General features: G+C 41.5%; 2 pseudogenes; both read left to right on the top strand.

The window, feature by feature from the left end:
• The first annotated feature begins 36632 nt into the window (after window positions 1-36632).
• On the top strand, window positions 36633-37644 carry LOC147895408 (25S ribosomal RNA; annotated as a pseudogene).
• A 361-nt stretch (window positions 37645-38005) lies between these two features.
• On the top strand, window positions 38006-38124 carry LOC147895407 (5S ribosomal RNA; annotated as a pseudogene).
• Window positions 38125-72089: the final 33965 nt, after the last annotated feature.

Below are 72089 nucleotides of genomic sequence, written 5' to 3'. Positions count from 1 at the left end.
ATGCAATATTTTGGAATGTATATCGCAGTTAGTGTTCAAAATGTATGGTTTTGATGTTTCGAAGGTTTTGAGAAAGTTGTGTTGGTCAGAAAATTTTGGTTTTTTGTCCATTATTGTGGCGGATTGATCGAAGTTCTGTAAAGTTTTCCAAAATAGGTACACACCACAGGCAGCATATATTGTAATATCCAAATCCCTATTAACCACAGTCATAATCGACAATATTTGTTTCCAAGCTGGAATTTGTGTAAAAACATATCCAAATACACAACAATTATAGTAAAACCAAATCCTTGGAATAAAAAATTTATGCTTTAAGAGGGTTTTTTGGCAGAGAATGTGAGCAACTTCTGACCTCGAAATCTTTAGAAATCTAGAGAAAATGGGCACTATTTCAATCCTAAAGATCGAAATCTCACAATATGAGGTGTCTTTCCCATAAACTCATTGGAATCAGATCCATGGGATTGGCATGGAGTCGTCTGCTTAGAGACCCGATCCCTAAGATCGAAAATGCATGGAGCCCTATGAATCGTTTGATGTGAATTCCATTCTCGAGATCGGAATGAAGTGAAAATTTTTCATTTTGAAAAATCTTTGAAGGAAACAGGAAGAATAAAAAAAGGAATACAAAGATTATGCTTACTTGGGTGGGTTTTTCAACATCTTGGTGGTGGGGTGTGGGAGAGGGTGTCAAGGTTGTCAGGATCTAGGCACAGTGAGCAATGAGGGATTAGGGTTGGGATAAGCTTTATATACTCTAATTAATCAGGTTTAATTTTATTTTTTTTAAAATCTAAGAATTTCCAAAATTATGAAATTTCAAACTTTTGATTATTTAAATTTAAAAAACATGTTCTCACTTTTTATATCAAAATAGGTCGACTTTTTTCATGGCACCATGGGAGCCTTTCTATCAATTGTTATAATTTTTTAAAGGTCCATTTTTAGGGTTTGTTTGGGGTTCTCATTATTCTTTGCCGGGCTTCTATTTAGGCATTTTGTTACTGTCACTGTGCACAGTTTTCGAGATGTCAATTTCAATATCAAGCTCTCTCCGAAGTTGCTCAGAGCCAGATGATGAACCATCAGTGTCCTCATACTGTCCACAATTCACTCATCCAAAATGATGGTGAGCAATTGGATATTTTAATGTCCTCCTATGAGCCAAAATATTCAAGGAGGACTGAAGTGAAAGAACAACTGAATGTTTCAATGTCCTCTTATGAGCCTTAGCCTTTAACAAGAAATGAATCTCAAGAGCAAAGGAGTCTTTCTGTGTCATCTTATGAGCCATAGTATTCAACAAGGTCTCACCCTAATGAAGGACTACATTTCCAAAGTTACTGGTGCCTGATTGATATGGATAAGCAATTGCTCACTTCACCTTCTATAGCTGAGCAAAGTGCATGTACTGCTCCAAAAAAGGTAAAGAAAAAGGGAAGGATGCACATTGACAACAGAACCACAAGTTATGGTAGGAGAAGAATGTAGTTCATGACATATAACGCTCAAATAAAAGAGACATGTAGTACTATGTGTTGTATTAAAAATTGCTTGGCAGGATGAGGTGTCAAAAATTTGATCAGGATACGATAATGTATAAGGGGATGGGTCAGGGGAGGCCTTCCCCAGAAGGAAAGTGCTTGGCCAATGGCGAGCGATCGGTGACGGTGAGCCATTAGCTGGGCACCTTCCAGCCCAAAAATGGTCGACCACGAACTATTCCTCCACGTGGAGAGTCCGAGGGAGGCAGTTGGAATTTAAACAAAAATTGTGCTCTGAGAGTTTGGAAAGTGGTCATTGAATTTACTCCCTTTTCTGAAAATGGCTTGATCCAACCTTGGGACCATTACGGTTAGTGCTTTGTTACCCTCACATTCTCATATTTTCTGAGCTGGCAAGCCTACATTCCTGAATTTGTATTATGGGAAACAGTAGCCCACATACCAAGCTTTTACAAAGCAAAGTGAGGGAAGACGTCTTTTCCTCACTTTATGAGAGTTCCAAGTGGGATGTTTAGTGTATTGTAAAAGGCTCCAAGCTAAGGTGTTCTTCAACTATCCAAATATGCATAATGATGCAAATCTGTCAATCACAATAACTCATCGCATTATCACATCATGGGAAGGCCCCCTCCCAAGAAACCTATATATTTAGCTTGACAACACCGCAAGAGAAAACAAAAATCAGACATTTCTTGCATACCTATGCATGCTTGTGGATAAGGGATTTTTTTATAAGATCAATGTTGGATTTCTATTGGTTGGTCATACCCACGATCAAATAGATCAAATGTTTAGTATATTTTCTAGGAGGCTTGGAAGAAATGATGCATTCACTTTGGAAGAGATGATGTCTATTGTGAAACAATCTTATACTCCAAGGCCTGAAGTTTGTCACTTGAAAGAGACTTATGATTTCAGGAGATTCACTCAAGGTGGACCAAGTGAAGAATGTTGTATCAAGAAATTGAATGACTTGAGCTTTCAACATCAATTCCTCATAAAGAAAAAATCAGATCAAAGAACGTATTTATATGGTAAACAATATGCCACTTTGACAAAACATGTGTGCCTCAGGATCTATGGAGCGCTCTAAGGTGGATGGAACCTATGTGGAAACATGATGAAGAGAGTGCTCATGACATGTACCTCAAGTCAATTAGGTTCCAAGATAGATTAGCTTGGACTCATAAAGAGAATCTTGAGATAGTGCAAAGTGCTTGATTGATATTACTTCAAATGAACCTCCCTTTTATAGATGAGGGTACTTACATCCATTTGCTTGCTCACATGTGGGATATCTCCTCCATGCCATGTGGCAGCTTGCCCTTTGCTCATACCTTTGCTGTACAAGTGCTCATGGCACCACAACTCTCAACACCTCCCCTTGGTGCCATAATCCTTTGGCTACTACAAGGTGGTCAGATGTGAGCTACATTCCATCACCTCCCCTTAGTGCATGCATTGCTACTTAAGGTGGTCAAGTGTGGTTTTTACATGTCAATACCTCCCCTGGGTGCTTTCATAGCTACTCTCAGGTGGTCAGGCTTGATTTTAAACATATGGGCAAGGTTGGCAAGGATTTTACTTTTCAATGCTTCATGTCAATGTCGTTGTCTTCTTCTCTTATCGTAGCTTGATGCATGATGCTTTGTTCTTCCATGTGCCGTGATGCTTTGTGTGTGGATGCCATGCTTCCTGCTATGGTCATCTCATGCACTTGTGCTTTCGGCATGCTTATGACAATGATGTGTGCATTCATGCTTTGCTTTTTCATTTGTTGCAAAGGTCTTACCAATTGATTTCTTTCAATATTGGCAGTGTCTAATTGCATACAATGATTCTGACTTGACAAGCGCGTAGAGCTCAAAAAGATGATCACTTTTCCTTTTGGGAGTGTGTGCAAATTCTTCCTGGATTGCAAGTTATGGCTTGTTGAAGCTTTTATGAAGAAGAGGGGCCTTTGATGATGTGGCACAGGGATTCACATGCTGAATTCCATACTGTGCTTAACAAGAGGCTGTGTGTTTAGAAGGCACTGCTGACTGTGCATGCTTATGTGGCACAACTTTGACCAAACTGAAACTTAACCAACCTGTAACTGAACCAAACCCTATGTAACCTAACCAAAGTCTTTGAACTCAAGGTTAGCTAAATTCAACCATTGTGTTAACCAAGGTTAGAATCTATCTGCCACGTGGCCTAATGCTAGAACCTTAGGAGAAATTGAAGGTTTGCTGTGCAGAAAGGTCGACGATGGACGAGCGGCTTCAACGGAGGGAGTCGTTCGTTGTTTGCTTCCGTCGCTGGAGTCACCACGTTTGGAGACGGAGGATAGTTGCTGCCTTCTATGTCAAGTCGCCTTGTCTGCTGGTTGAAGGGCTTTTCGGAGGCTGAGCGCTGTGGAGGCTACCGGTCCGTTGTTGGAGTTGGATATGCGCTTGAGCTTTAGAGCTCGTGGAGTTTTCATTGCAGGTCATTGCTCGTGTCGTCGAAGGAGGCTTGGAGACTGGTCGCTGTAGGATCGCTACTATCGGTGCTGGTCGTATAGCTCGTGAGACTTTGGAGACAGTGAGTCGTAGCTAGAGCGTGAAGCGTTGGCCATGCATGAGGTTATGAGTCTGGAAGCTTGTCCTTGCCAGAGTTTTCTAGTTATAGTTTGAGGATGGTTGATAGCGGTCAGTAAAGCTTGGCGTAGGCAGATCTAGCGGCTTCAACTAGCAAAGCTCGACTACATGCTAGAGACTCAGCTGGATATCCTTGGAGCTGGCTTGTCGTGACTATGTAGGAGGGTGTGTCGATTGTCGTGCAGGTTGCTTGAATCATTGGCAACTATGGAGCTACGAGCAAGGTGGGTTGTGAGAAGCGTCGGCTGGCTGGAGCCGTATTACGAGATGCTCAAAGGAGCCACTTTGTGCCTTGCTTGCTTGTTGAAGTCGCCTTTGAGTGGCGTTGGTCGTGTTTGAATCTCCCTCTTTGATGGAGAGGTCCAAGCCGCCCTTGAAGCTGAGCGTTGGAGCTTCATTCTGGCTAGCAGCCTCCTTAAGGATACATAATGGTCACAAAACTCTATCTATGTTCCATATATCTTTCCGAGAATAGATAGGATGATTCTCTTTCTCACAAATCTCAAAGAAACCTTTCGTTCTCAAACAGCACGAAAGAATGCTCTCTCAATCAAATCTCTCTCTCATCAAGAATGACGGAAATATCTCAAAGCAATGAATGGAATTTTCCTTCAATGGACGGAATTCTCTCAATCTAAAACTAAAACTAACCTAGGAGAAAAACATGAGCTCCTAAGGCATGCCTACAACTAATCTAAGAATGGAAGCAATCCTAGCGAACTACTAATGAGCTAAACTAGGAGAGCTAAACCTATGCTCTGATACCATGACAAAACATGTGTGCCTCAGGATCTATGGAGTGCTCTAAGGTGGATGGAACCTATGTGGAAACATGATGAAGAGAGTGCTCATGACATGTACCTCAAGTCAATTAGGTTCCAAGATAGATTAGCTTGGACTCATAAAGAGAATCTTGAGATAGTGCAAAGTGCTTGATTGATATTACTTCAAATGAACCTCCCTTTTATAGGTGAGGGTACTTACATCCATTTGCTTGCTCACATGTGGGATATCTCCTCCATGCCATGTGGCAGCTTGCCCTTTGCTCATACCTTTGCTCTACAAGTGCTCATGGCACCACAACTCTCAACACACTTCCCCAAATTGGGTACCCATGGGTGGCTTGCAATTTCTATGTTTTGTTCCAATTCATGGCATTCATGCTTCAATGTAAGAGCTTCTAGTGATTGAGAGTGAGTTAAAGCAGGCACAGGGCCAAGGAAGGAATGTTGACTATGAAAAGTGCATATCTGAGAAGAGAGGATTGATAGAGAAGGAAAAAACTTACTCTCGAAGTGCAAATAGTGGAATGTGGTGGGATAATTTCTTTGAAGACCAAGCCCTCATCCTTGAACGGTACAAGAGTAACACTACTACTTTGTGCAATGATTTTGTATGGCCAACACCCTATCCTTGTTCAGACCAACTTGTTCAAGCTCACATACTACCACTTGAGGTTGAAGCTTTAATCAACATACCTGCACAAGAGATGTATCTTTGTGCATGACGATCTCGTCAAAGACGAGAAGAGCTCTCTGAAATGTGGGCAAGTTCCATACAAGATTTGAAGGTTGGATCCATGATTACAACTCTTGCTCAAGACGACCCTCTTGGGCATCCATTTTGGATTGCAAAAGTCATAGAAATTCAAAAGTCTATGCAAGGCCAAGTAGCTTCCATTGTTGTGCAATGATTTAGAACTATGCATACTAATCATTGCGTTATTGAAAATTATGAAAATTTAGCCACATTTGAAACTTGTCAAGAATTTTTTTTTCCAAATTTATAACATCTTTTGTATACTTTTTTTTTCCATAATGATACTGTGCAATAGTATTTTTAATTATGATTCAAAAGGTACAAAATATTTGCTTTGGTAAAAGGAATATTCCATTTAGTTCTTGTTTGCGCTCAATGTTACCCACTTAATACGCAACAATGTTGGTACACAAAGAGCTGCACGAAGAGTACTATTCAAGATCCGAAGACCATGAAAAAGAAAGACCTCTATCATGGAAAACCACAAGGGACATCACTAGAGGATACGAAAGAAAAACACACCAAGAATGCCTCTACCAATGAGGCACACCACTTTTATACTTAATGATTTGTCGAGGCCTTTTTGGCTATACCATGATACTCATTGTTCATTTGATATACCCTACTTTGTATACCTTAGATATTTGAGCCTTGACGTATCCAATGAAAATCCAAGATGTATCGTTCTCTCGGATTAGAACCTAGTTGTATCCATAGAGTGAGCCTAGTCGTATCAATCCATGGACTATCCATTTGTGGGGGGATTAGAACCTAGTTGTATCCATAGAGTGAGCCTAGTTGTATCAACCCATGCACTATCCATTTGTGGAATGCCAAGGTCATATAGCATAGGATGTGCTAGAGACATGTGCTTGTGTAGGACATGGTGTGAGTGGTTAATTGAGTTGGTGAGATAACCACCTAAGGGTGGTAGCATGCTAAGGGTCTCTACATTTTGTCCGCTTTACACAAGTGTGACACCCCCATCTTGCAAAAACAAAGGAATTGAAATCCAATAAAATGTCAACATGTGGAGGCTCGGGAAAACCACAATACCAAGATCCTGATATTTTTCATCACTGCCACATCAACACACTACCACGATCATGCTACATGGAATCCCAAGTATATGATGACTCACTTAGCATGATCGTGCTATTTGTATGAGATTATGTGGAAAGAAAATACATCTTTCATGCTGATGTGTCATCTAGTTGGCAAAATACAACGATTGTGGTATATCTATGTGGATGCTAAGAAACCACAATCGTGCTAAACTGAAGGGGCACAAATCGTCTTGGCATGGCATTTGATAGTGTCCACGGCATGGAAATGTAAAGAAATACGTGTTGGTTGACGTGTCGATGACATAGCATGATCGAGCTATGATGACATGGTGATGAATGGTGTCGTAGTAGTGATGTGGCATTAGTATGGTAGATGCGGATGATGGTAGCATGAGATAAATGCATTGGGATCAAGGCATCCACATATACCACAATCATGTTATTTGGACACGTGTACCAATCGAGTCCGATCGACACATGGCAAATGTATATATATATATATGCCTTTCATTTTCATTTTATATTACCACAATTGCAATTAACCTATAAAAAACATAATAATTGACATATTCACTTTGTGATCAAATTGAAAATTAGGCATTGTACATTTAATTAAAATTTCAATTTTCATTTTACATTCTATATTTTTTAAATTATTAATTATAGATTTGACCAATTTAGTATGTTGTCCTTGAAAATGGACGATTTTCTTTTCAAACCCTTCATTAGGGGAGAAGTGACTAAAAAAAGGACCTCATATGAGAAAAAGTTAATGCCCATGATTAATGGAGGGCTATGAGGTGTCACCAACAAGAGAGCTCAAAAGGAAGATTGGCAGCCTTAGCTCTAAGCTAATGGCTAACCATCCTTAATAGTTTACAAAAAACAATGTAGTCTGACATGTCCCAGAAATGTACAACCATAAAATGCACACAATACATGAATTACATTGCTACACTTTGTTGTTGTACTCAAGAACGAAACCATTTTATAGGTCATCTGGAAACATGAGGAACGGTTTCCAAACTGGAATTGCCAATACAATTAAAACAAACATGATTGAAGCGACAACATAAATCGTTGGAATTGAGATGCAGTCTTCCACGAAACAGCAGAATGGGCTGCAGGGTTGGGATTATGTCGCCTTCGATGGGATAGTAGCCTGTTGTGGTACCGACTCTCAGTGTTTCAGAATAGGTGCTCCTCATAATTTGATGTCTCTGATGTAGCAATCGTTAAGGAATGTGGAGAACTGACGCACTAAAGAAATTTCGCCCGAAAGGTTCAGGTTATATGAAACATTGAAGACTTCAAGAGCACACAAATTTGTTAATTGGTTGGGTATTGAGCCTGTCAAAGAATTGTAAGACAAATCCAAAGATTGGAGATTTGTGAGCTTTGACAGAGCCGCTAGAATGGGACTTGTGAATGCGTTTGTAGAGAGATTCAGGGATGCCATGCTACACAATCCTCCCAATTGAGGCGGAATAAGACCAGTTAAATGATTTCGGGACATTATAGCGAGGTTGGAAGTAAACATGTACTCGTGTCCTTTTATAGTGAGTTGTATGCTATCCTCGTATAGAGCTCCTCTTTGTAGTAAGCTGTTGCTGGTGGAGTTGAGAAATGCGGGCAATTGGAGATGCTGAGGGATTGTCCCCAAGAAGTTATTGTTCGACAGGTCAATAACTTGAAGGAACGTTGAAAAGTTGCCTATCCAAGCGGGGATAGATCTGCTGAAACCATTTGAAGCTAGCACCAACACTCACACCCTGGGCACATGAGCTATTTCTATCAAGGTTCTAGCCATCATTGCTGAGGTGGCACCTCATTAAAGATATTAAAGCGGTAATGGAGAGGCAATAGCTGCTTGACTGTGCAAATTGTCAGGCAGGTGATTTCAATTGTCGCACAGTCACGCAGGTGATTTCAGTTGTCGGGTAACCAATGGCCATATGCCACATGCCCTACTCTTGCACCCACGAAATTCTCTTTGAACGGAAGCTTTCGTCCGACAATCTCTTGTTATCGTGAAGTGGGGCTATTTTAATTGCCTTTTGTACGTGGGGGACAAAATGCTATTTTTCGCAAATAAACAAGGGTGTAATTGACCTCCCGTTGGAGTTGTGTGGTTAACTTTGAAGATAATTGTAATAAGCTTCATGCTTCTAGTACATAGGAATCTTCACTTCTAAACCTTTTAACCCTAACTTGTCGGATTTTTTATTGGTCATGTGCAGCAACTCCAGGAGGACTTCCGGCAGGAAGTATCTCCTACATGGGCTGCCTATCAGATTGCTATCGTATCATGTGCCCCTAATTCCAATAGAGTCCGCCCAAACTTTTGGCACACATGTGGCCCTAAATCCGATAGGGTCCAACCGACAGAATAGTTGATGGAATGCTATCTTCGGCCTAGGCTATCGGCGGACTGATCCAAATTACCAAAAAGAGCATTGTTGCTTAAATCTAGGACGACCAGAAGGGATCTAGCCTTTAATCCCAGAGTTGTTCCCCAAATACAATCTTTGCAAAGAGGAACATTGTCCGAGAGCAGCTGGTAAGATCCCAGTCAGGTTGTTGCCAGAAAAGTCAAGATTGCTCCATGAGTTGCCTCCGGCACAGAGGGAATCGCGACTCGTGCCTCCAAGTCTTTCCAACAAAAGAGAGAAATCACCTGTCATGAGGTTTTCAGATGCTAAGAAGGTCTCCATGGAGGGTGAATTCCCTACAACAGGTACGCCTCTAAAATAGTTGTTTGAGAGATGCAAGTACCGCAGGGTCGAAGTTGACGACCTGTTTTTTGCGGTTCCTAATGGGATGTCTCCCACAAGATTATTATGAGAAAAATCCTTGTTATTGCAAGTTAAGCTGCGACTCTACAAAGCCACGCAACTTGCATCCACTCAAGGATAAAGATTTCAGCTGAGATGAAAACCTATAGGATCTAGATATTGAAGGGTGGTATTGATGTGGAGGAGACTTGAGCATTGAAGGGACTGGGGCCCTAAATTGCAGGCGCTGACCCCGAAATCGGAGAGAGGGAGTTTGAAGAGCCACTGTGGAACCGGGTCGTCTAGCAATAGGGGGTTGTTGGAAAGGATGAGCGAGCTGAGTGTTGAGAGATTTTGGCATTGCGTTGGAATGGAACCTTGAAATCGATTGTAGGAGAGACCTAAAGAAGTAAGGCTCATGAGGGTGGACAGAAACGATGGCAACGGTGCTGGGGATAGGGAGGCCTGAGAAAGGTCCAAATATTGCAAGGTGGGAAGGTTGCCGACGCACTCCGAAATGCTGCCTTCTGCAGTTGCAAAGTTTGAGAGGATCAAACTTTGGAGTGTGGTGAGAGGGCACAAAGAGTTGAGTGAAACAGCGAGGCCTTCATCCTGAGCTGGGGCGAGCAAACTCAGAACACTGAGGTTGACAAAGCTGGAAAAGCGAAGAAGCTGGATTGGCAGCAGTGGAGATGAACGCACAAATGTAACATACGAATTAAGGTGTAAACGGGAGAGCACGAGGTGTAATGGCGGCGACGAAAAGCAACCCGCATCGATGTAACCATGATCAATGAAGAGTTGTTGGAGGTGTGGAAGTGAGCAGGTGCAACCATGGCACTCATACTGTAGACAGTGATTGCAGTGAGGCTCCGAAGGTTACAAAAGCAAGAAGGCAGACGTGTGAAGTCTCCATCCAAGGAGAGGTTAGTGAGATTAGCAAGGGAGCAAAGAGAAGGAGGGATTTGTGCTTCAATTGCTGACTGTGCTAAATATAAGGACAAGCTGGTAAGCTGCTGTAGAGACCACACGCAAGCAGGGATGTGTTGCTGTATACCCAATTCGAGGAGCGTCAAATTTTGAAGCTTGCAAAAGGAACCTGTTGTGGAGTAGCTCTGAATGTACAACGAAGTTGAGTGGTGCAGCTCCCACAGACACGAAGGCATATTGCTGCTGCTGTACACCTTCAAGCTCGTGAGATTTTTTTAACATGCACACGGAACTTATTGTCTCCAAACAATTCCACTTGTCTCAGACTAGCGAGAAATCCCAGACGGTAAGATTCACCAGATTTGCAAGGGAGCAGAAGAAACACGACGGAACCTTGATTCCACGACCAATGTTGAAACAGAGAGTCAAGGCTTGCAACTCCGATAGCGAGGCAAACTGACATTGTCTTTAGCCGACACACATTTCCGGGCAATAATTCTATGTCAAGGCTGGTGATTCGGCCAGAAGATGAGTCCATACCAACTGCCGGAGGCGCAATCGTCTCCATTTGCTGGCCATTGTGGTAAGAAAGCGGCTCCGACAGAGTGTTGGAAGGCCCCGAGCACTGCTGCATCCTCCGAAGAGCATGCAACTGGAAGCTTTGTTCCAGCACTTGATTCCAGAGTCGAACTCAACACTTCTACAATTACAAGCACTAGAAAGACCGCATGAATCGTCATGATGCGAAACCAAAGTTGTGCTACCTTTATGTATCCACTGGGAAGGATTGACATGCATTAGTTTGCACTTGTCGCTTGACGCATTGAGTGTCTATTGTTTGGCCACAAACACTTGCCTTCTCACCTTTCACCAAGACTACAAGCTGACTTACAACACATGGCACTCCAAACTCTGAGGAAAATGTGAGGACTCACTAGCACATATACTTAGGTAATGTAGTGAACTTCTCAAGATCTTAAATACATTTAACCGTTTTGTTATAATGATCAACGAAATTTTCCTTCTCAAGAAAACACACTCATTTCCTTATAGGTGGCCCCAATTATCGAAAAATGCCATTAGCATGTTGAGGCCGGAGAAGGAATGATTAAACCAAGATAAAATTCTCCTAGATTAAAGCTTCTCGAGGCTTCCAACTGACTTACTTCACCATGATAAATATGGGGCATCCTTCATCTCCTACCAATACTATCTGCCTGCGGTTGTTTTTTCCCTCACCTCTCTATCAATCTCTTCTGCTACTCTCCCAAATGACTACAATAGGAGATGGAGGAGAAAATTAGGAGTCTGATGTGCTTGGTCTTGTCTTGGATGGCCATCTTTCGAAAGAGAACACGATTTTTTAGTTTTCGTAGACCAATTAGTAATGTAATAGATTAGTCAAGCTTTATGTTTATGTTGATCATGCGATACATTATTCAGACAACACTTGAACAGTCTACACATTGATGACGATGCACACGATCAGCTCCTTCCTAACTTGAAGAGCTTAAGGAACAACTTGTAGATCTGGATGCCAAGCAGTGTGAGATGCTTCATTATTATCAATGATATTGGACCCTATGCAAAAACCATATTAGGGATTTGCCATCACCACACACACACACACAGGCATGCATGCACAAAGTTAGTGTATGCCATAAAAAATCATGTTATTTTTAATCAATTCCAATTTAGTTGTCTTTGATAAGTTTGGACAAGTTGTGAACATGTCTAGCTTGTAATACATGTTACTTTTTATTTGCCTTTGCTGATATATTAACAATACTCCCATTTGATATTGTTGAGAGCTTCTATAAGATTTTCCTCCCACACCTACCTTATATCGTGCAAGAACTCAAATGGAATCCCATCCTTAACTGAGTGATTTTCCTCGCTACATGTGTGTTTTCATTTTTAATGGCTAGATAATGGTGAAAAGGTTCGAATAAAATTAATTGTTCTTCATAATTGTGTCCTCAAGAGCTAGGCAGTGATGTAGCCTATTGCATGATTTTATTTTCTATTATGAAGTGTCTATCTCTTTGTGGAAGGAAGGGTCAATTGACCCAACCACCCCACAGGAACTCAGGGTCTTTAGATAGGGAAAATATATACCACTGGTGAAGTCACATCTACCAAGTCGTCATCGTCACAAGTATTCCCATTGAAAATACATACAAAAAATCCCATAACTGATGGCACCAAGGACATTGATAACAGACACAGTAGTAACCATTGCACCATCGTCATCATAGTACATCAATGACTACTACACCATAAATGCAAGGTCTAGTGGATCTAATCCATAGCAGCATAGGAACCATCATCATCATATACAAGTGCCACTGCTATCCACCATGGCAGCCAAATCAATCTAATAGCATGATATCCATGGCATGGACACCATCAACATCACTACAGCCATATGCTAATGCACACAACATCTAGATATCCATCTGACTGCCACATCTGGGAGATAGCAAGTTAAGGGTGTCTACTTCTGGACCACTCACGAGGGAGTGTGACACCCCCTATGTGAAAATACAAAGGTTTTGCTTCAGTGTTCAATACCTCTATTGAGGTATTGTGTCCAATAAAATTGGCACATGTGGACACCCAATGCGAGCCTATACCTCGATCAAGGTATTGCCCGCACTTGCCAACACATCACCACGATCATGGTCTCGTGGCACCAACACGATACCATGATCGAGTCCACATACGTTAATCTTGGTATGCAGGACAAATGACATGGAGGCGTGGCAAATACCACAATCAAGTTATGTGGCATCCAACATGGTGTGCGTGGTAGTGTGCTGGCTGCTAATGTACCTCGATCATGCTATTGTGGCATGTCCATTGTCCACATACCTCGATCGAGGTATGTGGAAGTGCTAACATGATGGCATGGCCAATACCATGATCGTGGTTTTATGCATCCTACATGGCCAGTGGGATGCTATGACATGAAAGAATTTCCTCACGTGGAGAAACAATAAGGATTATACGTGGCATACATACCTCGATCGTGGTAATGCACGTGGATAGCCACGTGTGCATGTTCATATGTAGTATGCATGGCATAGTATGATCGTGAAATACCACGATCGTGGTACTCCAAAACCTCGATCGAGCTCTTCTTGAATTGAAATCAACAGAATTCCGGGAGTGATGGATAGAGATGGACAGAGCGGGAGATTCCAGGGAAACTTTTTTTTTAAGTCAAGCTTTTTTTGGAAAATTCATTTAAATTTTAATATTGAGAGAAATGTAATTTAATTATACAATTTTTAAAAATTTAAGTTGCATTTTAAAGTTTTTTAATATTATTTTTTAAATTACTAAAGTTTATATTTAAATGTTAAAACGTATATATTTTGTTTTTAAAAATCATCTATTAAAAAAGTTTTTTAAAATGTTAAGTAGTTTTTATATTATTTTTTAAATTAGCGAAGTTTATATTTAAATGTAAGAACGTATAAATTTTGTTTTTAAAAATCATCTATTAAAAAAAAACAAACAAAATTTTAAAGTAGTTTTTATATTATTTTTCAAGTTAGTGAAGTTTTTAATTAAATGTCAAAACGTATGTATTTTTTTTTTAAAATCATCTATTTTTTTAAACAAGAGATTAAAGTAGTTTTTATATTATTTTTCAAATTAGTGAAATTTTATTTAAATGTCAAAACATATATATTTTGTTTTTGAAAATCATCTATTTAAAAAAAAGAAAACAAGAGTTAAAGTAGTTTTTATATTATTTTTCAAATTAGTGAAGTTTTAAATTAAATGTCAAATTTTGTTTTTAAATATCATTTATTAAAAAAAGAAAAGAAAACAAGAGATTAAAGTAGTTTTTGGAAATTTTGAATTATGTACTTATAAACTTCTTTTGTTAAATGTTAATATTTTATTAGATTTTAGTCAAAGATTTATTTCGTTTTTAAATTTATTATTGTATGTAAGAAAGTTATTTCGTATTTAATATTTTTGTTATATGTAAAAAATTCATTTTTTCATTAAGATTTTAGTTTGTTACATGTAAATATTTCAAAAAATAAATATTTGAACAAATCAAAGTTAACAAAAATTTAAGTCCTTTAAAAAAAACAAAAGAAACACACACCCACACATAGTTATATACAAGAAACATGACTCGTCTACGACGGGTTAGAGATGCTCTCCATTGTGTCTCAATATGGATGTTAGAAGGTCTTTATTTTGAAGAAATTAACTTTCAAATTAATTATAAAATTGAACATTGAAATGTAAATTTTAAGAGAGATGTTGGTTATGCCTTTGCTTTGTATACACATCTCTCTCTCTCTCTCTCTCTCTCTCTCTCTCTCTCTCTCTCTCTCTCTCTCACCCCCCAAAAGGTCTCCTAGTATTCAACCCACGCAATGCTACGGCATGTAATAGACTCTAATACTTAAAAGATGTAGTCTACAACCTGCATCATGCATCACCTACATACTTAAAAGACATAGTCTACAACCTGCATCACACATCACCTACATCGTATCTATGTCAATGAAATCAGCGACAGTGTCCGTGCCGCATTTTGTTGTGCCACCATAACTCATGATTCATTTTCATCATCAAGCTGCAGTTGTGAAACATGATCTAACTCTAATTGATATGGATGGTGGTGCCTAAGTTGGCATGTTGTAGAGGCCACAAACTCAAGAGGACCCTGAGACCATGTGCGCATGTGTACCTTTGGAATCAAACTAATGCATAGCAAGCATGCGAATATGTCCTCGAAAAGTGTAGATCAAGTTATGAAGTGCTTCGATGCAACAAGAATTGTTGAATTTGGAATGTTGAGCTTTCAATTTGGCTGCTCTGATATCACTTTGGACCTTCACAATCTACTCCCACACGTATTCAATCATCTCCTTCTGCTCATTAGGTGTCAAAGCAGGACAATGCAAAAAGATGAGATGTTTGCTCTGCCACAATAATGAAGACACAGATGAGTTTCCATTGAATGACAAAGAAGACTCCCATTACATAGACTTCATCCCCCTTAAGCGCAAAATAAAAAAAGTGTGGTTGCCAAAGTGTAATGCCCCAATATAACGGAGCACTATGAGTAATGCATATGAATGCAATGCAGAAATGGAAAAGATAATCACATGAATCATAATAGATAGCAAGATAGGAAATATGAATTGTTGCATATATTCATAGTCAAAATTTGCATAATATAGGAATACAGCTGACATTGCTTCATCTGAACATAAAATACAGCATGAATGATGATCGATGAATGCATAGAAAGGTAATAGTTACTAGACATAGCATAAGCATATGTGTGCCAACTGATATAACTATCTGCATGAACTATGTAAATCTTAATATATCTACACAAGAGACTACAAGGAATAATAATCCATGCATTTGTGCCCTTAATAGAAGAATCCTTCATTTGGGGAGGAGTGCAAAAATAAAGTTTTGAAAAACTTACATTTTCTTTAGCCACTATGCTAATCTTACAAGTGGTTGATCCAAACTTACCATTTATGGTAGAAACAAATGCCAACGACATAGTAGTTGTGGTTGTCAAGTGCTTGAAAGTCACTGCTCTAGTCTTACACTTGATTGATCCAAACTTACCATTTGTGGTAAAAATAGATGCTAGTGGGGTAGCTATTGAGGTTGTAAGGCACTCGAAAGAAAAAATCTAGATGCTTCTCAAAACAACTATTATGAAGGAGAGCTTTTTTCCATCATTCATGCTCTAAAAATTTGGCATCATTATTTATATGGTGCCAATAGGTACCCCCATTTAACTAATATCCCTTTAATTAGAGGAGGCATAATGAACAGGGGAAGGGGGTGGGAGGGGGAGGGGTGGGCAATTTTTATAGCTATTCCGCCATGTTGTTTGTAACCAAAAATGGAACTCTTTTAGTTGTTTCAAAATTCTACTGGAGATATTCCTCATCATTACAACATGCCAGTATGCATGCTCGAGACTCGTTCTTTGTTTGTCTCTGCTCGATAATCTTTCTCTATGTGTCTCTCTTTCTCATACGTGTATAGGCCTATCAATGTTTGTTCTCTCTCTCTCTCTCTCTCTCTCTCTCTCTCTCGTGTAGATATGTGAAGTCTTTTTTGGTAGTCCTTTCATTCGCCTTTCTCACATAGGTTTGTCGATAGCATTGTTGAATTTGAATGATTATGGGCTCTTCTATTTGGGAAATAAATTTGATTCATAGTGTGGGAAATTGTAATATTATTGTGCAATCCATTCAAAAGTTATGAAATTCTTCCATTTTCTTGGACCCATTAAGAACTCACCGCAATAGGCATCTAGTGGCAAGTTTGTCATATTGTTTGATAATGATAATATGAAATGATTATCTAGTCAAAAGGAGTTGAAGGATCATAAAACTCATTGGGCAGACACTCCATGGGCTTGACTATTAACTCAAATACAAAAAAGGTAGATGTAATGTGGTATCCCACTCATGGATCTACATACTAGATCTGGCCTTGGCCAGTAATAAGAATGGACGGAGAGAAACTCAGGATTACCCCAAGAGTGAAAAAAGACGGTCAGTGGAAGCAACAAAGCTTCACAAAAAAAGAATGGACCTTCCCTGATTACCAATCAAGGGCTCCCAGTAGATAGAGATTCCTTTTTTGACTCTGACTCTTGGGAGTGTTGTTGGGATCTTTTGCCGGGTTGTAGTTGTGGTAAGTTATCGGCCTTTTGTTTTGAGTGTGTAGGCAAGCATGGCTTGGCATGTGACGATCTTCATCCCAGGGAATGTGGACAAGGTGATGGTGGGGTCTCTTCTACGTGAATGAATTCAACTAGTATTACCAACTCTTCCATCCTCCTTCCCCAGTCCGGTGTAAATTAATGGTCAATGGTTGTTGCGTGTACATGTCTGATGAAGATATCCTTCATGTGAAAATGCTATTGAAGCAGAAGTTTGAGATGAAGGATTTGGGAGAGCTGCGTTACTTCTTGGGCATTGAGGTGATTAGATCCACAAGTGGGATATGGCTCTTGCAGAGGCAGTATGGATTGGACATGCTGTCCAAATATGGAATGACAGGCTGTAAGCCTATTTCAGTTCCTTTGGAGCAGAATGTGAAGCTGAGCGCAGATGCAGGTGAGCTTCTAAAAGACCCTACTATGTACAGACACATAGTTGGATGTTTCAAGGAGATGAAGCATCCTTAGGGGCACTATGGTCCCCTCTAATGGCTCGTGGTCTCCCTCTCTCATAAACTGGGTTCCTCTGGTTGTAGGAAGATCGATGGTTGCAAGTAAGTGCATCCAATTGTGGGAATACTCTAGTTTGGGAAGTGATTCATACAACCTCCTAGGTGATCTAGTTGAACGTTACTCTATTTGCTACCTAGCGACCTACCTTGCTGGGCAGGTTTGTTCATGTGTCCGAGTCAATTTCTTTAACATTTTTGTTTTTAGCCTCAAAGATATTAACCTGAATGGTACGATCAGTCATGTCTGACTCTGCTGCAAGCAAATGACCACTAAGCGGTCTATGTTTCCAAGTATGAAGATCTACCTTGATGATTTAATCATCCTTCCATAGGTAGATGATGTTTGTTAACCAATCATGTATCAAGCCAACCGTACGCATATATGGTCTGCCTAAAATTATGTCATATGAGTCCGACTGGTTACCAAAGTCCATGACCACAAACCATACCTTATAGGTTAGCCCAAAGGTTTTTACCCTTAAGTTCTTGACTACCCCTACTGGTCTTGTGGTTGCACCATCTACTAGCTTGATGATCAATGAGGTCTCTTCCATTTGTGGCTTTCCCCACTTTTTCCAACATTGCAGCATCATTATACTAACTCCTGCTCCTCCATCTAAGATGGTGGTTACTGCTTGCCCTTGGTAGGAGACGGGGATTACTGCATTGGTATCATCGCTCTCAAAGTATTATCCCAATTTGTTAATTGGAACTTCTAGTTCCTCTTGTGATCCTTGCACAGATGGTTCTCTCGGTTCCATTGGTTTGTTAGGTACTCTGGCCATTGAATCAAGATGACCATTCATCCAGTCACACAAGTCGTACCATAGGGTTGTGTTGCTTCGTAAAAGCATGGCGATTGGCATCTCTACCTTCATGGATAGGAATGCAGCTAATCCATTAACGTCCCTAGGCCCATTTGGTCTTATGACTGTGTCTGAATGCCTGTCTTGAAGACTGAATATTCCCCTTGGACCTTCTTCTTTCAATTTCTGCATTCCTGGGTCCTCAGTGAACATTCTTTCCATCAAGAATGAGCTCTTGCTAGACATGCCCTCCTCTTCCCATATAATTGAAGGTCAATGGAGTTTTTGGTGGAGGATATGCCAGGTGTGGTAGGAACATGGTTTCCCTAATGAATTGAGGCCGGGTCTGTGTCTCTTCGCGTTCTCGTATTCGGTGATCAAGGCCTCGGCCTGGTTTAGCCTTTCTATTTCCACTATTGGGTTTGAATATTCATCCAACCCCTTGGGCGTGCTTGGTCATGGGTTTCTAATTGTCTAGTCTCCTGATCCTTTTCCTTGTTTGGAACTAGATTCCTTACTCACCGTGCTACATTCAAGATGCTCCATCTCATCACATCTATGCATTTTATAATGCCCACACCTTAACCTATATGCATAATTCAAAAGATGCTTGCCTACATGGAGGTGGCACATAGAGCTCCTTGCCACCTCAACCATGGGGCCATGGACATGCATTATTCTATGAAACTAATGCCACACATGCATTCACACCTTTACTTATTACATTTACAAGAGTTCTTTTTTTTTGGTTAATAGTACGACCTATGTGACTGGATGAATGGTCATCTTGATTCAATGGTTAGAGTACCTAATGCACCGATGGAACCTAGGGAACCATCCATGCAAGGATCACAAGAGGCACTAGTAGTTCCAATTAACAAATTGGGACAATACTTTGAGAGCGATGATACCAACGCAGTAATCCCGGTCTCCTACCATGGGCAACCAGTAACCGCCATCTTAGATGGAGGAGCAGGAGTTAGCATAATGATGCAGCAATGCTAGGAAAAGTGGGGAAAGCCACAAATGGAAGAGACCTCATTGGTCATCAAGCTATTAGATGGTGCAACCACAAGACTAGTAGGGGTAGTCAAGAACTTAAGGGTAAAAACCTTTGGGCTAACCTACAAGGTATGGTTTGTGGTCATGGACTTTGGTAACTAGTCGGACTCATACGACATAATTTTAGGCAGACCATATATGCATACGGCCGGCCTGATACATGATTGGTTAACAAACATCATCTACCTATGGAAGGATGATCAAATCATCAAGGTAGATCTTGAGACTTGGAAACATAGACCGCTCAGTGGTCACTTGTTTGCAGTAGTAGAGTCAGATACAAGTGACTGTAATATTTCGGTTAACATCTTTGAGGCTGAAAATGAAAACGTTAAGGGAATTGACCAAGATGCCAAGTGGTACAAATCACTTTTTGAACCAGAGTATTCCCACAACTGCATGCACTTGCTTGCAACTATTGATCTACCTACAACTTGAGGAACCCACTTTGTAAGAGAAGGAGACCACGAACCACCGTGAGGGACCATAGTTCCCCTAAGGATGTTTAATCTCCTTAAAAATCCTAATCAAGATGAGGGAGTTGTGCATGTACAATGTGATCTTCACTAGCTCAGGCATGTATGCACAAAAACCATTGACCATGAATTTACACCGGACTAGGGAAGGAGGATGGAGGAGTTGGTAATACTGGTAGGATCAATTCACGCTAAGGAAACCCCACCATTAACATGTCCACAATCCCTAGGAAGGAGCTCGTCGAATGCCAAACCCTGCTCACCTAAGCATTCAAGGCAGAAGATCGGTAACCTCCCACAAAAGCAACCCAGTAAGAAATCCCAACAACCCTCCCTAGAGTCGGAGTCAAAAGAAGAAACTTTATCAAACTCAAGAAACAAAATGGAATCCACGTTTGAAAAAGATGAAGACAAAGACTTGAGGAATGTACCACCTCATTTCAAGTCCTATACCATCCAACATAGACACATCATCTACAAAAAAGCTAAACCCCTTGCTAACATCTATGATGATGGAGTCTATGAGAGACCTGCCAAGGTCAAGGAGGTAAACAAAGCAGCAAAGGGAGAAACACCCAAACCGGTGTTTATTTTTGTTGATCTCACATTAGAGGAAGAAGAACAACTAGTTCTACTCCTCAAGGAATACCAAGATTGTTTCGCATGGTCCTATGAAGACATGAAGGGCATACCACCCGAAGTGGTACAGCATATGATTCCCATCCAGGATGATGCGAAACCAGTCCAACAAAAGCCCTACGATATGAATCCTAAATACGAAATGATTATCAAGGAGGAAATTGACAAGTTGCTAGATGCAAGATTCATTTATGAGATAGAGCACATAGAATGGGTATCACCCATTGTAATAGTAACAAAAAAGAATGGAAAGATACGAGTATGCATTGACCTCAAAAAGGTCAATGCAGCCACTGTGAGGGATCATTATCCCTTACCATCCATAGAACATGTGCTTGAAAGAGTGGCAGGTCACGAAGCTTATAGTTTCCTAGATGGATTCTCTGGGTATAACCAAGTATCCATTGATCCTAAGGATCAACACAAGACAGCGTTTTCCACAACATGGGGTGTTTTTGCATACCCAAAAATGTCGTTTGGATTAACCAACGCCCCAACAACATTTCAAAGACTAATGAGCACATCCTTCAAGGAATACTTGCGCATACGGCTAGAGTTCTTTCTAGACGATTTATGCATGTACTCCGTTGGCTGGAACATCTCAAATATCTATGAATATCCTTTGACCATTGTCGATTATATAGGATTTCACTGAACCCACTCAAATGCTAGTTTTGGGTAAGATGTGGAGTCATCCTAGGATATGTGGTGTCAAGAAATGGAATCTCCACTAACTATGGCAAAATTAAACTCATTTTGGAATTGCCCCCACCCACTAATTTCAAGGGAGTGCAAAGGTTCACAAGACATACCGGATATTATTGAGGATTCATCTATCTCTATGCAGAGATAGCAAGACCTTTGTACAAATTTTTCATTAACTTTGATGGATGGAGGAATGCCAAAAGGCATATGAGGCCTTAAAACATGCCCTTGCAACATCACCTATCCTGAAAACACCAAACTGGGCGTTAATCTTCCATGTACATATCGATGCCTCCAACTTCGTTATACGATGTGTACTCGCACAACCTGGTGAGCACAAACTTGATCATCCCATCTATTTTGCAAGCAGACAATTAAACAAAGCAGAACGGAATTACACAACAACAGAACGAGAGGGTCTCGCAATGGTCTATGCTGTTAAGGAATTTAGGCATTACCTATTGGCCAATAAATTCGTGTTTTTCATAGACCATCAAGCTCTACTATATCTGGTTAATAAACCATGTTTGACCGGTCGCATCACTAGGTGGATGCTTGTCTTACTGAAATTCGACTTCACAGTCACAGACAAAAAGGGCACAACTCATGTGTTGGCTGACCATATGTCACGAATACCAAATGGGGAAGCTACTACAAGAGTAGACGACGATCTTCCAGATGCCTCACTGTTCTTAATAGACATTGTTCCAGGATGGGTGGACGAGATATGTCATTATCTTGCTAATGGACTGCTAATAGGAATACCCTTGGACAAGGCAAGAGCGCGACGATTAATTCTAAGCACAGCACCATATCAACTGATCATGGGTTAGTTGTACAAAGCTAGGAAAGATGGTATTGTTAGGAGATGTGTATAAGTGGATGAGTTCTTAACCATTCTCAAAGAAGCATACTTCAGAATAGTAGGAGGTCATTTCTCCGATGAGACAACAGCAAGAAAGGTGTCACCATCTGGGTTATGGTGGCCAACAATTTTTGGAGATGATGCAAAATTCACGAAGAGATGTGATCCATGCCAAAGAACCACCAAACCATAGAAATGGGACAGAATGCCTTTGATAGGAATGTTAGATATCAATGCTCCACTCTCGCGTAACTACGCGGGAACCAGCTAACTCTACTTGTAAGCCCCCCATATGAGGAGAAGGCATTTGAGTAGCGCGGTTATCCAGTAGGTCCTAGTTTGGACACCAGATGGGGGCCATGTGTGGCCTGATGGCTGGACGGCTTCAGATAGAGTTGGCACACCGCCAACTAGGCTACATGCAAGTGCAGGAAGGCATCCCTTGACTGACCACACTAAGGGTAGATGGAGCATTTCCCGAGGCAGCCCACTCTCAGGTTGTGGGGCCCGTTTGGAGCCTCAGATGATCCCGGATGGCTCTAGGCCGAACGGCAAGCGTAGATCAGTTGCTCTGTTTTGCGCATCGGTTCTATCGTATGGTTGGTGGCCTATTTCGGGAGCTACCCCCAGTCGATCGTTTTGGGCGTACTGGGTCGGTCATACAATTGAGCCTAACCGACTACGACTGGTGGGCTATATAAGAGCAAGCCCGTGAAGCCCATTTCATCAATGGCTACAGCAACCCTGATTACTTAGCATCCAGCCTCTGTCTTCTACTGTTTCCAGCACGCCATCAAAGCTTCTTTCACAGGAGCGCACGGTTGGGAGGCAGCGCCATCTATTGTATCTGTTCTACAGTAATCGAATTTTTAATTCTCCATACTATCTATTGTATCTGTTGAGCACAGACGTATTATTTTCTTACATGGTATCAGAGCCTGGACTCTAGCAAGAAGATTTGGTACTGTGTTTCTATTTGCGAGCAGATTGTGAGAGATGGCCCAGCCCGCAAGGCTACGAATCCCACCGTTCGGCGAAAGCGAAAAGTTGGACGGCTCTAACTATCCACTCTGGAAGTTGAAGATGAAGACCATCCTAAGCACATACGAGCTTTGGGACACTGCTACTGCGGTGGATGTGAGGCCAGTTGCGAGACTGGATCCATGAGACCGGATCCAGCCAATGCAGGACAACAGATAGTACCAACTGCGGATGAGATTCTCGCATGGACAAGAAGAAATGCAAATGCGCTATGTTCTATTGTCTGCAGTGTTAGTGATTTCGTCATGGGGTTAATTCAACATGTCACCACAGTGGAGGAGGCATGGATGGTCACTATGAGACCACGAATCAAACGCGAATTCAGAATTTGGAGACTCAACTCGTGAATGAGAAGTTGTCCAAGTCTGAAGCGGTAGAGAAGTTCATCACCAGGGTGAAGAATCTGCGCGATCAAATGACTGCGATTGGCATCACCATCACCAGCGAGAATCTAGCATGAAGGTGCATATGGATTCTCCCACCAAAATACGACGGTCTTGTTACTGCGCTAAATATGCAGAATAGAAATCCGCCCCTCAACTTTGAGGATTTCAGCGCGATGCTTTTGGAGGAGGAGATGCGTCAAAAGACGAGGACTGGAGAAGATTCGGCTTTCTGGACCGGATCAAAGAAAGGTAAGGGTAAGGACTCTGGTAACCCCTCTTCTTCTAATGATAAAAAGAGAAAGAAGAAGATCAAGTGCTTCTATTGCAACAAGGCAGGGCACAAGTAGAATGAGTACCGAAAGAAGTTTGCAGATGAGAAGAACAGAGTAAAGAAAGAGTCCAACAACAGCACGCAGGCAACACCAATAGAGCTGTTCGTAGCAATTGAGGAGATTTGCACGGAGGCAGTTCATGTACCTACGGATGAACCTTGGATCATTGACAGTGGTGCATCACGCCACATGACCAGTCGGAAGGATTAGTATACCTCTCTACAGCCGGTAGGGAATGACATCCTGGTAGCAGTCGGTAATGATGCAAAATGTCCAGCAAAAGGAAAAGGTACGATTGCTCTCAAGTCAGATGGAGTTGTAAAACAGTTGTCCGATGTTCTTTATGTGCTAGATATCAAGAGGAACTTGTCCGTTTCCGCGATCACGGATCGGGACCTCAAAGTTCAATTCAATAAGAATGGTGCACAGATTTTGGATCTTCAAGGGAAGGTCGTTGGTAAAGGTACATGGTGCAACAACATTTATGAACTCTTAGCTTTCAGTGCTCAAGCGGATGTGAAGAACACTAAGTTGTGGCATGAGAGGTTTGGTCATCTAAACCTTAGTTCTTTGAAGGAGATGCATAAAAGTGGAATGATTGTAGACCTACCAGAAATTTCAGGTCTGCCCGATGTATGTGAAGCTTGCATGATGGGCAAGCAACATCAGCATCCCTTTCCTAAAGAGGCCAGCAAGGCAAAGGCTCCTCTAGAGCTCGTACACACGAATTCCTGTTATCTGTTGAGCACAGATGTTGTCGATGCCTCCAACTTCGTTATACGATGTATACTCGCACAACTTGGTGAGCATAAACTTGATCGTCCCATCTATTTTGCAAGCAGACAATTAAACAAAGCAGAATGGAATCACACAACAACAGAACGAGAGGGTCTCGCAATGGTCTATGCTGTTAAGAAATTTAGGCATTACCTGTTGGCCAATAAATTCATGTTTTTCATAGACCATCAAGCTCTACTGTATCTGGTTAATAAACCATGTTTGACAGGTCGCATCACTAGGTGGATGCTTGTCTTATTGGAATTTGACTTCATAGTCACAGACAGAAAGGGCACAACTCATGTGTTGGCTGACCATATGTCATGAATACCAAATGGGGAAGCTACTACAAGAGTAGATGACGATCTTCCAGATGCCTCACTGTTCCTAATAGACATTGTGGGCGGACGAGATATGTCATTATCTTGCTAATGGACTGCCAATAGGAATACCCTTGGACAAGGCAAGAGTGCGACAATTAATTCTAAGCATAGCACCATATCAACTGATGGTGGGTTAGTTGTATAAAGCTAGGAAAGATGGTATTGTTAGGAGATGTGTATAAGTGGATGAGTTATTAACCATTCTCAAAGAAGCACACTTTGGAATAGTAGGAGGTCATTTCTTCGATGAGACAATAGCAAAAAAGGTGTCACAATCTGGGTTATGGTGGCCAACAATTTTTGGAGATGCTGCAAAATTCACGAAGAGATGTGATCCATGCCAAAGAACCACCAATTATAGAAATGGGACAAAATGCCTTTGACAGGAATCCTAGCTTCTCAACCGTTTTAGTAAGGCCAACCATAGGTGGCTTCTCAAGCCACGATTAATAAGGAACTTCTAATGGCAAACTTAGCACAACAAAAGCAGATTGAGGACCTCCAAAAGCAGCTCAGAGATAGAGGTAGAATATCAAGAAGAACAGGCGCAGATGGAAGACTAGCTGGAGAAGATGGCATAGGCTGGGTCAATGTTGTTGTCAACCCTAATCCCACTCCGATCGCCACTCACCACACTTACAACATATCACCAAGCATTGCACCTTAAAGCACTTCCTCTAGACATACCCTTAGATGATGCACTACCCTCGCACCACTTCATCACCATTATGCACAAGTTCCCCTTCCATGTCCATCCGGTAATAGCCATGCTATTTTTCCAAGGGGAACTTGTCCTAGAGAACCCCAATGATATATATCAACTAAATCTTCACCCAATCCTACTAATCCTTAAGTCCTGGTGTATTATATTATAAAAAAGCTATGACTTAGATAAGGACAACATACTAGAGCATAGTGTACTTGCCAACCTAACCACATTCCCCATAAACCATGATGAAATCATTGTAGGGATATGCTGGCTAGAAGATACAGCTTGGCCATTAGTCAGCCAAACACATAAATATCTATCAAACCAAGAAGCCCTTATATATCCCACAAGGGGAATTTTGATACTATTTGATAGAATCCTCAATCTATTCCAAAGACATCTTGATGTAGAACAGAATATCATGCCTTATGATGATCGATTTGTTGCCTACCCGCTCAATTTTGATAATGAGCCAAGCACTTTTGTGACCCTCCCCCTCCAGCCAAAACATAGAGCTCCTAGATGTAAATACCAGAATGGACATGAAACCAGGAACTTCACAACCACCTCCACAACCATCTCAAAAAATGACCTAATTTGGGCTAAAACATGGAGCTCTTTTGGTGAATCTAAGGGTGTTTTCAAGAGGGCTCATCTGGAGATAGATCTATCGCCACTATTCTTCTTCACATAGGAGCATATAGCAACACAAGATCTTGACAAACGAATAAAACATGATCAGGAGATAAAGCTCTGGGAAGGTAGGAAAGTTCCTACAGAAGAGGCCGACACACCAATGAGCACATTGCTGATGGTGCTAGGTCAGAACTCTCATTTCCATGAATACCGATGGCAACATCTAGGACACACCAAAGGAGGGGCAGGGCCACTAACAGATGATATGAGGCCGATGCTCAAAATTTTTGGAATTCTTTGCCAAATGGCGGATTAAATAACTAAGGAAAAAGTCATTTTGGCTACAATACATTCATGCACCCCCATCCATAAGGGTGGATCCACAATACATGCCATATCGCTCTCGCTATTCTTGGCAAGTTTTCCAACAATTGCAGCAGTAGGACCCCACCTATATGTACAATTTTCCACAACTCCCACATTGGGAAGTTGCCACTACCCCTAGCTTGTGTACAAAAATTGAAGAGTGGATATAGAGATATGAAGATGCCCCTGATCTAGCTTTCATTGCCACCATCGACTACTTGCACCTCATTCTTTTCTTATTGAAAGAATGCCCAAGGTCATATGAGGAGTACTGGCAAAAAGTGCATTGTGAACTCGTCTTCGACCTTAATAAAAACACTAATCTAAAACAGCTTATTTGATTGTATTATAGGGTCATAAATTTGCATGCCTACCACATTGCCATTTTTGAAGACATGCATGATGCAAATTTTTGGAAGCCATGTTATGCCTTCTACATCAAAGAATATCAGTTGTTGTCCCGATTCAATTTAATTAATTGGGTACAACAAGAACATATTGCAAGGCAGCTAAGAAGCTTCCGAGGATGGAATCTACATCAGGAAGGGGGGCATATTAACAACTCTACTCCAACAAATTTGTATTATAGAAATGCCAACAATGTTGTTCCCAACACTAGGAATGGCATAGGAAGCAACCATGAGAAGATTTCACCTTCGGGCCATGTAAATGTAACATATTGGTCTTTAACAAGAGGACTAAATGGAATCAGGATTCAGGCTAAACCCTAAAAAGCCTATATATAAAGGCCAACTTTTGGTCATTGGTCTTCATTCTCACTTGTGGCAATAGAAAGAGCAACAAGCTTCCTTCATCTTGTCTCCACCTTGTTGATGTATTGTTGTTATTTCTACTTCCCTCTCGTGCATTCACGTTACGTACTTCACCCTTCACCATGCTCACATATTGATTCTCCTCTCTCTCTCCTTCTCTTCTCTCTTGAATGAACGCACGATTGAGTGAGACCAGGAGCAAGATTGACACTCTTGATGGTTGGGCAGTGTAGTTGCTTTCACACGAAGGTTTACGTGAAGGATGAGCTCTTTACTAGCTCTTGCAAAGTTCCCCATGACATGTTAGGTTGGAAACCTTAACAAATGGTAAGAGTGCCTGAGGAACCAGCAAAACCTCATGAACCATCCATGCAAGGATAGCAAGAAGTGCCAGCAATTCCAATCAACAAATTACATCGTTTGGGGTTGGCATTGGAGTGTGGTTAAATAGGTTTCCTAAGAATCAAACACCTATTGCTGCATTAGTTGAATTGCATTAAGGGTGTCGAATTGTGGTCGGTGAGGCTGAGGGTATGGATGTATGGGAGAATGAATAGGAGAAGCATATTCATGATGATGATGATGCTCCTGTTCAGTTGCTCCGAATCTATTTGCTGCTATGCCTCAAGTTCTTGTGTTGACTGGGCATCAGCTTCTTCTTCACAGAGTTGATCTAGTTCTGTCCTAGACAAACTTGCCTGTTGTTGATCCTGCCCTCTGTGTTGGGGTTGTGGTTGTTGATATTGAAGCTAGGGAAAAAGCCAATTGCAGAAATTTTGAAATTCGCGCCTCCTATTACGCAATGTAACACCCACAATTCCTTGTATTTTTAATAGTCTTCCAACAAGTGATGTAAAAACATATAGGCCATGGGCCAAGGTTGTCAAAATAGGAAGGCCAGAAAGCTAGGCCAAGAAATTAGGGTTGAACCTCCCTTCAAAAGGTCCTTGTATAAAAGCCAAGTTTATTGACTCAGTCTTCATTCTTCTTTGGTGTAATAGAGTGAGAACAAGTTTCCTTCATCTTGGTGTTTCGTGTTCATTGTCTCTCTCCCTTACACTCTTGTTGCTATGATTACAAATCGATTTCCCTTTCACCACGCTCACGTTTTCTTCTCATGTCCTTCTCATTCCCTTCCCCCCTAAGATTTGTTAGCAACATGGGACAAAAGTATTTGTGACACCACTGTGCAATCGCATATGAGACAGCTCTCACAAGGAAGTGGCTTGGAGGACGAGCTCTCCATAGCGGCTTGGCTGGAAGATCCCCACGACATGTGAGTCTTTGCTTGGAGCTTAATGTTGGCACCATTGCCGGGGAGGTAAGTCTAACCTTGCTTGTTTCTGTGCTTTTGTTTTCCTTGTCTTTACCCTTCACAACCGTTAGATTGGTTGCAAAAGGAGAGTAGTGAAAAGTGTAATTAAAGGGCTAGAAATTGATGAAAATGTGTTGTTTATTTATTGTTTTTGTTATGGAAAGTTGAAATTGTTGTTTATCAGTTCTTTCTCATAAAAAACGACCTATCACAGTCAGCTTTTGGGCTAGATTTGACCCTTGAAGTGACTTGTGGTGTCAAAACTCAAGAACTCCCATTTCGTACCAAAATAGTTGTTGATCCCATGCACTGAATTAAGAATATCTTCTAACTCTTGGTCTGAGGTGTAATTCAACAAGAAACTACTTGGCACATTCACAACCAAAAGTCAGACCCAGAAAAACATCTAACTTTTATTCCAGCAATGCTAAATTGTGCACTCTAGCATGTTGATTACCCTTCTACACTGGTCTGCCTAAGAATTCTGAATTTTCACTGAGGAAAGAAATTTGGGCATAACCAATTTCTTTGGAAGGTTTGACCCACAAGCACAACCTTTTGATAACGCAGAAAACATAAACCCATTTGCTCATACAAACATAGTGACTTCAGGATCACTTTTCGTCACAGAAAATATTGCAAGGGTGATGATGCCACCCTCTGAAATAGATACGGTCTCGAAACTTACTTGTTGGAGATGGACCCACCTTTCAGTTTGATTTGGAAGGACCATCCAAGCCACGAGGAAACTATAGATCAAACCCAAAAAATGCAACAACGTGAGGTAGTTGTTCAGAGAATTCCCCAACCATTTAGACCACGACCACAATTTCAAGGTGGACCTTAAAATCAATGACCCCCAACCACGACAATAGCATATCAAGGGCGAATACTGAGGTTTAACCCGATGTCAATTGGACCAACATTCACTCCAATTCATCCAACGATGAACCCACAAAATGAAGTACTAAGTACATCATACTATGTGGATCCCAACATGAGGCCATACCCAATGCCGATTCCACTGCAACAACAATATGGTCCACAACAACCATCATATCCATATCCAAGCCAACCGCCAATGCCATATCCATAGCCACCTCCTATTCATCAGATAGTATTTTTTGATGAAGCACTAAAGGCGTTAGTGCAAGCTATAGGAAGGTGGGCATCAGGGCCCGCTACAGTACCTGCAGCTAGAGATAATCATGGGTCTAGAAATAGGTCCCACATCACCTCAAACATGCCACCTCATTATGCCACATTAGGGTGCCACATCATGGTGCCATATCAATCTTTGATGCCAACTCATCAATCCACTCATGGGCCACATCATCCCACTCTCACCACCTCATATTGCTACCTCATAATGGCACATCATCATTGCCACCTAAATGCTACCACATTATATTGCCACCTTGGACTACAACATCATCCTTTACACCTCATGTTGCCACACCATATTGCCACCTCACATCATCACCCCTCATGTTGTTGCCACATCAATTTGCCACCTCACATCATGAACTCATAGGATGTCACATCACCATCCCTCATGGTGCCACATTAGTAGCACAAGGTGCCAAATCATCCCATCCACTCCATGCATGTGCACATGCCATGTCAAGAGGGTGCGATGCCACATCAGCATGCATGCTTATGCATGCAAAGTTGAACAATATATCATGTCATGCCAAGCCCTTCACGGTTTCATGAGATGTTGAATAATGAGATTAGAGCATTAAAATTTGGAATCAAAATGGGATAGAAAAGTATTAGGATAGTCATGTATTACTAAGTTAGCACAAAAAATTAATTTGAAATTAGCAAAGAACATAATATAGCTAGATTCTCAAAAAAAGAAAGATAAAATAAAATGAGCATTGGACTCCTCCATTTTTGCAAAATATATAAAATTAATCCCAACTTAAGAAAATAATTTTGAGAAATTATCTTTGCCACATTAGGGTCAATGCAAGGTTTGGGTCTAGCCATTTTGGTGAGGTTCAAGGCCTTTTTTGTATATAGGTAACCTTCTCAACCCGTAACTTATGCATTGCTCAACAGATCTAATAACAAAATGAAACCAAGGAAACATCGAATTAAAATTTATAATGTGATCATTAAATCAGCACAAGCTCTATGTGGCATGTGAGGCATGTGTTCTAAGCAGCATATGTTATAATAATTTATGCAAAAAATATCAAACATTTGTTCTACACATACATGCAAGCGAGTAATCATACTAAAGTACACTACTTGAGCTTGTCCTCAACCAAAGGGCACATTGAATTAAGAACATATAGTACTATGGTTTAAGGGGCCTCCAATGTCATGTTAAAATTTTGCATACCCATTTGAGGGCACAGTCCATAACTTTTTTTTTGGCTGCTTGAAAACCAAAATGGATTGAAACAATGGAATCCACACTAGTGGGACTAATGCAATGTGGTCTTAAAACATTATAGTTAGTGATTCACCCTAGAATGGAAGGCTATGAAAACATGTGATTTTTACATGTGCAAAGATTTATTAATACCTCCATCATTACTCACAATTTTGCATTTTTTTTCTCCAAATATCTTGCTATGTCACTCATAAGCTTGTAAAAGGTCATTGCATATCACAATGTACAGGATCATTGAATCTGATAGCATGGCCTTTAGCATGTTTGTATTTTCAAGCATTTTAGGCCACATTACACTTGCTTGGGGGCAAGAATTTTCTAGCATGTATCATTAGAGAGGGGAAACCATAGTAGCTAAAATTTTGGATAGCCTAGAAACTTTCAAATTTCCACACCTTCCACTTTGTATGAATATTTGGAGTAAATTACATTGAACCCTACTAAAGTAGATTGTGGTAGCATCTCCCGGCTCCCAACCTGCAAGGTATTGTGTTCATTTTCTTTGATTTCTTTTCTTTTCTTTCCTTTTTTTATCTTCTCCATGGCAATAGCAAGATGCAGCTTGTCCCCCACCCTGCAAGCTACATTATTTTATTTGACATTGTATGTTCACCTTGGTAAATTGTCTTCTTTGCTTTGCTTCGCTTGCCTCGCTTGGTGGTCTCTATCCTCATCGCTTTGCTTTGCTTGCCTCACCAGCTTGGTGGTCTCTATCTTCTTTGCTTTGGTCACCTCACCTCATAAGCTAGTTGGTCTTTGTTTGATCATATCCATGGAATGGTAGTATGTAGCAATTCATGGGTTGCAAGAGGACCAGACAGAGGCAACAAGATGGGAACGCTTAAAATCTTGCCCAAGGCACAAGGAGAATATTACATGATGATGAAAGATATGAAAGAAATGGCACAGACGAGGAAACAAGCTCAAAGCAACAATGAAAGACATTTTTGTAATGCATGGGGAGGGAGAAACAACAAGAAGACAAAAGACTTCTTGAAGAGCAATAGCACAAAGTGGTTGCAGATCGACACGTTCAAACATTGAATAGTGGAGAAGAACACAACCTGTGGGTGGTCAATTGATTGGTCGGAGAATTCAAGATAGCAACATCAGGACATTCAGATGAGTATCAAACTAATGCCATTTGAAGCTTACATTGCACCCCAATATTTATAGAGTGATGACCCTATCAACACCTCATGTCAGTGCTTGTCCTAAATAGTGTGATGGTCACTCGGGATTGTCTACTTGTTTGAATTCTAAAGTGATTGTCCTAAACAAGGCCAACTAGTTCGGTGATACGAACATCAATCAATATACCACTAAGCTGGTTCAGCACTCATGTGGTTGGAAGAAGAACATGCCAGTAAGCTAGTTTAAGTCATACACCAGTTATGCGATTTTCCTAATTAAATGTTGGTTGGATTAGAAATAAACAACAATATCATTGAGCTGGTGTTGTTCTTGATGTGTAATTGATTTGTTTTTATGTTCTTAACACTAGTCTTGTAAAAAAAAGCCACTTTAGTGGTTATTTGACTATGTTATTAGAAATTCTATTTATCTATAACTACACAATTTCAAAGAAAATCCTTTTAGGGATTGGTACCCAACACAAGTATGTAGTTTTTAAAAAATGGTAACAGAAAAGAAGATTTTAAGAACATACTTTTAAAGAGTCATCTTTGGATGCATTTATGAAAAAAAGTCATCGCTCTAAGTTTTTTGCTCATAACTTTCTCCAAGAATTTTATAGCAAGCTGATTGTGTTTATAAAAAATATGTCTGTATGTATGTGACACATACATGTGCACATCACAACTATGTAAAAGCATCTATCAAGTATTTTAGCCCCTTAAAGTTGATGTGTTCTAGCCTATTTTTCACATTTTTGGGCACTTTTTGAAAAATGTTTTTTTTTTAAAGTCCAATTTGACTTGCAAATAGTATCAAAATGTTCTCTTCTACTAATAGATCACAACGATGCACTTATATCACATTTTTTACACCATATGCAAAAGTTATAATGAAATTAAAGAAATCTTGCCTAAGCCACATTTGTGCCCCGAAGCCACTTTTATGGCCCAATTACAAGACTAGTGTTAATGTGATGTCCTAAGCTAGCCCAACCAATCCGGTGGTATGAACATCATGCAATGTACCACTAAGCTGATTCAGGTGTAACACCAGTTATGTGGTTGGAATAGAAATAAATTGAATAAAATCAATCAATGCAGCTATTGTGTCAATGAGATCATATCATGCAATGTCACTCTTTTTTGGATTTTTCATTGCATCATGACTAAAAAACAATTAACTAAGAAAACTGAAGTGTTCATAAATCTCTATATTGAAATATTTTTTACTTGAGACTTCTACCCTAATTGCTTTATTTTAGAGCTTCATCAATTGTTAACTATAGAAATTAAATAAGCATATGAGATTAGACCATATTTGCCTCAATGGTTCCAACCTTTCCAAAGATTGGAAAATTTTCCATGCCTTCTTCAACATGTTAGCCTCTTCTAGCCTCATGTCTCTATTAAATAATACATTACCCTGAAAACAACTTGTTCTAGGGCCGAGAGCATCTAGATGTGTAGAGAAATATTCTCCTAAAGTACACAGGGAGAAGTACACTATGAAAGCACAGTAATCGATTAGAAGCTGTGCTCCTTGCACTTAAATTTGCTTGTTGAGAGTGGGAACAAAGAGGACCTTTAACTCTTGATAGCTATAGCAAGTGCTCCAAATCAAAAGGCAATTCACTGGCAAGTGATGAGAAGAACCATGGCTGTGACCTAATCATTTAATGTCTTAGGAATCTCCATGGATTGACTTTGCAGTGGTAGTGTTTGGCATGAAAAGATGTTTAACATTGTAGCTTGAGCATCGATAGATAATCACAAAAGATTGGATCCTAGCAAAAAGGTGTATATAATTCAATAGGAGCTGACAAAAAGTGATACATATGTAGTATACAATGGGAGTCAGATTAGGCCTGACAAGTGAACTGTAAGAGAGAGATTGGAGCAACTCTTGAGAACAAAACTTTTTGAAGCTTATTAATCAACAACGCAGGGGGGCAAAGTATTTCTTATGACAATCTACTTTAATATCTCTTCATCGAGGAACACCTCACTTCTAATTGTGCCAATAACTACAATCCATAGGCAAATAAAAATGACACATTTATCTGTTTGGAGGAAATATGTTGCATGGCTAAGAAGTGGCTAAGTGGAAGAAGATGTGCACCTAGGCAAAAAAAGAGAAACAATTACTAGACAATTTAATTGCAACGTTTCCAGTTCTCATGATGGCAACATTTAAACGTGTTTCCAAGACAGGATTCAGCACCAGCATACAAGATGAGGGTAGAATACTTTAGCAAGGAGAGAAAAAAATCTTTTCTTGCCTAGAGCTTGCTTGGGAACCTCCAACAATTGCTAGGTCTGGTGTGTAGAATTTCTAACATGCTAGCAAATCCTCACCATGGAGATGGGCGCACTAGGAAAGCCCTCAATAATAGTCACAGCATCTTTGGTTAGACATCTACATCTTCTATCATTTTCACTCGTGCATACCAGCTACTCATCTCATCAAACACAACATCTCTACTTGCCCTCATCTGTCAAGTCATAGGGTTATAGCATCTGTACCCTTTCTGCTACAGAGAGTACCCATGAAGATACACTTTTTTGCTTTAGGGTCCAACTTAGTCCTCTTTTCATTTGGAATGTGCACATATTCAATGCATTCAAAAACCTTTAGATGTGCAAGATCTGGCTTCCTTCCTATAAACTTTTCTTTAGGTGTAACTCCATGCACTATTGTAGTGGGAGTTTTGTTCATGATCTATACTGCAATTGCTACTGCTTCAGCCCAGTAGTAATTTGGCATATTTTTCTCATTCAACAAGGCACAAGCAGCTTTTGCAATACCTCTCTACAACCCCATTTTGCTGAGGGGTATGTCTGCATGAATATTTTCACTGAATTCCCTGATTCTATAGGTATTTACTAAATTTATCAGAGAAATACTTTCCCCCTCTATCACACCATATCACTTTGATATGTATACCCTTTTCCTTTCCACCATTGCTCTAAAATTCTTGAAGTGATTGAACGCTTACTTTTCTATTTCATAAAATAGACCCACACCTTTGTTGTGTGGTCATTAATAAAGCTGACATAATACTTACAGCCTCTAATAGATTTTGCCTTGATATTCCACACATCACTGTGTATTACCTCCAAGGGTCTCTTACTTTTGCATTATGTGAAATGCATGCCTTGCTTGTTTACCCAACTGACATGCATCACATACCTTGTGCATATTATCAAGCTTAAACTTTGGCAACCCTACAACAATATTCTGGACCTGCATTTTCTTCAACCATTGGATGTTGACATGGCCTATGCGCTTATGCCAAATATCAATATTTGCAACAACTCCTTTTCCATGTGCAAACATTGTAGCACTCATTTCTGGTATTACTGCATCCAAGGTAAACATTCTACCATTTTTGTTGCCTTTTGCAACTAGACAACAATCATTCTTCATGTCCTCCACAAAGCATCCATGAGAATTAAATATCACTTTGTAGGCCTTGCTCAACCATATGTCCCACAAAAACTAAATTCTTAGTTATATTTGGACGTGAAGTACATCTTCCAAGTACTTCGGCTGTCCATCTTGCATAGACAGTGACACCTTTCCAACATGCGCAATAGGATGTGCAGTATTATCCCCTATTTCAACATAACCTAGTCTCTCTAGGTTCTGCATTTCTCTAAATCACTAAGCATGGCTGGTCATGTGGTTAAAGGCTCCTGAATCAACGTACCAAATATCATTTGAACACATAGCTTCTTTTGTCATAACTAAACTGAGCATATGCTGCATAACAAACCCACAAGCCCTTGCCAGCCCCCCCCTTTTTTTTTAAAGAATAAATGACCACAATGAATAGTTAGAGCCATTCAAATTATCTCCCTCGGTCAATGTCCCTAAACTCTTTGAATGAGACATGAATCTCAATACAAAACATTGACTACAAATGCAACTGCAATGTCACCACAACTCAATGCACTAGCAACCTATGTCAATCATCGGATGCACCTACAATAAATATCCGTGTGGCACGAAGGCCAACAATGCTAGCAAAGAAGACCAAAAAAACCATTTTTGTATTACATAACGAGATTCCCACTGTCCCTATCTACTATCTAGCAAAACCACAACCAAGGGAACGGGCTTGGAAGAATCAGCGGGGAAAGAAGACCCTGTTGAGCTTGACTCTAGTCTAACTTTGTGAAATGACTTGAGAGGTGTAGAATAAGTGGGAGCCTCTGGCACAAGTGAAATACCACTACTGTTAACGTTATTTTACTTACTCCGTGAGGTGGAGACGGGGCTCGGCCCCTGCTTCTGGCCTTAAGGTGTGCCCGTGCACCGATCCAGGCAGAAGACATTGTCGGGTGGGGAGTTTGGTTGGGGCGGCACATTTGTTAAAAGATAACGCAGGTGTCCTAAGATGAGCTCAACGAGAACAAAAATCTCGTGTGGAACAAAAGGGTAAAAGCTCATTCGATTTTGATTTTCAGTACGAATACGAACTGTGAAAGCATGGCCTATCGATCCTTTAGTGTTTCGGAACTTGAAGCTAGAGGTGTCAGAAAAGTTACCACAGGGATAACTGGCTTGTGGCAGCCAAGCGTTCATAGCGACGTTGCTTTTTGATCCTTCGATGCCGGCTCTTCCTATCATTGCGAAGCAAAATTCACTAAGTGTTGGATTGTTCACCCACCAATAGGGAACGTGAGCTGGGTTTAGACCGTCGTGAGACAGGTTAGTTTTACCCTACTGATGAGCGGTGCCGCACTAGTAATCCAACTTAGTACGAGAGGAACCGTTGATTCACATAATTGGTCATTGCGCTTGGTTGAAAAGCCAGTGGTGCGAAGCTACCATGTGTAGGATTATGACTGAATGCCTCTAAGTCAGAATCCATGCTAGACGCGGCGCTCTCTACCTCCCTGGTTGTTACTCGAGTGATAGTAGGGAAGCCCGTGCACCCCTGAGAGCATGTGTCGAGAGCCTTCCTCAAGGCGATGGAAGCGGCCACCCCAGGGACTCTGTATGGCAGTTCCAGACGATCGGGGAGATGAATCCTTTGCAGATGACTTAAATATGTGGCCGGCTATTATAAGTGGCAGAGTAGCCTTGCTGCTACGATCCATTGAGATTCAGCCCCCGCCGCCGCACAGATTTTCTCGCCTCGTTCCACAGGAGGGGTTCCCCAGCTTCACCGATGGGGGATGCCCCTCCTTCATTCCGTCTCTCGGTGGCACGACGTTTGCCCCTCGTCGGCGTGTGTGCCGTGGCTCACGACTGTTTCGTGACCGTCTGGTCTCTTCCCCTCTGTGCGGGGTGGCGCTTCCTTTCCTTCGTTGTGTGATGCCCGCATCTCCGTTGGGCGGTGGGGTGGTGCTCGCCTTGCTTGGCCTGAGTCGCCCCTTGGATCAGCGTCCCTTCGAGAGGTGGCAGTCGAAGGGAGGCGATGGGTCTTGCGATTGCGATGGTGGATGGATGGAGTCCTCCTTCAAGAGGTTCCTCATGCACTATGATTGCGTGGTGCGGTCATACTAGCGCTACTACACCGGATCCCATCAGAACTCTGCAGTTAAGTGCGCTTGGGCCAAAATAGTACTGGGATGGGTGACCTCCCGGGAAGTCCTGGTGCTGCATCCTCTGTCCCCCCCCCCCCTTTTTGGACTGCCTGTTCTGAAGGGAGGGGGACCAGTGGAGTCACGGGTGGGAGATGATGGGAGGAGGACGGCGGGGTCTTCGCTCTAGAATAGTGAGGTGCAACGGAAGTGACAACCCTAGGACATCACTTAGAGAATGAAGCACAAGTAGGTCCACCCACTTTTCCCCCAAGCAACACACTAAACAAAGAGAAGAGATGGGGGTAAGAGCTAGTGGTGCCCAAGAAAACGGGAAGCGGGTGATGGAAGAGATAGCATAGGAGACAATGACTCACAATTCAGAGGTACATCCTTGCCCTTGCGTGAGCTTCGACCCATGGCCAGAAGTTCGGAGGATGATGTCACAAAAGGCTCCTACTAGTGTCCAACCCTACTCTTTGTTTGAAGATCTTATGGATTTCAAGCCCAACATGACACTACAACAACTTTATTTGTTGTCTCCCCAAATCAAGCATCACATCATTGCATTTCTCAATTGTATGCCAAGAGGTCAACATAAGGCATCCACTTAGGGGCCCACACTAGAGACAGTACCAGTTCATCATGGGTTGACACTAGATCACTGCTCTACCTACACCACCCTCACATGTGAACAAAGTCCCAAGCTCACGATGGATATTAATGGGATGGAGCTGAGGGACATCTTTCTAGATGGTGGGATAGCGGGTGAGCACCATGCCAAAAGGTACACTCCAACAACTTGATTTGAAGTTGACAAGTGGCGTTCATTTTCAAGTGTGCATGGTGGTGGCTGATGATCAAGGCAAAGTGAAGCCAATGGGAGTAGTTAAAGGGGTTCACATGAAGATTGGTGGAGTAACTTTCCTATCCAATTTTGTTGTCCTCGATATGATTGAAAGTGAGAAAACTTATCCTGTGATTCTTGGTAGACCATGGTTGCGGTCATCAAAGACCATTCAAGATTGGGGTCAATTGATGAAGTTTGGTTGCCCTTGGGATCCACATCTCTAAAAATAGATATGGTCACAAGAAAGGCATGTCACCTCCCAATATAGCTAGGAGGAGGAAGCTATCACTTTGGATTGGATGGGAGCTTGCCCAACATGTTGGAACTATGCCAACCAGAAGATTTTGAGGAACACCTTGGCACTTCAAGTAGGGTATCAAAAGTAAACCAGGAAGCATGTGCACAAGGTCTAGCTGAACTAGTTTATGAAAGGATGCCTTTTTGTCTTTGCAATAGTCCAGTATCCAAGAATGGGGAGTAGAGGTAGAGGACAAGGTGGTGGGGAGGGTAGGAATATGCCTCAGAGACATGGCGACATCATAATGGAGGCATAGGGTATGAATTATTCACGACAAATTGAGAACAAATATGGTACTATAGCGAACACCAATGATCATGCTGAGGACACTGATGGTACTGGAGCAAACAGTGATGGTAATACGGTGGTAGACATTGATTCCACTGGTAATGAGGATTCTTTTGGTACTATAGCATACAAGGATGGTAATACTGAGTACAATGATGTTATTACAGACAATGATGGTACTCCAGCGAACACTGATGGTAATACAGTGTGGCATACATTGATGAAATTGGTAAAGAGGATGCTTTTAGTACTATAGCACACAATGATGGTAATACTAAGTACAATGATGGTATTATAGAAAACACCAATGGTACTACAACGTACAATGATGGTACCATGGATTACAATGATGGTAATCCAAAGGACATATTACTAGTGAAGAAGACACTGATGGTGCTTTCACCACCAACTGGGAGAAGAGGATTTTGAAGAACAAGTAGGAGTGGAAGAGAAGTATTGGGATTTTGGGGACAGGCCCATTGGCGGTGACCAAGATGGGTGAGAGGAGACACAAGTGCTGGAAGGGTTTGAGAGCTTGACCTACTTGTTGAATCGGGCTAATCAAGAAGAAGATTGATGTCTTGGGGAGACACACGCTGCAAACTAGATATGGAGATGAATAAATGGCTGACCTTACTCTGCTTGACCTTTACTTATTCGAGGTGTATCACCCCTCCATGGAAGACCTTACTCTGCTTTACTTACCTCCTGAAATAGATTAGCCCTTCATTGAAGACCTTCTTGGAATCACTTATGAGATGGAAGGCTTACCTTACAAGGGAATGCTCAGATAGGCATCGAGGCATGAAAGGAACATAACAACTACCAACTCTATATCTCAACAACCAGTGCAAGAGAACACACTAGTTGCTTTTCCACCATCTTCGTTGAGAAAGTGGAGGGGGACTTTCCCTTGAGGATACTCCCGCACATACAAGATTGGCCATGGATGAGCCAAGTACCTCCACATCCCCAAGCATGCCCCTGGTTGATGAGGCACAAAACTGGATTTACCTCAACATTGGGACTCAGGACCACCAACCTTGGCATTTGAAGGTCGCCAATTGGATTTGAGAACATGATTATCTTCTAGCAGCAGTAACTATTTTTTTCCAAGAATTTGTGGATGTCTTTTCCTGGTCCTACAAGGATATGAAGGGGGTGCCAACTGAGTTCATAGAGCATCACATAGACTTATGCCCCAATGCAAACCCCATGATTAAAGGGCCATAGTGCATGAATCCCAACTATGGCAAGGTAGTCCAAGCCGATATACAAAAAATGGAGCAAGAAGGGTTAATCTACCTAGTAGATCACTCTGATTGGGTTAGTGTGAATGTCATTGTGCCCAAAAGAGAGATTGGCAAACTTAGGGAATGTGTTGACTACAGAAGTTTGAATGCTATGACACGACATGATAGATTTCCCTCCCTTCACTGATAGAGTGTTGGAGATAGTGGCAAGTCATGCTCTATACTCATTCATGGATGGATATAGGTACAACCAAGTTTGAGTCAGAGAACAGGATCATTTGAAGACCACATTTATCACTCAATGGGGGATGTACACCTACAGAATAATGCCCTTTGGGTTATGTAATGCACATGCAACATTTCAACTTGTCACTAAACTCTTCTAGAAGAATATAGGCAAGTTTATTGAGGTCTTTCTAGATGACTTGTCTATTTTTAATGGTAAAGCCACCTCCCATATTGATTTGGCCATATAAAATGATCATCTACATAAGTTAAGATGGGTATTTGATAAGTGCAAAGAAGCCCTCTTGTGCTTGAATCCTGACAAATGATTCTTTCTAGCAGTCAGAGGTGTTCTCTTTGGTCATATTGTTTTTGCTAAGGGAATGACTATCGACCTTGCCAAAGTAGAGGTGATAATCTCATTGCCTCTCCCTTGTACATCAAAAGAGGTGAAGTATTTTTTAGGGCATATGGGGTATTACAGGAGATTCGTGCATTTCTATGCGGACGTCACTGTTGCACTGACATAACTTCTCCATGAAGCTCGATCTTTTGTTTGGGCCACACTCCAACAACTAGCATTCGATAATATGAAGAAGGACCACCTGGTGAAGGCTCCAATTCTCAAACAACCAAATTGGGATATCATTTTTCATGTTCATATGGATGCTAGTGGATGGGCCATTGGTGAGAGTGCTCTCAACGAAAGCAGAACGAAAGAGGGAGAGAGAGAAACAAAGAGCCACACAAGTTTTTGGTGGGTGCAGAACACCCTAATCTTCTTTTTCATTCATTTATATATGTGTTTGAGTATTGTACATAACCGAGGTAAAGGCACACTGAACTTTAACCCCCACAACCTCCCACTTAAAGGACAATGTGCCTTTAAGGGAGAACAATCAGTGAGCATACTATCCAATGCCCATCAATACACGACAATACTCAAACCACTAACTAGGTAGACTCTTTGTCAGCATATCCGTAGGGTTATCATCTTTATGAACCTTGACAAGCTCTATGCGCTTGTCCTCAAGTACCTCCTTGATGAAATGGTACTTGACCTCAATGTGTTTGGTCTTTGCATGAAAGACCGGATTCCGTGCTAGCTGAATAGCACTCATGGAATCACTATGCAATGTCGGTACACCTGTATGAATCCCCAAATCTCCCACTAGCCAATCAAGCCATATAGCCTCCTTGCAACCCTCTGTGGTTACAACCATACTCAGCCTAACCTCCCTTAAGCCCCCAAAGGGATGGCCTGTTGCGCATGCCCCTTTGGGGACTTAGGGGAGGTGATTAACCTCCCCCTTAAAGCTGTTGCACGTGCAACAGCTTCAGGGGGGTTAATCACTCTCCCTCCTCTCCTCTGCCTCCCTCCTCTCCTCCGCCTCCCCACTCCTCGTCTCCCACCTCCCGCCTCCCCACTCCTCGTCTCCCACCTCCCGCCTCCCCCTCGAGCTCTTCTCCGCCTCCCCGCTCCCCGGCTCCTGCCTCCCCCTCGACCTCTCTGCTTTGTGCATCCCCTCTCCCCCGCCTCGCCATTCCAACCCCTCCCTCGAGCCTTGCTCCCCCTCCCTCGTCGCCTCGCCAACGCCTCTATAAAAAAAAAAAGTCACCCTGAAGGGGAAGGGGAGGAAGGGAGAGGAGGGAGAGGATTCATCGTTGGAGGGGGGAAGCAGGAGGAGAGGGGAAGGGAGGGGAGGGAGGAAGGGAGGAGAGGGGAAGGGAGGGGAGGGGAGGGGGGAAGTGGGAGGAGAGGGGAAGGGAGGGGAGGGAGGAAGCGGGAGAGGGGATGGGAAGCGGGAGAAGAGGGGAAGGGAGGGGAGGGAGGAGAGGGGATGGGAAGCGGGAGGAGAGGGGAAGGGAGGGGAGGGAGGAGAGGGGAAGGGAGGAAGGGAGGGAGTACCTGGGTGGGGAGGTGATGGAGGAGCTCGAGGAAAGTTGTGAGAGAGAATGAGGAGAAGTAGAGTTTTATAGGAAATGGGTAGCTTTTAGCTCGTCAGCTTTTTTTAGTTTTTTAGAGTTCTTTTAAGTTCACTATAAGTAGAACATTCTTCATTCTCTCTTTCATTCAAAGTTCATTCTTTCACACACCATGCTTCTCTCCTCTCATTAACCTGTTGCAGGATTCTCAAAATTTTCAAAATGTTACAAGAGGTGAGTTCATTTCCAACCTATTGCATACGCAAGAACTTCCAAGAATCAAGTTTTTGTAAATTTGAATTTTTTTTCAAATCTGATTCTTTTCTTAAAAACCTGTTGCGTACGCAACAACTTTAAAAAACCATCTTTTGCATTAAATCTTTTTTCGCACAAATTTTCCTCTTTACCTCAAACTCTCACAACCTATTGTCACATATTTCTCTCAAACTCAAACTCTCCCAGCCTATTGGGCACGCAATAATTTTTCAAAAAAAAAAGAGAAGAAAACAGTCTATCATAAATTTCTCTTTCAACCTCAAAACCACTCAAACCTCCCTACCTATTGGGTATGCAACAACTTCAATATAAAATTTAACCATAAATCTCTCCAAAAACTCTTCTCACGACACTTCATTAATATGAGAAATCCATTTATAATATTTTTACTCCATAATATAATAAACTTTTATTAACTAATGTTAAAATATAATTTTGCTAAAAATATATATTGTTAATCTATAAATTAATATAAATATTATATAATTATTGTATATATATATAATACATTAATTAAAAAAATATAATAATGAAAATATTTTTGAAAGGGAGATCTTCTAGCATATGTGCTTTATATAATACTTATTCTTCAAACAATGAAGAATTAGTAAATGTATTTGTAAGGTAGTTCTTAATATGAAAAATCTCTACAATATTATTCCTGCTATTAACTAGATATTAAATTTAGTTTTAATAAAAATATACATTATTAACTTAACAACTAATATAAATATACTGTAATTATTATATAAATTTAAATAAATATATAAATTATTAATATTATACATTAATAATATTTAAAATTATGCATATTATATACTAATAATCTTTAAATTTTAAAAATGTAGTCAATCAAAGAATTGAATTAATTTCAAAAATAAGAAAATATTAAATTTTACATACGTGCTTTTAGCATGTATGCTTTTCTTCCATGTGTATAATACTTGTTAGTCAAAGAATGAAGAATTAGAGAATGTATTTGTAAGATAGGTATTTAAAACCATAGAATTTGAAAGAGGTTTAGCAATCTTGCTTATCTTTGTTACAGTATGTAATACTTTGCAAAAGCCTTAAACTTTGTGTAAGACTTTGCACAAAACTACAGTATCATTGAATCCATTGGGATATCATTTTTCTATTTTAGCAACCACCAGATATCCATGGTATGAATCCCTGATATGGAATACATGTTTCTTCTGAATATTTCTTATCACATACTTCTTCATTTCTTATGATACACCATGCAGCATGAATGTAAGAAAATATGAATCGGTGTGCTTTTAGCCTATGTGCTTGTCCCTAATCAATAGGATACTTTGACTAGATAGACCTATAAGTACTTAAAGTAAAGCCTTTGCAAAGGATCGTACCTAGTATTGGATATAAACAAAATACTTTGGAAAGCATATAATATATAGTTTATATATATCTAAACTAAATAATTTGGAATACATATTTTATATAGTCTATATACCTTAAATCTTACCTCAATCTTACACCCTAAATCTTAAATCCTAAAGTTTCATAAATCTTAGGTTATACAATCTAGGCTCTTAAACTTATATAACCATTCTAATCCCTAAACCCTAAACATTAAACCCTAACCCTTATAGCTTAAATTCTAAAGCCTAATTTCCAGATCCTAAACCCTAGATTCTAGACTCTAAGCTCATGACCTTATATACTAAACCCTAAACCCTAAATCCTAAACCCTAAAACCTAAGCCCTAAAAATCCTAAAACAATAATCATAAACCCTAAATCCTAAATGCTAAATCATAAATCCTTAACCCTAAATTGTAAACCCTAGATCCTAAATCCTAAACCCTAAAACCTAAACCCTTAGCGCTAAACCCTAAACCCTAAAACCATAATCATAAACTCGAAACCCTAAACACTAAATTTTAAATCCTAAGCCCTAAATCCTTAACCCTAGATATTAAACCTAAACCCTAACCCTAAAATACAACCAAAATTTAATGATTTTTTTCAATTTATGCAATAGGTTTGATATATCCCCCAACCTGTTGCAAGTGGAACTAGGTTAATGGTGCAGCCAACCTATTGTAAAAATCAAGGAATTTTCTTAATTTGTGCAACAGGTTGGATATATCCCCCAACCTGAGCAACAAGTTGGGAGATATATCCAACTTGTTCCACAAGTCAAGAAATTTCTTGATTTGTGTAACAGGTTGGGGGATGTGGAATAGGTTGGGGGATGTGGAACAGGTTGGATATATCCCCCAACCTGTTGCTCAAGCAACAGGTTGGGGGTGCACCCCCAACCTATTGCTTGAGCAACAGGTTGGGGGGTATATCCAACTTGTTGCACAAATCAAGAAAATTCCTTAATTTTTACAAAAGGTTGAGTGCACCCTTAACCTGTTGCATGTGCAATAGGTTGGGGGATATATCAAACATATTGCATAAATTTTAAAAAAATCATTAAATTTTGGTTGTATTTTAGGGTTAGGGTTTAGGGTTTAGTATTTAGGTTTAAGGATTTAGGATTTAGGATTTAGGATTTAGAGTTTAGGGTTTAGGGTTTAGGGTTTAGGATTTAGTGTTTAAGAGTTTAAGATTTAAGGTATAGGGATTAAATGTTTAAAGTTTAGGATTTACGGTGGTTAAGATGTCTTGGTATTAATTGTCTAAAGTTTAGGATCTAGGGTTTAGGTTTAATGCCTTGTCTGCTAGTTTTGATATAAAAGTTATTAAGTAATAATAAGCTCAATGATTATTTATTTTGTCTTTTATTGAGTTGCTAATCTATTTTTATACATAAAACAAGTATTCACCCTAATGGAGGGTATGGATGTGGTGTTATATAAGAAGAATGAAGTAGTGGCTTTTGGACGAATTCATAGTCTTGATCCTATGAATGTGTGTTATTTCCAATGTTGTGGTGAGAGAAGATGTGTAGTGATAATCACCAACGTTGTAAATCCTGAAGTACATTTAAAATATCCACATGGAGACTTTAAAACATTGGGAGATATCTTAGAATGTGACATATTTGATATGCAAGCACACAAAACGCTCTGGGACTAAGACAAAATTGTTCCAAAGACATACTTTCAAGATATTAAGAAAACTTATTTTGAGGGAGAAAAAGTAGAGATGTTATCTTGCTTCGGAGAAGTTTTAGCAATTGGCAACTTTAAGGGCTATGCTCAGAGTTTTCTCTGTATAGTGGAGGTAATTAAGTTGACTAGTGCAAGTGTCATTCAAAATGCAATGGATAGTACTTCACATCTAGACATCCATAATACTACGTCTCATCTAGAAGTTCATAGTACTTGTAAATGGGGGCTAGCTCTCTTGTAGATGGTATAGAAGACTTGTCTTGTGTTGCAAGTGACTCGAACAGGCTCACTGGTATAGAAGACTTGTCCTGTGTTGCAAGTGACTCAAACACGCTCACTGGTATAGAAGAATTGTCCTGTGTTGCAAGTGACTCAAACAGGCTCATTGCTAGTATAGAAGACTTGTCTTGTGTTGCAAGTGACTCAAACATGCTTACTGATATAAAAGACTTGTCTTGTGTTGAGAATAATAAGATGGGACCACAAAGAAAAATACACGCAAAGATCGATGGGATAAGTGATGCAATAACATGAATTGATGATATTAGTGACAATGATCATGATGTTACCACTCGAATGCAAGGCAAAGGGGGCAGAGAATCTGATACTTGTCATGTTGTTCGTAATATTGTTGCTAGCATGCCAGAGAATATAGATGGGAGAATCTTGAGTTACGAAGGAGAAAGAGTTCAACCACAAAATTGAAGAGGCATTGGCAACAAATTGACATCAAAGAACATGTCTACCAGATTGCCATTTCCAAGATATTATAAGGCATCAAATAATTCTCAAGCCCACATAGCATTTAATTATAGAGATGAAGATTCAAGGGAAATGCATTCAAGGTCTAATGGTCTTACAACTGGAAAACGCAAGACACTATTTACAAAAAACACCTATTTCATTAATTTTGGACTAGTGCACTGTCCAAATTCGTTTTGTGAGATAATTTTGGATAAAGCATTTCAAAAAAAGAGGCTCTTATAAAACAAAACTTTGAGTCAAAAAGTAAGATTTTAAAAAAGCAAATTAGAAAAATTGACGTGACATGTTATTAAAACTAGAGTACATTAAAAAAAGAGGACTTCATGTTGTTAAAAGAGACAAAAAGTAAGATTTTAAAAAATCAAATTAGAAAAAAAACTACAGTACATTTAAAAAAAAGCATGACACATTTGTACAAGAAGTAGATCATATAACTCAAAGCCATATGGTGTTAAAAAGCACCTTCCATTAGCTCAGCCTAGAAGATGTCATCTTTGTCTCTCTTGTCGATTACAACTTTACATTAGAGAACTAAAAAGTCTTTGTGGAACTGTAGTTTCATTTCTTGTCTATTACAGTTACTTTAGAAAACACATAAGTCTATGGAATTAAATTTCACAGTTACTTTAAATTTCTATGGAATTAAATTTCCATCACTTGACTATTAAGTCATTAGAGAGAGCATATGTCCTCGAAAGTGCCTACTATGGCATTGGCTTCATGAAAACAAGTAGACTTTAAACTTGCAGGCCATGCGTATCTAGGGCTGGCATCGCAAATCTCCTCACAAACTCTCCTCACAACTTGTTTCGAATCTTCCGCTGACTTGTAAGCATTCAACAACTCTTCTTTTCTCTCTTGGCTTTCCTCATCTTCACCATTTTTTTCAATACAGCTTCTAGCCACTGCCATATCCTGTACGAAAATTTAACTCGTTCGCATAAGAAGTACGTGATTAAAAGAAGCAAAAAAGAAAGCTAAGGATATTCACCTCTTCTGCTGAGTTCAAATCAAAAGCAGCCATGTGCGTAACATATTCTCCTCGAATGATTTTCCCTTCATTGGTCCATACAAAAGAGATCTAAGATAGAATTTGAGTTCAGTAAATGAAGTCGAGTAGTAAGTAGTCATTGTCTTAGAGGGAAAGTGGGAGAAGTAGAGTGAGGGAGCAATAGCGAGGGATGCACAGTGAGCTGCCCCTCCTTCAAGAGTGATAGAAAGTGAGGGAAGACGTAAAGTGAAAGATGAATACAAGTTAATCAGAAGGACTAGGATGTAAGAAATAAGAGAGTGTTTGTGGAAGGACTACGATGGAAGATTACAAGTGCACTAAGGCACGATGTGTTCGCTATGATAAGGATAAGGGTTGGAATAAAGTGAGAGAAGCATTGGAAATGCTCTACTTTAAGTGAGTGGAGACTGTCCAACTGAATAAAATTTTGCAGAGCATTGGGAATGATATACTTTAAGTGAGTGGAGCATTGGGAATTGATACTTTGCCATGAAATATATTACAAATATTACATCATCACATATTCATATCAAAATTCTCATCACAGAAGGTTATATTTCCTAATAATCACATCATCACACATTCATATCATAAAATTGTGTGCATGAAATAAATATATAAATATCATGACTAAATGCCACTTAAGTAATAAGTCAGAAATTGGTGTATAATCAACAAAAACTACATCATGATTCATACATTGCAACAAATAAATGTCAACCATAATATTCATGGAGTAAACAACATCATGAGAATATGCTCCTCATGCATATATACAAACACAACATCATACATGCATCACAACTCTTCTGATGCTTCTAGTGGAGACTGTGGCAACTCTTCTGATGCTTCCAATGGAGGCTGTTGTGCTCTAGATGTACACTCAGTCTTCTTCTGTAGTATGTAGTGCTTTCGGAGTAGACTCAGTATCCTCTTCCTTAAATGCAAGCGGAGGCTGTGACAACTCTTCTGATGCTTCCAATGGAGGTTGTGGTGCTGTAGGTGTACACTAGGTCTCTACTTCTTCTGTAGTGTGCAGTGCTTTCACAGTAGACTCAGTCTCCTCTTCCTTAAATGCAAGCTCTAATATTGCTTCAGTTGCACGTTGTATTCTAATGGCAGCAATTAGGTCTCGAATGATTTCAGCCCTAAACAATTGTATATCCTTCTCTGAATATTTGAGCTCCAAAGAGTCTTCCGATGAGATCTGTGGCTTAAGTGAGAAAATTTCTTTGAAAATCAACATGCAGTTGTAGGCAACTCTCTGCCCACAACTATGCCCATCTTCCTACTCTACTACTAAATGCTTTTAGAAGTCTACCGAGTCTTTGTACTGTCCTATTTCTCTGATAGCAAATACCAACTTCTCAATCGACCTGCTCATCATGAAATATTTAAAAAACTTAGTGTCTATTACATAAGGTACATAATATAGAAGTAACAACAGATTAATAGAATACTTACGTTTGCACTGAGCCATGAAAGCCTGCAATCGAGTTAACAAACCAACAATAGTTGTCTTCAAGGTCCCAAACCACCAGACTCCAATGTTCCCTACACGAATAATTAAGAACCATTATTATTTAACACAATGTTGCCAGTATAAGATGAAAATAAAGGTTGCCATGATACTTACATCTCGTGATATGCCATAAATAGGACTCGCACGCCATGTAAATGTAAAGGCTGTAACCATTTACAAACATTGGCTATTGTCTTTCTGCTATCACTAAGTATAGGAGAAAGGAGGGAATCCAACATATACACACGGTTTTGTACGGCTCTACCAAATCGTGAGATAACTATACTGCACCAACAAATAAATGAATATTAGCTTATTAGATTTAATCAAAATATTGAATTATCAAGCAGAGAAAAAGTTTGTATCAAAATGGCCATCATAACGTTGTTATTGACCTCATTTGAAGCTCTAGACAGGATTGAAATCTCCTCTCCCCCAAATTCAAGATACTGAGGTCTATGTTGAATCATAACCCTAACATTAAAAGAGCTTCCCAATTCTTCCAATGAAGCCATGTTTATAGAGTTGAGGTCTTCTATCCCCTTTGACTCTTTGACGGCATTCATTTCGCACTCCTCTAAGCCATTATCTATTTGCCTTGTGGGAGGGTCCATAATGTCGCCCTTAATGATTGCTCGAATGGTACATGTTATAAATGCATAGAGATGCAAATCCATATATGTTGACAGTGTGGTGTCATTTTGTATCTCAAAAATTTGACCAAGTACCAAAAAGCAATTGTAGCCCACCCTCCATCCACAATTATAGATGTGGCTATTCTCTTGATGTGATACCTGACATGTTATATACTCTATTTGTTGTGCCAAGTCACATTGCCGCATTACTGTGTCAATAGCACCTACTAACTTTCGAGCTGATCTGCACATCAAAACATATAACAACAATGAATATGGGCATTTCATATCAATCTACATGTCAAGAAGTGACAACAAGTGTAGTCTATACTTACTCTAACACAGTGCCATGGACGGATGTCATTGAGTTGGCAAAGAAGCACTTCTTCGCAAGGATGTCCACGACTACCAGACTCCAATGTGAGTTGCATTATCAATAAAGAATAATTACTGTGTTTGAGACAATTCTAGCAATGCAATAGAAAAAACAAGTAGGGTTTGATGCTTACTTCTCATAATATGCTGTAAAAATAACTCGTGCATCATTCATAGGAACGTGCTTCAACCACTTGCAAACATCCTCTATGGTTTCTTCTTTGTTGCTAAGCACTTCCGAAATATGAGGATCGAGCATATATGAAACGCTTTGTATATTTTGCAAAAAATTTGCTATAACATTACTATATTTAAAAAAGAAGTATTAGCTTCTTGGGTTTAATCAAAATAAGCAAAGTATAAAGCCAAGGAAAAGGTTGCATCAAACCTGAGGATGGTTGTAATGACTTTGACATTAACCTCTTTCTTAGGATTCAAGAGGATTGAAATCTCTTCTTCACCAAATTCAAAAAAATGAGGTTGTTGTCGAATTAACAACATAGCAGTGAATGAACTTCCAATCTGCTCCAATAGATTCATATTTTCATGACTCATCTTATTGAGAGAGTAGTCTACATCGTATTCTTCTTCACTTGCTATGTCTTCTACATCCTCCTTCTGCTATAAAAATATAAAAAAGTTATGCGATGTACACATCCCAAATAAAGGCTTAAACAAGCAGATAAGGTTTCATACATGCTTTCATTAGAGTGAGTCTCTCCTCCGCTTGGAGCAAAAATTTAAAAAGTAAGGTTTCATACATGCTTTCATTAGAGTGAGTCTCTCCTCCTCTTGGAGGAAAATTTTAAAAAGTTATGAGATTTACACATCCCAAATAAAAATAAAGGTTTAAATAATCATAAAAGTATAAAGATAGCATGCTTTCATTAGACTCAGTCTCTTCTTCTCTTGGAGGAAAATATAAAAAAGTTATGAGATTTACACATCCCAATTAAAGGCTTGAACAAGCATACAAGTATAAAGATAAGGTTTTATACATGCTACAATGTAGTCATATTTTCAGGTTGTTTCCCAATGGTAGTAATTAGACGTTGAATACTCTTAGCTCGAAATGCTAGCAGATCGGCTTCTGTATATGATTCCATTTTGACTGGTAACTCCAAATCAAATATCTCTCTAAGAAACAACATGCAGTTGTAGGCAACTCTCCACCCACAGCTGTGCCCATCTTTTTGCTCCACTGGCAGACGTCTTTTGAATTCTACTTGATCTTGTTGCTCCGTGGTTGTTTTGACAACAAATACTAGCCGATATGCAGCACTGTCCATCATGACATATTAAATATATTAATATGTCATGATCATAAGATACAAAATAAGAAAGTATCAAAAATATTAAGAGAATAATTACCTTGGGGAGTTGGCATGATAGCCTTCCATTGAATTCACAAACCACAAACGGTTGAGTTCAAGGTCCCAGACGATCAGACTCCAATGTGAGCTACATGACCAGAATAAAAATGATTATTGTTTTACACAAACTTGCCAAAGAAATAGTAAAAATAAGGTTAGAGTTGATATTTACGCCTCATGATAAGGCATTAAGATGACTCGCACCCCATCTAAATTCAAAGGGCTTAACCAGGTACAAACATCTTCTATAGTCTTTTGAGGAGAGCTAAGAATAGAAGAAAGGAGAGCATCGAGCATGTAGACACGATGCTGCACTGCACTAGGAAGCTGAGAAATAACTACACTGCACCAAGAAATAAACAAACGTTAGCTCATAGAATTGATTTGCATTCTGCACTAGGAAACTGATATATAACTACACTGTGAATAAATAAACAAATGTTAGCTCATTGAAGTAGCAACAAATAAACAAACGTTACCTGAGAATGGCCAAGATAACATTGTCATTAACCTCTTTTAAAGGATTGGAGAGGATTGAAACCTCCTCTCTACCAAAGCTCAAATACTGAGGTTCTCGTTTTAAAACAATCCTAACTTCAAATGAGCTCTCCATTTTATCCAATGTAGCTAAATTTGCAGAATGGGTCTCTGTCATAGCTTGTATTCTATGTTTGGGGTCATTCTGCTTTTCCATGGTGTCTTTAAAGCTCTTGTGCTCATGGGATTCTTCAATCAAATTTAGAGGTGGTTGCATTGTTGAAGTAGAAGGGAGTGCCTCCGTATTGACTTCATCCATTTCTTCTCCCTCCATTGCCTGTAAACAAATATGAGAGATTAGATTCATTATCTTTAAATTTAAATCTTATTTGAAAAATTGTATTTAGTTGAGAAATAGAGAGTTCATACCTCTAAGTATTGTCGTAGTGGCCTTTTTTCATAACCTTGCGAGCCATAATTATCAAAGAAGGCATCATCATGTTTGTCTTCATCCACCAACCTCTCTCTGAACGGGTCATGTAAGTCCATCTTTTCATCATCATCAACTAGGACATTATGATCTTCAAGGTAATCATCCATCTCATCAGTGTCCTTGTGGTCTATCTCTTTTTCATAGCCTGTGGTTAGATCTGCTTGAAGCTGAAAATAAGCCATGAAATGCTTATTTTCAATAATATTTGTGGAGTTGCCTTTTCTGAGGCGATCCTAAAATAAATATCCCATCCTGCACAAGGTGACCTCCCAATCTGCCGGTAGCAAATTCTCCATCATGGTAAGCAAGAGACTCCCACTTTTTGCAGGACTTCCATAGTTGTTTTTTTGATAATGTATGGACCTGGGAATATCTTGCTCTTCTAGCATCAATCTCAAATTATTTGAATTTCCTCTTATGTTCTTTTGTAAGGAGTGATCAGGGTTGGGACTCCGCATACACAAAAAGAATGATTCAAGAGATTGAATCGCTATGCCACATTCTCTCTTGCCTCTCTTTGCTGCATAAACACCACTATAGATCTTCAAATCTGATGAATATGCTCGCTCTAGAGTAACCTGCATGGCTTCTTTGTCTTTTTTATCAACAAAAATGACAATGTTGCAAATTGCCACTTTGCTAATGGTGGTATATACTATTCTATCAATGAAGTTATGGATATCATCGCTAGAAACTTCATTGATAAAGAATAGTTGTGGCTTATCCCATGCTGACTCATTCTTGAAGAAGTCATCTTCTGAGACTCCCCTGAAGTTCACAAGCTTTCCAGACTCTGCCGTAACCTCTACATTGAATTGAAAGCTTTGGTGCATATCTGTCGGCATCCTTATCTCGTTGATTAATCTTTCCACATATGCAACCACCTGTTGTGGGATTTCTTTTCTCATATAAGAGGTTACTATTTCTGACGCATCTTCATCCTCGCATCTTCATCCTTTTTAATCCACCTTGCCCATAGCTTTACCTTGGGTGTTGACAAAGAAGCTATATGCCTCACCACATTATAGTCAATGTTACAATGAGTAAGTGGAATTTGTTTCTCTGACAGCAAATACTTAATGGCACTATGCACTGCATCACGCCTCACCTGTACATTGATGCATTCTTCCATGCAGCGGTCTTTGTCTTTTTTTCCAAAAAACCATTCTTTCTTTAAAATTTTTTGTGCTGCCATGGATGCATACTTGTCAGGTAAGTACTTTATAGGCCTCCACATCCTTGCCGTCAACTCCTTCTTATCCATTACCTTTGACTTTTTGGAGATAAACAAAGGAGCTTCATAGGTCAACTGTCCATGCTCACAAGCAATGCATGTTTCAAGCATCTCATTGAACACTTCAACAGGACGAAATATGATAGAAGTGTAGTCGGCATATCTGTCCCTCACCACCTTGAGGCTTGTCATACTTTCTTCTCGCTCTTGAGTTCCCCTAGGCACAACTGCACTCAAAGAAGTATAGAAGTTCATGAGTGTATCGGCGTCTGCTTTTGTGACCTTTCGCTTCAAATCAAGATTTGGAGAACCAAATGTTGTCCATATAACCCTTGCCTTCTGTAAGACCTCTGATGTTGAGGATATCTTACGTTTTCCATGGACATAATGATTAAGTCTTTCGGACTCAATCAAATACTTGATCTCATGCTTGAATATACAGATTGTTGCAGGATAATAATGGAATGAACTTATCTTTGCAAATTGTTCTGGAGTGAGTCTTTTGACCTCCTTTGCTTCCTTTGCGATTTGATTACAAGCATAAGCCCAATGTTGACCATCAATGGGCTGGAATCTGCAATGGAGGAGGAATTCCTTCTTTGCTTCCTTTAGCATATTCTCACCTTGTGCCTCTTCGCCTTGTTCATGTGGAATATTTTTAAGAGTGTCTTTAAAGAATCGACTGAAGGTTTCCTCGAAACGTGTAGGCCCTGTAAATGTTATTTGATCCAGAAAACTATTTTTGATTGGACAAAACATTATTGGGCGCAAGACCACATTGCTTGCCACAAGTTTTTTACCATCTCTCAAAGCCTCGTATATTTGCATTTCATAGGATATATCAAGGCTTCGGCTATTAGTAAAGAGAGCTGCAGCTTCCACATCTTTGGCATTCACAAACCACGTCCTTTGACCCCAGATATATCCCACATCATCATCTGTAACTGCTTCATTAAGACGCAGATTAAGATTTTTGATTGATGTGAGTTCATCCTGATCATCTTCAGCCTCGAGTTCTGAGTCATCTTCATCTTTCTCTTCTTTTAACTGTTTTTCATCCACATTATCTCTCTCTACAGTGGGATGATGTCTTTTTTTACTGCTTGGAACCATGGCTCTTGCAGTACTAGCCTTTTGCATTTCACGTCGTGGTTTGCTAGCAAGAGCTTCTAGCATAACTGCAGTGGATCGACCTTGATCTTCTTCAATTTTTTTTAATTCCCGTGCACTCAAGGCTTGTGTTTCATCATCCTTAGTTACATCCACCATTCCTCCCTCTCTTTCTTTCCCTCCCTACTCTTCTAGCAGAGAAGTTTCATTCCCTCTCTCTCCCTCTCTCTCTTTCTCTCTCTCTCTCTCTCTCTCTCTCTCTCTCTCTCTCTCTCTCCCTCTCTCTCTTTCTCTCTCCCTAAGTCTCCCTCTTCTCTTCTCTCTCTCTCTCTCCCTCTCCCTCCCTCTCTTTCTTTCCCTCCCTACTCTTCTCTCTCATTGCTGCGAGGAGACTCTCTTCTCTCTCTCCCTCTCTCAGCTCTCTCTTTCTTTCCCTCCCTACTCTTCTCTCTCATTTAAGGAGCCCCTCTTCTCTCTCTTAATCTCTTGTCTCTCTCCCTCTCTCTTTCTCTCCCTCCCTACTCTTCTCTCTCATTTCTCATTCTCTCTCTCCCTCTCTCTCTTTCTCTCCCTCCCTACTCTTCTCTCTCATTTCTCATTCTCTCTCTCCCTTTGGTGGCCACGTCTCAGCTCTCTCTTTCTTTCCCTCCCTACTCTTCTCTCTCATTTAAGGAGCCCCTCTTCTCTCTCTTAATCTCTTGTCTCTCTCCCTCCCTACTCTTCTCTCTCATTTCTCATTCTCTCTCTCCCTTTGGCGGCCACGGCCCCAAAGAGCCCCTCTTCTCTCTCTTAATTTCTCTCTTTCCCTCTCTTCTCTCGCCACGTTTCATTCTGATAAACATCTCTCTCTCTCTCCCTCTCTCTCCCTCTCTCTCTTTCTCTCTCTCTCCCTCTCTCTCTTTCCCTCTCTCTCTCTTTCTCTCTCTCTCCCTCTCTCTCCCTACTCTCTCCCTCCCTCAAGCAGCCACGGCCGCCAGGAGACCCTCTTCTCTCTCTTTATCTCTCTCCCCCTCTCTCCTCTCTCTTTCTTTCCCTCCCTACTCTTCTCTCTCATTTAAGGAGCCCCTCTTCTCTCTGTGAATCTCTCTCTCTCTCTCCCTCTCTCCTCTCTCTTTTTCTCCCCCTCCCTACTCCTCTCATTTCTCATTCTCTCTCTCCCTTTGGCGGCCACGGCCGCCAAGAGCCCCTCTTCTCTCTCTTAATTTCTCTCTTTCCCTCTCTCCTCTCTCCTCTCTCTTTCTCTCCCTCCCTATTCTCTCATTTCTCAAATTTACAAACTCAAATATAGATAAGAAACTAATTAAAATAGAACTCAAAAACTCAAAAAAGAAACTAATTTAAAAAGAATTGTAATGCCTTCTAAAAGACCCCCCTCCTCAAAAACTTTAACAATAAACTAATTGAAAAAGAATTGTAAGTAAAGAAAAAGAATTACAAGACGAATTTTAAGAAATAGAACTCAAAAACTTTAACAAGAAACTAATTGAGAAAGAATTGTAAGTAAAGAAAAAGAATTACAAGACGAATGAAAAAGAATGCAAGTACCTGGAAAAAGTGAAAAAAGTAAGGCTCCGCTTATCCTTTCTCTTCAGCTCTTGGTTGCTTCAATGAAATGAGGAGAGAGTGAGAATGAATGAATGGAAAGAAGAGTATATATAAGAAAAACTAGCCCACTCCTCCTACGCATAAATTTGAATTTTCAAAAAAGAGAGGGAAATTTGAATTCAAATTTGTGTTCAACATTCTTCTCATACTTTCTTCTCGTACGTTCCTTTTGAATTCAAATTTGTGTTCAACATTCTTCTTTCTTCTTGTAAGTCCCTTTCATTCTTCTCGTAAGTCCCTTTCATTCTTCTCGTAAGTCAAATCTTATTTGTCGCTCTTGCTCATGATAGTAAGTCAAATCTTATTTGTCGCTCTTGCTTGTGATAGTAATCTTATTTCAGCAAGAATCTTATTTGTCGCTCTTGCTCGTGATAGTTCTACTCTTAGTTGTAAGAATTCAAATTTGTGTTCAACATTCTTCTTGATACTTTCTTCTAGTAAGTCCCTTTTATTCTTTTTCTAAGTCAAATCTTATTTGTCGCTCTTGTAAGAATTCGACCTCTCTCCCTCTACTCCCTTGTTTCTCTCTCCCTCACTCTCTCTCTCTCCCATACCTTCCCCCCTCACTCTCTTTCTCTCTCTTTCTCTCTCCCTCCCCTCACTTTCTCTCTCACTCCCCTCCCTCCTCTCCCCTCTCTCTCCTTCGGCTCCCTCCTCTCCTCTCCCCTCTCTCTCTCTCTCTCTCTCTCTCTCTCTCTCTCTCTCTCTCTCTCTCTCTCTCTCTCTCTCTCTCTCTCTCTCTCCTTCCGCTCCCCTCCCCCCCTCCCTCCCCCCTCGACCCCGCCCTCCCCTCCCCTCCTCCCCTCCCCTCCCCTCCCTCCGCCGCCAGAACCCCTCCCCCCCTCTGTCCCCCCCCTCCCCTCCCCCCCCTCCCCTCCCTACTCTTCTCCCTTCCCCCCCCCCCTCTTCCCCACCCCCCCACTTCCCCAGCGCTTCCCCCCCCTCCACGTGCAGCCCTCCCCCCCCTCTTCCCCCCCCCTTCCCCCCGGCTGGCGGCCCCCCCTCCCTTCCCCCCCCTCCCCCCTTCCCCCGGGCTGGCTTCCCCCCCCCTCTTCCCCACCCCCCCTTCCCCCCCCTTCCCTCGGGCTGGCGGCCGCGGTCGCCAGCCCCTCCCACCCCCTTCCCCTTCCCCCCCCTTCACCCCCACCCCCACCCCCTCCCTTCCCCCCCCCTCCCCCCTTCCCCAGGGCTAGCGGCCCAAGCCCCCCCCCTCTCAACCCCCCCCTCTTCCCCACCCCCCCTTCCCCCCCCCTCCACACGCTGGTGGCCGTGGTCACCAGCCCTCCCCCCCCTTCCCCCGGGCTGCCCCTCCCACCCCCTTCCCCCTCCCCCCCCTTCACCCCCGCCCCCCCCTTCCCCCCCTCCCCCCTTCCCCCGGGCTGGCGGCCACGGCCGCCAGCCCCCCAGCCCCCCCACTCTCAGCCCTTCCCCCCCTCCTCCCCACCCCCCCTTCCCCCCCCCTCCACGCGATGGCGGCCGCGCCCGCCAGCCCTCCCCCCCCTCTTCCCCACCCCCCCTTCCCCCCCTTCCCCCGAGCTGGCGGCCGCGGCCGCCAGCCCCTCCCACCCCCTTCCCCATCCCCCCCCTTCACCCCTGCCCCCCCCTCCACGGGCCCCTCCCACCCCTTCCCCCTTCCCACCCCTTCCCCCGGGCTGGCGGCCGCCAGCCCCCCACCCCCCCCTCTCAGCCCTTCCCCCCCCCTCTTCCCCACCCCCCCTCCCTCCCCCTTCCCCCAGGCTGGCGGCGCGGCCGCCAGCCCCTCCCACCCCCTTCCCCCTCCCCCCCCTTTACCCCCGCCCCCCCCTTCCCCGCCCCCTCTCCCCCCCCTCCCCCCTTCCCCCAGGCTGGCGGCCGTGGCCGCGAGCCCCCCAACCCCCCCTCTCAGCCCTTCCCCCCCCCTGTTCCCCACCCCCCCTTCCCCCCCCTCTTCCCCACCCCCCCTTCCCCCCCCCTTCCCCCGGGCTAGCGGCCGCGGCCACCAGCCCTTCCCACCCCCTTCCCCCTCCCCCCCCTTCACCCCCGCCCCCCCTTCCCCACTCCACGGGCTGGCGGCCGCGGCCGCCAGCCTCCCCCTCCCCCCTTCCCCCCCCACCAGTCCCCCCCCCCTCCCCCCCTTCCGCCAGCCCCCCCCCTCCCCCCTTCCCCCCCTCCAGGGGAGACTGCGCGGCCACCAGCCTCCCCCTCCCCCCTTCCCCCCCCACCAGTCCCCCCCCCCTCCCCCCCTTCCGCCAGCCCCCCCCCTCCCCCCTTCCCCCCCTCCAGGGGAGACTGTCCCAGCCCCCCCCTTCCCCCCTGCCCCCCTTCCCTCCTACTTTCCCCCCTCTACTCCTCCCCCACCTCTCCCTCCCTTCCTCCTCCCTTCCCTCCAGCCCCTCCATCCTCTTCTTCTCCTTCCCTCAACCTTTCTCTCTCTAGTTCCTCTCTCTTCAAAATTTTAAAAAAAAATCTAGATAAAGAATTAATCAAAAAAATTTGCAAGTACCTGGAAAAAGTTTGTAAGTTTGCTCTTTCTTGCTTTCTTGCTCTTCCTTCCTTGCTTTCTTGATCGTCCTTGCTTTCTTGCTTCAATGAATGAAATGAGGGGAGAATGAATGAAGAAGGAAGACTATATATAAGAAAAATTAGGTTTTCCTCCTCCTCTCCTATTGGCTTTCCATTCCTCCCCTCTCTCCTATTGGCTTTTCATTTATCCCCTCTCCCATTGGCTCCCATTACTCCCCCTTTCCCATTGGACCCCCATCCCTCATCCCAATCTTCCATTAGCCCTCCCCCCATCCATCCATTTCTTCTTTCTCCCCATTGCCACCACTCCCATCCCACATTTCCACCACGTCCCATACTCCTCCCATTTCCCAAAATCCCATATTTCCCCATCTCACCCTCCTCTTTTTCATCCCCTATTAACTCCCTCACTCATTTCACTCCCTTATTATCCTACTCCCCTATTACCTTCCCCTCTCCCATTCCATTCTTCCCTCCCCACTCTCACTTCCACTTCCCATTACTCACTTGCCATACTCACTTGCCATTTGAAAACTATTAATATATTATTATACTATTTTTTATACTTATTATCATACACCCCTATTACTTCCCTCTCCCATTCCACTCCTATTGTGGTCATACAACAACTGTGCTTTTATTCAAGGGCGTATTTATCCTCATCAACAAGCTTATTTACTCAAGGTATGAAGTGCATAATTTGTGCACTAGGTGTTTACTTTGTTGTATCAAAATTGTTTGCCACACACACACACATATACACATACCGAGAATTTTCTAATATTATCGCATCTACATTTCTCCGATGGGCACAAAACTTTGTACATGCCTCAACCTAGGTCATATTGACTTGCATACAAAGTGGTGCGCCCATCCCATAAGTACTTGTTCGGATAACACACCTCCAAACGTATTTTATGACGATTGTGCATAACACTAGGAACAAAATGGTGTATCATGTGAGATCGACTATGCAAAGCATATCCAATGGACACAAGACTTTGCACATTCCTCAACCTAGGCAGTATTGACTTGTGTGCAAAGTGGCATCCCCATCCGATAAGTACTTGTTTGAAAAATACACCTACGAGCGTGTTTTTTGACGGTTGTACATGACACCAAGGCCAAAAACGGTATTTAATACTCAATCTACCATGTAAAGCATATCCGATGGGCACAATACTTTGCACGTGCCTCAAAAGCGGTGGTATGGCATTCCATGCAAAGTGGAACGCCCATTCAATAAGTACTTTTTAGAATATCACACCTAGGACCATGTTTTTTATTGGTTGTTGTCCATGACACTAAGGCAAAAATGCTGATTTATGCTTAATCGACAATGCAACGCATATGCGATCATCACACTACTTTGCACACATCTCAACCTAGGTATTATTCACTTACATGCAAAGTGGCGTGCCCATCCCATAAGTACTTAGTCGAATAACACATCTAGGACCGCGTTTTTTGATGATTGTGCATGACACTAAGGCCAAAACAGTGTTTAATGCTTGTTCGACAATGCAAAGCATATCCGATGGGCAGAATACTTTGCACACACCTTCAAATAGGTGGAATTGACTTACATGAAAAGTGGCACGCCCATCCCATAAGTGCTTGATTGGATAACATACCTAACAGCGTGTTTTTTTACGGATGTGCATGAAACTAGAGCAAAAATAGTATTTAATGCTCAATCGACCATGCAAAGGATATCCGATGGGCACAACACTTTTCGTATGCCTCAACCTAGGTGGTATTGAAATGTTCTCAAAGAGGCACACCCATCCGATAAGTACTTGGTCAGATAACACACCTAAGGGCGTGTTTTTTTGCGGATGTCCATATCACTAGGGAAAAAATGGTGTACAATGCATGATCGACCATGCAAAGCATATCCGATGGTGACAATACTTTGCACGCACCTCAACGTAGTTGAAACAGACTTGCGTGCAAAGTGGAGCCCCCATTCGATATTTGAATAACACACCTACGGTCGTGTTTTTATATGGTTGTGCATGACACAAAGGCAAAAACGGTGTTTTATGCTTGATCGAAAATGCAAAGCATATCCGATGGGCACAATACTTTGAACACACCCTTCAACTAGGTGGAATTGACTTACATGCAAAGTGGCATTCCCATCGCATAAGTACTTGATCGGATAACACACCTAGCAGCGTGTTTTTTTACGAATGTGCATGACACAAAGGCAAAAATGGTATTTAATGCTCGATCGACCATGCAAAGCATATCCGATGGGCACAATACTTTTCCTACACCTTAACCTAGGTGGTATTGAAATGTTCTCAAAGAGGCACACCCATCCGATAAGTACTTGGTCAGATAACATACCTAAGGGCATGTTTTTTTGCGGATGTGCATATCACTACGGGAAAAACGTTGTATAATGCTTAATCAACCATGCAGAGCATATCGGATGGTGATAATACTTTGCACGCATCTCAATGTAGTTGAAACGGACTTGCGTGCAAAGTGGAGCCCCCCTCCGATAAGTACTTGTTTGATTAACACACTTAGGACCGTGTTTTTTCATGGTTGTGCATGACACTAAGGCAAAAACGGTGTTTTATGCTTGATCGACAATGCAAAGCATATCCGATGGGCACAATACTTTGCACACACCTTCAACTAGGTGGAATCAACTTACATGCAAAGTGGCACGCCCATCCCATAAGTGCTTGATCGGATAACATACCTAGCAGCGTGTTTTTTTTACGGATGTGCGTGACACTAGAGCAAAAATAGTATTTAATGCTCGATCGACCATGCAAAGGATATCTGATGGGCACAATACTTTTTGTACGCCTCAACCTAGGTGGTATTGAAATGTTCTCAAAAAGGCACACCCATCCGATAAGTACTTAGTCAGATAACACACCTAAGGTCGTGTTTTTTTGCGGATGTGCATACCACTAGGGAAAAAGCGGTGTATAATGTGTGATCGACCATGCAAATCATATCCGATGGTGACAATACTTTGCATGCACCTCAACATAGTTGAAACGGACTTGTGTGCAAAGTGGAGTCCCCATCCGATAAGTACTTGTTTGAATAACTCACCTACGGCCGTGTTTTTATATGGTTGTGCATGACACATAGGCAAAAATGGTGTTTTATGCTTGATTGACAATGCAAAGCATATCCGATGGGCACAATACCTTGCACACACCTTCAACTAGGTGGAATTGACTTACATGCAAAGTGGCATTCCCATCGCATAAGTACTTGATCGGATAACACACCTAGCAGCGTGCTTTTTTACGGATGTGCATGACACTAAGGCAAAAATGGTATTTAATGCTTGATCGACCATGCAAAGCATATCCAATGGGCACAATACTTTTCCTATGCCTTAACCTAGGTGGTATTGAAATGTTCTTAAACAGGCACACCCATCCGATAAGTACCTTGTCAGATAACATACCTAAGGGCATGTTCTTTTGTGGATGTGCATCTCACTACGGGAAAAATGTTGTATAATGCGTAATCGACCATGCAGAGCATATCTGATGGTGACAGTACTTTGCACGGATCTCAAGGTAGTTGAAATGGACTTGCGTGCAAAGTGGAGCCCCCATACGATAAGTACTTGTTTGATTAACACACGTAGGACCGTGTTTTTTCATGGTTGTGCATGACACTAAGGCAAAAATGGTGTTTTATGCTTGATCGACAATGCAAATAATATCCAATGGGCACAACACTTTGCACACACCTTCAACTAGGTGGAATTGACTTACATGCAAAGTGGCACACCCATCCCATAAGTGCTTGATCGGATAACATACCTAGCAGTGTGTTTTTTTTACGGATGTGCATGACACTAGAGCAAAAATAGTATTTAATGCTCGATCGACCATGCAAAGGATATCCGATGGGCACAACACTTTTCCTACACTGCAACCCAGGTGGTATTGAAATGTTCTCAAAGAGGCACACCCATCCGATAAGTACTTGGTCAGATAACACACCTAAGGGCGTGTTTTTTTGCGGATGTGCATATCACTAGGGAAAAAATGGTGTATAATGCGTGATCGACCATGCAAATCATATTTGATGGCGACAATACTTTGCACGCACCTCAACGTAGTTGAAACGGACTTGCGTGCAAAGTGGAGCACCCATCCGATAAGTAGTTGTTTAATTAACACACTTAGGACCGTGTTTTTTCATGGTTGTGCATGACACTAAGGCAAAAACGGTGTTTTATGCTTGATCGACAATGCAAAGCATATCCGATGGGCACAATACTTCTCACACACCTTCAACTAGGTGGAATTGACTTACTTGCAAAGTGGCACTCCCATCCCATAAGTGCTTGATTGGATAACATACCTAGCAGCGTGTTTTTTTACGGATGTGCATGACACTAGAGCAAAAATATTTATTGCTCGATCGATCATGCAAAGGATATCCGATGGGCACAACACTTTTCGTATGCCTCAACCTAGGTGGTATTGGAATGTTCGCAAAGAGGCACACCCATCCGATAAGTACTTGGTCAGATAACATACCTAAGGGTGTGTTTTTTTGCGGATGTCCATATCACTCGGGAAAAAATGGTGTATAATGCGTGATCGACCATGCAAAGCCGATGGTGACAATACTTTGCACGCACCTCAAAGTAGTTGAAACAGACTGGCGTGCAAAGTGGAGCCCCCTTCCGATAAGTACTTGTTTGAATAACACACCTAGGACCATGTTTTTTCATGGTTGTGCATGACACTAAGGCAAAAATGGTGCTTTATGCTTGATCGACAATGCAAAGCATATCCGATGGGCACAATACTTTCCACACACCTTCAACTAGGTGGAGTTGACTTACATGCAAAGTGGCACACCCATCCCATAAATGATTGATCGGATAACATACCTAGTAGCGTGTTTTTTTTACGGATGTGCATGACACTAGAGCAAAAATAGTATTTAATGCTCGATCGACCATGCAAAGGATATCCGATGGGCACAACACTTTTCCTACACCGCAACCTAGGTGGTATTGAAATTTTCTCAAGGAGGCACACCCATCCGATAAGTACTTGGTCAGATAACACACCTAAGGGCGTGTTTTTTTGCGGATGTGCATATCACTAGGGAAAAAATGGTGTATAATGCATGATCGACCATGCAAATCATATCTGATGGCGACAATACCGTGCACGCACCTCAATGTAGTTGAAACAGACTTGCGTGCAAAGTGGAGCACCCATCCGATAAGTATTTGTTTAATTAACACACTTAGGACCGTGTTTTTTCATGGTTGCGCATGACACTAAGGCAAAAACGGTGTTTTATGCTTGATCGACAATGCAAAGCACATCCGATGGGCACAATACTTTTCACACACCTTCAACTAGGTGGAATTGACTTACCTGCAAAGTGGCACTCCCATAAGTGCTTGATCGGATAACATACCTAGCAGCGTGTTTTTTTACGGATGTGCATGACACTAGAGCAAAAATAGTATTTATTGCTCGATCGATCATGCAAAGGATATCCGATGGGCACAACACTTTTCGTACGCCTCAACATAGGTGGTATTGGAATGTTCTCAAAGAGGCACACCCATCCGATAAGTACTTGGTCAGATAACATACCTAAGGGCGTGTTTTTTTGCGGATGTGCATATCACTCGGGAAAAAATGGTGTATAATGCGTGATTGACCATGCAAAGCATATCCGAAGGTGACAATACTTTGCATGCACCTCAACGTAGTTGAAACAGACTGGCGTGCAAAGTGGAGCCCCCTTCCGATAAGTACTTGTTTGAATAACACACCTAGGACCCTGTTTTTTCATGGTTGTGCATGACACTAAGGCAAAAACAGTGCTTTATGCTTGATCGACAATGCAAAGCATATCCGACGGGCACAATACTTTGCACACACCTTCAACTAGGTGGAGTTGACTTACATGCAAAGTGGCATGCCCATCCCATAAGTGCTTGATCGGATAACATACCTAGCAGTGTGTTTTTTTACGGATGTGCATGACACTAGAGCAAAAATAGTATTTAATGCTTGATTGACCATGCAAAGGATATCCGATGGGCACAACACTTTTCGTACACCTCAACCTAGGTGGTATTAAAATGTTCTCAAATAGGCACACCCATCTGATAAGTACTTGGTCAGATAACACACCTAAGGGCGCGTTTTTTTGCGGATGTGCATATCACTAGGAAAAAATGGTGTATAATGCGTGATCGACCATGCAAAGCATATCTGATGGTGACAAAACTTTGCACACACCTCAAGGTGGTTGAAACGGACTTGCGTGCAAAGTGGAGCCTCCATGCGATAAGTACTTGTTTGAATAACACACCTAGGACCGTGTTTTTATATGGTTGTGCATGACACTAAGGCAGAAACGGTGTTTTATGCTTGATCGACAATGCAAAGCATATTCGATGGGCAGAATACTTTGCACACACCTTCAACTATATGGAATTGACTTACATGCAAAGTGGCACTCCCATCCCATAAGTGCTTGATCGGATAACATACCTAGCAGCGTGTTTTTTTACGGATGTGCATGACACTAGAGCAAAAATAGTATTTATTGCTCGATCAATCATGCAAAGGATATCCAATGGGCACAAAACTTTTCGTATGCCTCAACCTAGGTGGTATTGGAATGTTCTCAAAGAGGCACACCCATCCGATAAGTACTTGTTCAGATAACACACCTAAGGGCGTGTTTTTTTGCGGATGTGCATATCACTCGGGAAAAAATGGTGTATAATGCGTGTTCGACCATCCAAAGCATATCCGATGGTGACAATACTTTGCACACACCTCAATGTAGTTGAAACGGACTTGCGTGCAAAGTGGAGCCCTTATCCGATAAGTACTTGTTTGAATAACACACCTAGGGCTGTGTTTTTATATGGTTGTGCATGACACTAAGGCAAAAACGGTGTTTTATGCTTGATCAACAATGCAAAGCATATCCGATGGGCACTATACTTTACACACACCTTCAACTAGGTGGAATTGACTTACATGCAAAGTGGCATTCCCATCGCATAAGTACTTGATCGGATAACACACCTAGCAGCGTGTTTTTTACGGATGTGCATGACACTAGAGCAAAAATAGTATTTAATGCTCGATCGACCATGCAAAGGATATACGATGAGCACAACACTTTTTGTATGCCTCAAACTAGGTGGTATTGAAATGTTCTCAAAGAGGCACACCCATCCGATAAGTACTTGGTCAGATAACACACCTAAGGGCGTGTTTTTTTACGGATGTGCATATCACTAGAGAAAAAAAGGTGTATAAGGCGTGATGGACCATGCAAAGCATATCCGATGGTGATATTACTTTGCACGCACCTCAACGTAGTTTAAATGAACTTGCGTGCAAAGTGAGCCCCCATCCGATCAGTACTTGTTTGAATAACACACCTAGGACCGTGTTTTTTCATGGTTGTGCATGACACTAAGGCAAAAACGTTGTTTTATGCTTGATCGACAATGCAAAACATATCCAATGGGAACAATACTTTGCACACACCTTCAACTAGGTGGAATTGACTTACACGCAAAGTGGCACGCCCATCCCATAAGTGCTTGATCGGATAACATACCTAGCAGCGTGTTTTTTTACAGATGTGCATGACACTAGAGCAAAAATAGTATTTAATGCTCGATCGACCATGCAAAGGATATCCGATGGGCACAACACTTTTTGTAGTTGAAACGGACTTGCGTGCAAAGTGGAGCCCCCATCCAATAAGTACTTGTTTGAATAACACACCTAGGACCGTGTTTTTTCATGGTTGTGCATGACACTAAGGCAAAAACGTTGTTTTATGCTTGGTCAACAATGCAAAGCATATCCGATGGCCACAATACTTTGCACACACCTTCAACTAGATGGAATTGACTTACATGCAAAGTGGCACTCCCATCCCATAAGTGCTTGATCGGATAACATACCTAGCAGCGTGTTTTTTTATGGATGTGCATGACATTAGAGCAAAAATAGTATTTATTGCTCGATCAATCATGCAAAGGATATCCGATGGGCACAAAACTTTTTGTATGCCTCAACCTAGGTGGTATTGGAATGTTCTCAAAGAGGCACACCCATCCGATAAGTACTTGTTCAGATAACACACCTAAGGGCGTGTTTTTTTGCGGATGTGCATATCACTCGGGAAAAAATGGTGTATAATGCGTGATTGACCATCCAAAGCATATCCTATGGTGACAATACTTTGCACACACCTCAACATAGTTGAAACGGACGTGCGTGCAAAGTGGAGCCCCCATCCGATAAGTACTTGTTTGAATAACACACCTAGGGCTGTGTTTTTATATGGTTGTGCATGACACTAAGGCAAAAACGGTGTTTTATGCTTGATACACAATGCAACGCATATCCGATGGGCACAATACTTTACACACACCTTCAAACAGGTGGAATTGACTTACATGCAAAGTGGCATTCCCATCGCATAAGTACTTGATCGGATAACACACCTAGCAGCGTGTTTTTTACGGATGTGCATGACACTAGAGCAAAAATAGTATTTAATGCTCGATCGACCATGCAAAGGATATACGATGGGCACAACACTTTTTGTACGCCTCAAACTAGGTGGTATTGAAATGTTCTCAAAGAGGCACACCCATCCGATAAGTACTTGGTCAGATAACACACCTAAGGGCGTGTTGTTTTGCGGACGTGCATATCACTAGAGAAAAAATGGTGTATAAAGCGTGATGGACCATGCAAAGCATATCCGATGGTGATAATACTTTGCACGCACCTCAACTTAGTTGAGACGAACTTGCGTGCAAAGTGGAGCCCCCATCCGATAAGTACTTGTTTGAATAACACACCTAGGACCATGTTTTTTCATGGTTGTGCATGACACTAAGGCAAAAACGTTGTTTTATGCTTGATCGACAATGCAAAGCATATCCAATGGGAACAATACTTTGCACACACCTTCAAATAGGTGGAATTGACTTACATGCAAAGTGGCACGCCCATCCCATAAGTGCTTGATCGGATAACATACCTAGCAGCGTGTTTTTTTACGGATGTGCATGACACTAGAGCAAAAATAGTATTTAATGCTCGAATGACCATGCAAAGGATATCCGATGGGCACAACACTTTTTGTAGTTGAAACCGACTTGCGTGCAAAGTGGAGCCCATCCGATAAGTACTTGTTTGAATAACACACCTAGGACCGTGTTTTTTCATGGTTGTGCATGACACTAAGGCAAAAACGTTGTTTTATGCTTGATCAACAATGCAAAGCATATCCGATGGCCACAATACTTTGCACACACCTTCAAATAGATGGAATTGACTTACATGCAAAGTGGCACTCCCATCCCATAAGTGCTTGATCGGATAACATACCTAGCAGCGTGTTTTTTTACGGATGTGCATGACACTAGAGCAAAAATAGTATTTATTGCTCGATCAATTATGCAAAGGATATCCGATGGGCACAAAACTTTTCATACACCTCAACCTAGGTGGTATTGGAATGTTCTCAAAGAGGCACACCCATCCGATAAGTACTTGTTCAAATAACACACCTAAGGGCGTGTTTTTTTACGGATGTGCATATCACTCGGGAAAAAATGGTGTATAATGCTTGATCGACCATCTAAAGCATATCCGATGGTGACAATACTTTGCACACACCTCAAGGTAGTTGAAACGGACTTGCGTGCAAAGTGGAGCCCTTATCCGATAAGTACTTGTTTGAATAACACACCTAGGGCTGTGTTTTTATATGGTTGTGCATGACACTAAGGCAAAAACGGTGTTTTATGCTTGATCCACAATGCAAAGCATATCCGATGGGCACAATACTTTACACACACCTTCAACCAGGTGGAATTGACTTACATGCAAAGTGGCATTCCCATCGCATAAGTACTTGATCGGATAACACACCTAGCAGCGTGTTTTTTACGGATGTGCATGACACTAGAGCAAAAATAGTATTTAATGCTCGATCGACCATGCAAAGGATATACGATGGGCACAAAACTTTTTGTATGCCTCAAACTAGGTGGTATTGAAATGTTCTCAAAGAGGCACACCCATCCGATAAGTACTTGGTTAGATAACACACCTAAGGGCGTGTTTTTTTACGGATGTGCATATCACTAGAGAAAAAAAGGTGTATAAGGCATGATGGACCATGCAAAGCATCCGATGGTGATATTACTTTGCACGCACCTCAACGTAGTTGAAATGAACTTGCGTGCAAAGTGGAGCCCCCATCCGATCAGTACTTGTTTGAATAACACACCTAGGACCGTGTTTTTTCATGGTTGTGCATGACACTAAGGCAAAAACGTTGTTTTATGCTTGATCGACAATGCAAAACATATCCAATGGGAACAATACTTTGCACACACCTTCAACTAGGTGGAATTGACTTACATGCAAAGTGGCACGCCCATCCCATAAGTGCTTGATCGGATAACATACCTAGCAGCGTGTTTTTTTACGGATGTGCATGACACTAGAGCAAAAATAGTATTTAATGCTCGATCGACCATGGAAAGGATATCCGATGGGCACAACACTTTTTGTAGTTGAAACCGACTTGCGTGCAAAGTGGAGCCCCCATCCGATAAGTACTTGTTTGAATAACACACCTAGGACCGTGTTTTTTCATGGTTGTGCATGACACTAAGGCAAAAACGTTGTTTTATGCTTGATCGACAATACAAAGCATATCCGATGGCCACAATACTTTGCACACACCTTCAACTAGATGGAATTGACTTACATGCAAAGTGGCACTCCCATCTTATAAGTGCTTGATCGGATAACATACCTAGCAGCGTGTTTTTTTACGGATGTGCATGACTCTAGAGCAAAAATAGTATTTATTGCTCAATCAATCATGCAAAGGATATCCGATGGGCACAAAACTTTTTGTATGCCTCAACCTAGGTGGTATTGGAATTTTCTCAAAGAGGCATAGCCATCCGATAAGTACTTGTTCAGATAACACACCTAAGGGCGGGTTTTTTTGCGGATGTGCATATCACTCGAGGAAAAATGGTTTATAATGCGTGATTGACCATCCAAAGCATATCCTATGGTGACAATACTTTTCACAAACCTCAACGTAGTTGAAACGGACTTGCGTGCAAAGTGGAGTCCCCATCCGATAAGTACTTGTTTGAATAACACACCTAGGGCTGTGTTTTTATATGGTTGTGCATGACACTAAGGCAAAAACGGTGTTTTAGGCTTGATCCACAATGCAAAGCATATCCGATGGGCACAATACTTTACACACACCTTTAACCAGGTGGAATTGACTTACATGCAAAGTGGCATTCCCATCGCATAAGTACTTGATCGGATAACACACCTAGCAGCGTGTTTTTTACGGATGTGCATGACACTAGAGCAAAAATAGTATTTAATGCTCGATCGACCATGCAAAGGATATACGATGGGCACAACACTTTCTGTATGCCTCAAACTAGGTGGTATTGAAATGTTCTCAAAGAGGCATACCCATCCGATAAGTACTTGGTCAGATAACACACCTAAGGGCGTGTTTTTTTGCGGATGTGCATATCACTAGAGAAAAAATGGTGTATAAAGCGTGATGGACCATGCAAAGCATATCCGATGGTGATAATACTTTGCATGCACCTCAACGTAGTTGAAACGAACTTGCGTGCAAAGTGGAGCCCCCATCCGATAAGTACTTGTTTGAATAACACACCTAAGACCGTGTTTTTCCATGGTTGTGCATGACACTAAGGCAAAAACGTTGTTTTATGCTTGATCGACAATGCAAAGCATATCCGATGGGAACAATACTTTGCACACACCTTCAACTAGGTGGAATTGACTTACATGCAAAGTGGCACGTCCATCCCATAAGTGCTTGATCGGATAACATACCTAGCAGCGTGTTTTTTTACGGATGTGCATGACACTAGAGCAAAAATAGTATTTAATGCTCGATCGACCATGCAAAGGATATCCGATGGGCACAACACTTTTTGTAGTTGAAACCGACTTGCGTACAAAGTGGAGCCCCCATCCGATAAGTACTTGTTTGAATAACACACCTAGGACCGTGTTTTTTCATGGTTGTGCATGACACTAAGGCAAAAACGTTGTTTTATGCTTGATCGACAATGCAAAGCATATCCGATGGCCACAATACTTTGCACACACCTTCAACTAGATGGAATTGACTTACATGCAAAGTGGCACTCCCATCCCATAAGTGCTTGATCGGATAACATACCTAGCAGCGTGTTTTTTTACGAATGTGCATGACACTAGAGCAAAAATAGTATTTATTGCTCGATCAATCATGCAAAGGATATCCGATGGGCACAAAACTTTTCGTACACCTCAACCTAGGTGGTATGGGAATGTTCTCAAAGAGGCACACCCATCCGATAAGTACTTGTTCAGATAACACACCTAAGGGCGTGTTTTTTTACGGATGTGCATATCACTCGGGAAAAAATGGTGTATAATGCGTGATCGACCATCCAAAGCATATCCGATGGTGACAATACTTTGCACACACCTCAACGTAGTTGAAATGGACTTGCGTGCAAAGTGGAGGCCCCATCCGATAAGTACTTGTTTGAATAACACACCTAGGGCTGTGTTTTTATATGGTTGTGCATGACACTAAGGCAAAAACGGTGTTTTATGCTTGATCCACAATGCAAAGCATATCCG

This window comes from Dipteris shenzhenensis, chromosome 13 (genome assembly GCF_047967505.1).
Source record: "Dipteris shenzhenensis isolate YYH24624 ecotype China chromosome 13, Dip_SZ_1.0, whole genome shotgun sequence".
NCBI lineage: Eukaryota > Viridiplantae > Streptophyta > Polypodiopsida > Gleicheniales > Dipteridaceae > Dipteris > Dipteris shenzhenensis.
This window is presented reverse-complemented; position numbering and strand designations above follow the sequence as displayed.